Raw genomic sequence first — 67,866 nt, forward strand, 5'->3', positions numbered from 1 at the left:
CCAGTTTAGGAAGGACATTGAGATGCTTGAGCATGTCCAGAGAAGGGTGACGAGGCTGGGGAGAGGCCTTGAGCACAGCCCTACGAGGAGAGGCTGAGGGAGTTGGGATTGGTTAGCCTGGAGAAGAGGAGGCTCAGGGGTGACCTTGTTGCTGTCTACAGCTACCTGAGGGGTGGTTGTGGCCAGGAGGAGGTTGCTCTCTTCTCTCAGGTGGCCAGCACCAGAACAAGAGGACACAGCCTCAGGCTGCACCAGGGGAGATTTAGGCTGGAGGTGAGGAGAAAGTTCTTCACTGAGAGAGTCATTGGACACTGGAATGGGCTGCCCGGGGAGGTGGTGGAGTCGCCGTCCCTGGGGCAGTTCAAGGCAGGATTGGACGTGGCACTTGGTGCCATGGTCTAGCCTTGAGCTCTGTGGTAAAGGGTTGGACTTGATGATCTGTGAGGTCTCTTCCAACCTTGGTGATGCTGTGATGCTGTGATGCTGTGACCTGTGCAAGGTCAGACACAGGAACTGTTCTGGCAGCAGCAGGCTGGGACTCTGGCCCTGCTCCATCAGCTGCAGATTTCCCGTGCAGGTAATCACGTTCTCCTGGATTTTTTCGTTTTGAATTTGCAAGTAACTTTCCCTGCAGCTAGAGGCATTCCTGCCCCGAGGGGAAGCCGCCTCCCGGTTCGTGCTCTCCCCAGATCAGCACCGATGCTCCTCAGGTTTAGCATTCCCTCAGCGACTGGAACATAGCAAAGCCTGCCCCGTTCCGAGGCTCAGGTTTCTGAAGGTGTCCTCTTGCTCCTTGCTTGCTCGCGGTGAGGCAGATGGGGAGAAAACACGATTCCTCCAGCGGGATAACATCAGTTCCTCTCCTTACAGTGTCCCAAAAGGTGACAGGGACATGCGGGCACAGCGGGCACAGCGCATGTGCGCTCTTGCTGTCCTTGCAGCTCACAGCAGCATCGCCTCTGGGGGACATGCATCTCAGGGCGGGCACTTGACGTTGCTGCCCGGCCTGTGCTTTGCGAGTACATATTCATGAGGGGTGTGATTATTTGTGGTCAAAGTACAGTCTCTTAGCTTCCCCCAGATAAAACCTTCACGCAAAAACGCCTCAGCTGTAACTAAGGTCTGAAGTCACAGCGCAGGATGCAGGCAGGTAAAGCTTTAAAGGTGATTAAGGAGATAAAGCAAAGGCTGCTGGCTGGCATTGCCTTCACACATGCTTAAGTGCCAACGTGTCTTCTGGGACAAACAGACCTTCCCCATGCCTACCGAGATGTGCAAAGCTGTGACGTGGAGAAGTCATCCCCATGGAGCCACTGCTACAAGAGCACCTCGGTCCTGCTCCCAGGCATCAGCCCCAGTGCTGCTGCACTGCCCAAGACCTGCCGGAGAAAGGGGAAGAAATCTAAACTGGCACATTAAAAAAGAGACCAAAATGAAAAGTTGTGGGTGAGATTTCAGTAAGTGCTTCAGAGCTGCTAAAGCTCGGGCTCCAAAATAGCACAAGAGAGGGGGTTTTAAGCCCTGTGCTATATTTCCAAGTGGCTCTTTGGATAAACTGACACAAATTCCAGAGGGATTTTAACTGCAAGGACTAGCATCCAGAGCCTCTGCTCAGCCTGTGCACAGGCTTTAACCATGTCATGGAAAAAGCCTGATTTCAGTTCCATGGGGCAGAGGCAGGAATTTGGGAAGTGAGAATGCTTATAAGGTGCATGTTTGCACAAGCTTTATTAGGATTATTTATAGGAGTATTTATTCTACCTGGCCAAAAGGGTATGAGGCAACACAAGCTCCCTCCACGTAAAAGATGATGTAGTTTTGTGAGGAAAGACAGAATAAACCTGTACCTAGTGAGAGGCTCAGGAACAGAGTTCATTTTATCTTCAGCTTGATTTTCTTGTTAAGTGAGTCTGCTATTACAGCTCCATTCACATGGAAATGTGATCATCTACTGAAACCGACTTTAAGCTGCACTGTGGGGAAAGAGCCTCTGAGACTTCCCAAATACTTCTCTTTTTGGCAGGTGGTGTAGAGGAAGAGATATGAAAGCAAAGCAGATGTTACTAGGATTCAGTGCAGCCCTGCTTACTTTCTGCAGCTACTGTGCCCCTCTGAGACCTGCTGTGCTCTGAACTGTGGGGAAGGCACAAAGCTGTGGTGAGCATGTTTGCTCCTTGTCCTTAAGAAGTCAAAGAGGAATTTGTCCTTCTGCTGACAAACCCCACTGCTTACGCTGTCCCCTTCATGGCAGCACAGTCCCCTACTAGTAGCTGAACTGAACTGAAATTCCTTTCAAGACTGTGCCAACACCACAGCCTGTGCCATTCAGAGCTTGGCCTGCTGCTGCCTGAGTGCCCATGGCAAGCTCTGGCTGTGATTCCATGGCAGTGAATCCCCAGCAGCCAGGACAGCACCAGAGATGCACTGAGAAAATCAGCCTCCAGTGCTAGGACATTCTTCAGATGTTCTTGAAGCTGCCTTGCCTCTTTTATGTGTGTTTGAAAGATAATGAGCCAAAAGCATTTCTGATGCCACTGGTTTAGATTTCCTCATTATCTCTAATTGCACTGGGTATAAGAATGGGGGCTCCAGGAAGTCATGGCAGCCTCCTGCACTCGTGTGGTGGTGATGACAAGGGGAAGTCGTTAGGGCAGTCTCATGTATGGATATCCCCTGAGCAACTGCTGAAGGTGAAACAGTCTGGGATGTTAATCAGATCAGATCAAAGAGCAGAGCCTGTCCAGACCAATCAGCCCTGACTGCAGCTTGATAAGCTCAGCGCCAGTGAATGCAACCAAGAGACCTCTGTTAAACCAGTACTGGTGGGATCAGGAGGGCACCTTGGCTGTGTGTGACTAACCAAATAGAAACATAAAGACACCTCTTTAATGCACCTGCAAGTCAACAATGTCATCTAACACATGATGGATCTAATTCCATAGGGACTTTTCCAAGTTTGTCCATGTTATCACATCAAACGCAGAGCGTGGGAAGGCAGCATCCTTCTCCAGGACCAGCACTGAACCCACTCTTACAGTGCATTTTTGAAGTGGCAGCTGTTGGAAAGGACTTCAATTAAAGGACCACTTTAGTTTACTTGTGTGAACACCAGTCTTGCAGGTCAACACCCTGTTTTACCTCTTCTTTGAAATTTAGTGAATCTTGGACCTCATTCAAGGGTGAGCAAATCATCTGGGAGCTTTCCATTGTTTGCTGTGAGCTTTGGAGCAGCTGTTATTGTTCTTTATCATCTGACCCAGCTATTGTTTTCTCCTGAGGAAAGTTTTAGAAGACTTCCAGAATGAAGAAGGCTTCACATATTGGCAAAGTGATTTTTTGGTTTCATTCCCAGGCTGATAGTGAGAGTTTTTTTTCTTTTTACTGACGTCATGGCTCTTGGATGTGCTCAGACTAACTCCTGGCTGAATTCACTATTTGTCCTCTGCTTCTGCTACATTTTCCTTTTTAATCTGTGGTGCTTTATGGCCACAAGTCCTTACAGAACCAGGTTTAATTTCCACAAACAAGCAAGCTGTGAGGGGCCTGGAACACAAACCCTATGAGGAGAGGCTGAGGGAGCTGAGATTGTTTGGCCTGGAGAAGAGGAGGCTCAGGGGCGACCTCATTGCTGTCTACAACTACCCGAAGGGAGGTTGTAGCCAGGTGGGGGTTGGTCTCTTCTCCCAGGCAACCAGCAACAGAAAAAGGGGACACAATCTCCAGTTGTGCTGGGGGAGGTCTAGGCTGGATGTTAGGAGGAAGTTCTTGACAAAGAGAGTGATTGGCATTGGAATGGGCTGCCCAGGGAGGTGGTGGAGTCACTGTCCCTGAAGGTGTTGAAGAAAAGCCTGGCTGAGGCACTTAGTGCCATGGTCTAGTTGACTGGCTAGGGCTGGGTGCTAGGTTGGACTGGATGATCTTGGAGGTCTCTTCCAACCTGGCTGATTCTATGATTCTATAAAGTTAAAAAAAAAATTATTCTAGAAGAAAAAAAATATTCTAGAAGAAAAAACCTAATTAATTGCCATTGCTTAATATCTCACTGCCTTTGTTTGTTGGGGGGGGGAGGATATTTGTTTGAAAAGACTTCTCATACCTATCTCCATCTGTGGATGTTTTTCTGGTGCATCTGGGTTTTGTCTTTCTCTTACTGTGGGAAGACTGATGGGCATTGTCAGCTTCTTCCAGAGCCATGGACCATAAGGATCCAGAAATCTACTAAATTAGTTCACGTTTAATCTGCATGATCTACAAGAACACTTTTGGAGTCTTGTAGACTTGTTCTATCACAGTCAAATTATGCTGATTAGATTGGTAAAGCAAACAAACAAACAAAAAAAGAGGAATAAATAGCAATTATCTTAAATAAATTCCAAGCACATAAAGCCTGATTTTAGCCTGGGCCGTTGAAACACTGCATGCTAATTGTGGTGTGTGTTCACTGCATTTTTTTCCTCCCCCCAAACGAAGTGGAAGCTTGACTTACTAGTAATCGGGACAATAAAGTTGAACTGCTGCGGGCAGCTGCGGGCAGGAGCAGTGACAGACACTCCCTGCAGCTGCCGAGCGCCGCGCAGGGCACAGCACCACCGGCAGCCTCCGCTCAGTCACCTGCTCCCGAGGCAGGCAGCTGCCGAGCACAGCTTGGGGGCAAAACCCGAATGCCACTAAAACAGACTGCTCCTGTCCAACCTTGCCACCTCCCGAGGATGCCTGAGCTTCCCGGTGGAGGGACAGGGCCAGCAGCAGTGTGCCCAGGTGGCCAGGAGAGCCAATGGCATCCTGGCCTGCATCAGGAACAGTGTGGCCAGTAGGATGAGGGAGGTTATTCTTCCCCTGTACTCAGCACTGGTCAGGCCACACATTGAGTACTGTGTCCAGTTCTGGGCCCTTCAATTCAAGAGAGATGTTGAGGTGCTGGAACGTGTCCAGAGAAGGGCAACAAGGCTGGTGAGGGGCCTGGAACACAAACCCCATGGGGAGAGGCTGAGGGAGCTGGGGGTGTTTAGCCTGGAGAAGAGGAGGCTCAGGGGCGACCTCATTGCTGTCTACAACTACCTGAAAGGACACTGTAGCCAGGTGGGGTTGGTCTCTTCTTGCAGACAATCAGCAACAGAACAAGGGGACACAGTCTCAAATTGTGCCAGGGGAGGTCTAGGCTGGATGTTAGGAGGAAATTCTTGCCAGAGAGAGTGATTGGCATTGGAATGGGCTGCCCAGGGAGGTGGTGGAGTCACTGTCCCTGGAGGTGTTCAAGAACAGCCTGTCTGAGGCACTTAGTGCCATGGTCTAGTTGACTGGATAGGGCTGGGGGATAGGTTGGACTGGATAGGGCTGGGGGATAGGTTGGAGTGGATGATCTTGGAGGTCTCTTCCAACCTGGTTGATTCTATGAGTCTATGACAGGGGCCCAAGTCCTGCTGCAGGTAAATGGACTGGGAGGTGCAGTCACAGGACAAGAAGGGTTGCCCAGCATCAGTACAAGCAAGATGCGACTTGGCAATGCCTTTCCTGGCATTGTGGTGGTTGTTGTCCTTGGTTTTGGTGTGGAATGAAATTTAAGCATGGAATTAAAAAGTTGCACTCTTTTGTTCATCACAAATTCAGACAAAGGAGACAGAAGGTTTAGCTCCCCAGGCTGCACTGCAGCTAGGAGACTTCTTCCCAACCTTTGGTCTCACAGGACTGCTGCACTAGCTAAACAGCAGCACACACACTCAGAGGATTAACACAGGATAGAAAACAAGTCAACTATAATTTGAGTGTTTATGGACACAGCTGAGCAAGCTCTCTGCTTTTCAAAGGCTTTCAAATGTTTAGGAAACAAAGTCATAATGAAAACCTCCCATCTTAGGAGTGAGCAAATGTGTTGCTAAGAACCACTGGAGTTTGTAGTATAAATCTTATTACCGTGGTTGAAAACACGACTGGAACTTGACTGACTTGCAGCAAGCAGCCATTGTACATTTTGGAAGTGTCACGAAGCTTCTGCTGCCAGGAGGGTACAGAGGGACCTTGGAGTAAATGGGCATGAGCTTCTACATTAGCTCCATTTAGTCACGCTCCACTGGGAAGTTTGAAACAGCTCCCGTGGAAAGGAACTAGCTTGTCCCTCCCTGGGAGAGGCTGACAGTGCTCCTCTCAGCAGTGTTGCTCAGCCTGGAGCTGCTGCTGCTGCTGAGCACTGAGCTTTTCTCTCCAACACCAGGCACCTGATAGCCCTCGGCTCACACCTGCTGACAGAGCTGTCCCCCTTCCCCTCAGCCTGGTAGCCCCTTGTGTTTATCTACACTGAGTCTCACCTGCACTTTATTGCCCAGTTGGTCATTTGTGAGAAGGGCTCACCCGTAAAGTCTTTCAGTAGTTCTTTACAGCCTGTCCCCGTCCTTGCTGCCATGGATCACTTTGTGCAATCAGCAGCCTTCCTCGGCTAAGTGCTCAGCTCTTTTTCCAGGTCATTTATAACGATGACGAGCCACAAAAGTACCAGCATGGCTGCTGGGGACATTGCTTGTGACCTCTATGCTCCTATGAGACCCAGCTAGGACCTCTACCCTCTGTCCCTTACTCCCAAAACCAGCACTTAGCTTTATGATTCCCGTGGCTTCAGAAAGTGCTTTAATTCAACTAGGTTCCCTAGCTTTTTGACTGGCTCACTCATGCTCTATCAATATTATTTTGGGGTGTATAATTGAATTCAACCATTCTTAGGTGCTCTATAATGAAGTGGGATGGGGAGAGAGAAAACCACTGGCTAGGAGATGTTTGGAGCAATTAGTGGCTTATGTGGTATTTCTGCTCTGTTGATTTTTCACTCAAGGAAATCAAATGTTGGCTGGTATTCTGTGAAAGGGCAACAAAGTGTGACTGCTGTAGTGTGACTGCTTGGAACCCAGACTATCCAAAAGTGAGACCCCACCTGGAGTACTGCATCCAGTTCTGGAGCCCCCACTACAAGAAGGATGTGGAGATGCTGGAACGTGTCCAGGGAAGGGCCACTGGAATGCTCAGAGGGCTGCAGCAGCTCTGCTATGAGGACAGACTGAAACGGTTGGGGCTGTTGAGTCTGGAGAAGAGGAGGCTCTGAGGTGACCTTCTTGTAGCCTTCCAGTCTCTGAAGGGGGCCTACAAAAAAAGCTGAGGAGGGACTTTTCAGGCTCTCAGGGAGTGACAGGACTAGGGGGAATGGAACGAAGCTGGAGATGGGTAGGTTCAGCCTGGATGTGAGGAGGAAGTTGTTCAGCATGAGAGTGGTGAGAGCCTGGAATGGGTTGCTCAGGGAGGTGGTTGAGGTCCCATTGCTGGAGGTGTTTAAGGCCAGGATGGATGAGGCTGTGGCCAGCCTGATCTAGTGTAGGGTGTCCCTGCCCATGTCAGGGGAGTTGGAACTGGATGATCCTTGTGGTCCCTTCCAACCCTGACTGATTCTATGAAAACCAGTGGCATGTTTCATCTGGTGGGGAAAAAGCAGAGGATCTATCGATAGTCAGTGACCCTTCTAATTCATAGGGAATCTGAGGTGGGTTTTTCAGCTCTAATGAAAACAATGCAGCACATAAGCCTCTTTGAGTCATCCTCTCTGCCACAAGAACAACTGTAACAGTTGATTTCTATGAGGCAGATGTATTTATAGGCTCGAGATAGAATATAGATTTTAAAATGCCACTTTTCTGCTTCGAAGAGATTGACTTACATTTTTAATCTGTGTAAAATGAATCGAGCTAAATAATGACAATGGCTACAGAGTAAAATGAATTAGAGTGTCAGAAAATGGTTAAGCACTGCTATGGCTGCATGCTCTGATTTGGTAATGAATCACAGAATCATAGACCTCCAAGATCATCCAGTCCAACCTATCCCCCAGCCCTATCCAGTCAACTCGACCATGGCACTAAGTGCCTCAGCCAGGCTTTTCTTCAACACCTCCAGAGACAGTAACTCCACCACCGCCTTGGGCAGCCCATTCCAATGCCAATCACTCTCTCTGGCAAGAACTTCCTCCTAACATCCAGCCTATACTTTCCCTGGCACAACTTGAGACTGTGTCCCCTTGTTCTGTTGCTGGTTGCCTGGGAAAAGAGGCCAACCCCCACCTGGCTATATTCTCCCTTCAGGTAGTTGTACACAGCAATGAGGTCACCCCTGAGCCTCCTCTTCTGCAGGCTAAACAACCCCAGCTCCCTCAACCTCTCTTCATAGGGTTTATGTTCCAGGCCTCTCACCAGCTTTGTTGCCCTTCTCTGGATATGTTCCAGCACCTCAACATCTCTCTTGAATTGAGGGGCCCAGAACTGGACACAGCACTCAAGGTGTGGCCTGACCAGTGCTGAGTACAGGGGAAGAATAACCTCCCTTGTGTTGCTGGCCACACTGTTCCTGATGCAGGCCAGGATGCCATTGGCTCTCTTGGCCACCTGGGCACACTGCTGGCTCATCTTCAGCTTACTATCTATCAGTACCCCCATGTGCCTTTCCTCTTGGCTGCTCTCCAGGCACTCAGTCCCCAGCCCGTAGCGCTGATTGCAGTTATTGTGGCCAAAGTGCAGAACCCTGCACTTGGCCTTCTTAAATGTCATCCTGTTGTGACACAGTGAACATTACCTAGTATTTGCATCCAGGAACTGTAAGAACTTGTGGGCAACAGGATGTTGCCATGTGAGAGCTTTGCTCAGGAGAAAATTCTTTCTTAGCATTAGGAGAGCACTGTTATTTAGGCAGGAGCTGTGACACTTCTAGCAGAGGGAAGACCTGGGACATCAGGTTCTGTTTTCCACCCTGCCACTGGCTTGCACAATCCCCTTACACACCAGCCTTTAAAATGAGCACAGTCCTTCCCAAAGAAGCCAGGCCAAGGAGCTGTGCTGAAATCTCACTGAAATAAATTAGTAAAGAAAGTTAGTAGAAGCTGGAGCATGAAATCCCTTTTCCTTCTTTGAGCAATCTTTTCTTTATTCAGGCAGCCAGCAGCTCCCTAGCATGGAGGTAGCACCACACTCTTAAAAGTGTAGCAGATGCCTCCATCTCCTACTGCAGCCATTTCATAAATCTCCTCCTCTCATCTGAGTAAATCTTTGCAGAATCAAAATTAAACTGCATGAGAAATGAGGAGCTGTTTCTTCACAAAGCAAAAATCATGTCTCACACAGAGATTTACCATGCAGAAGAATCGCATTTTCTTCTCCTGGGGAAGCATGATGCACCTTGGCTCTTGCAATACACCTCTGTCAGAACTGGTACAGAAGCAGCTGGCATGTGCAAAGGCACTTGTTCAGTCTGAAGGAAACACCAAGCCTTGCATATTCCCTTGGAGGCAGAAAATGCTCTGAAGAATAATGCACAAGACTCAACACTGTTCTAAGATCAGGAGAAAGCCCTGGGCTAGGTGACATGCTGCATGGCTGAGTGGCAGTCATGTCACCTCCGTTTTGTCCATGCCTTGCTCCGTGGGTGAACTCTCTGAGGCAGGCTCTATGTGTAGTGTTCAGCCCACCTGGGCCTCTTGGTGTTGCTATAATGCCAGCAACGCACAGGGCTGGATGTAATGCCAGCAATAATGCACAGGGCTGGATGTAATGCCAGTGATGCACAGGGCTGGATGTAATGCCAGCAATAATGCACAGGGGCTGGATGTAATGCCAGCAATGCACAGGGCTGGATGTAATGCCAGCAATGCACAGGGCTGGATGTAATGCCAGCAATAATGCACAGGGGCTGGATGTAATGCCAGCGATGCACAGGGCTGGATGTAATGCCAGCAATGCACAGGGCTGGATGTAATGCCAGTGAGGCACAGGGCTGGATGTAATGCCAGCAATAATGCACAGGGCTGGATGTAATGCCAGCAACGCACAGGGCTGGATGTAATGCCAGCAATAATGCACAGGGGCTGGATGTAATGCCAGCGATGCACAGGGGCTGGATGTAATGCCAGTGATGCATAGGGCTGGATGTAATGCCAGCAATAATGCACAGGGGCAGGATGTAATGCCAGCAATAATGCACAGGGGCAGGATGTAATGCCAGCGATGCACAGGGGCTGGATGTAATGCCAGCAATAATGCACAGGGGCTGGATGTAATGCCAGTGATGCACAGGGCTGGATGTAATGCCAGCAGTGCACAGGGCTGGATGTAATGCCAGCGATGCACAGGGCTGGATGTAATGCCAGCAGTGCACAGGGCTGGATGTAATGCCAGCAATGCACAGGGCTGGATGTAATGCCAGCAATAATGCACAGGGGCTGGATGTAATGCCAGTGATGCACAGGGCTGGATGTAATGCCAGCAATAATGCACAGGGCTGGATGTAATGCCAGCAATGCACAGGGCTGGATGTAATGCCAGCAATAATGCACAGGGGCTGGATGTAATGCCAGCGATGCACAGGGGCTGGATGTAATGCCAGCAATAATGCACAGGGCTGGATGTAATGCCAGCAACAATGCACAGGGCTGGATGTAATGCCAGCAACAATGCACAGGGGCTGGATGTAATGCCAGCAATGCACAGGGGCTGGATGTAATGCCAGCGATGCACAGGGCTGGATGTAATGCCAGCAATAATGCACAGGGGCTGGATGTAATGCCAGCGATGCACAGGGCTGGATGTAATGCCAGCAATGCACAGGGGCTGGATGTAATGCCAGCGATGCACAGGGATGGATGTAATGCCAGCGATGCACAGGGATGGATGTAATGCCAGCAATGCACAGGGCTGGATGTAATGCCAGCAACGCACAGGGGCTGGATGTAATGCCAGCAATAATGCACAGGGCTGGATGTAATGCCAGTGATGCACAGGGCTGGATGTAATGCCAGCAATAATGCACAGGGCTGGATGTAATGCCAGTGATGCACAGGGGCTGGATGTAATGCCAGCAATAATGCACAGGGGCTGGATGTGATGCTAGCAATAATGCACAGGGCTGGATGTAATGCCAGCGATGCACAGGGGCTGGATGTAATGCCAGCAATAATGCACAGGGGCTGGATGTAATGCCAGTGATGCACAGGGGCTGGATGTAATGCCAGCAATGCACAGGGCTGGATGTAATGCCAGCAATAATGCACAGGGGCTGGATGTAATGCCAGCAACTCGGTGAGGGGAGGTACAGCCCCGTTTATAGTCTGCATAAGAAACCTTAATGAGTTTAGTGCTGCTGTCCCTGCTCTGACATGGCCATAGGCTGGTAATCAACTATAATTTTGTATCTGCTTTTCTCACTGAAAATGAGTAATTTTCTCTGTCTTTAAAGTTCTGCTAAGATCAGTGAGGAAATGTTGACAAGGAAGGATCCTCCTGAGAACACTGGGTGCTTAAAAACTGGAAGTCATTTTCCTATCTGTGAGGCTTTAGGTGCTTGTGAGTTCTATATTCTGCTCAAGTATTACCCATTTTCTAATAGTTCCACCATGTCTGGTAGGACATAAAAAGACAGCAAGAGAGCATACAGCAACTGCAACTGGTGTCTTAGTTAAACTTGATTTCTCAACACAAGTAACCCAATCTCTTGTCTCGTGGTCTTGTGCAGTAATGTATTGAGGTGGGTGATTCTTGTCTGTGTTACATGTAAGTATATTGCCTATTTTGCTAAGATCATTTAGACCACACTCTGACACTTGCAACAAGACTGTGACATGTCAGAGATGTCACAGGCTGAACTGAATGCAAATACTTTTAAAAGCTCTTTTCCGTTCCCTCCTTCCTTTCCACTCCATCAGTTGCAGATCCCAGCCTACATGCTTTGTTAAAGCAGCCTGATTGAACTGACGTCCTCATTAACAAGCACTTCCGAGCCACAGCTTTCAGGGGGAGCAGTTGGAACCTTCTGGGAAATTGCCTCTTCATTGCAAAAGGTCAGGAAGGGAGGAGCCTTCTCCAAGAAATCATTCTCTATCTTGTAAGCTACTGTTTCTTCCACTTCTTTCTCCAGGCAGAATTGATTTTCACATCCAGCTGATTCCTACAAATAGGTGGCTCTTGGTTTTACTTTTATTATCCTGTAATAGTGCAATTTCTAGGGGCATGAGGGACCAATGTAAAAAGTACCACAGAGGCTACTATCTCATCATCTTCCTCACCTCCTCTGCCTCTACTCTGCCCTGCTGAGACCCCATCTTGAGTACTGCGTTCAGTTTTGAGCTCCTCAGTTTAAGAGGGACAGGGATCTGCTCAAGAGAGTCCAAGGGAGGGCTACGAGGATGAAACACTGCCTGATGAGGAGAGGCTGAGGGACCTGGGGCTTTTCAGTCAGGAGCATAGAAGACTGAGGGGGATTTAATAAATGTTTATAATTATCTCAGGGCTGTCAGGAGAGGGGGGAGAGGCTCTGCTCACTTGTTCCCTGTGATAGGACAAGGAGCAATGGATTTAAGCTGCAGCACAGGAGGTTCCACCTCAACACAAGGGGGAACTTCTTTACTGTAAGGGTTGGAACAGTCTCCCCAGGGGGGTTGTGGAGTCTCCTTCTCTGGAGACTTTTATGGCTCATTTGGGTGCATTCCTGTGACCTCAGCTAGATTGTATGGTCCTGCTCTGGCAGGGAGGTTGGACTTGATGATCTCTTTGGGTCCCTTCCAAACCCTAACAGGCTGTGATCCTGTGAACTGACTCACAGTATTTTAGCATTACAAACTTTCATTCTACATGCCCAGGGACCAGCAATGCCATGTTAGAGGCACCTCTTTTAAGGGCAACCACTGCTAATGTACGTTTGACTGAAGGACAGACCTACAGCCCCCCAAAGCAACACAAGAGAGAGAGGAAAATCCCACTGCAGACTTCCTCTTCCTGCATGGTGCCTAATTCAAAGGGAGGTTGCTAAAGCAACAGTTTCTCCTAGCTGGCTAGACCTAGTCATGTACATAGGTTTTGTGCTGAATCAGTATCAGTGCTTTCAGATAAAAAAAGGATGGAAAAAAGCTCCTTCCTCTACTGATGTAACTGACTGCTCAGCCAGCACCTCTGGGAGCAGAAGCTCTGAACTTGCTGCGTCCTGGTCTCTGACATTTCCTGCAGCTATCCAGACACCTGGGAAAAGCTTCTCCACATCTCCACTGGAATGCAAATCATCTCCTTAAGAACCGTAAGAATACGATATTTAGCATCAGCCTACTCAGCCCCCGCCAATATAACTTCAGGCTGAGGTCTTCAGGGGCTTGGATGATGCAGTGCTGTTGCCATGGCAGCATATCACTCTTGCAGGGTGCCCAGGGTCAGGAGCAGTCAGGCAGCTTCTCACCACTGCATCTCACAGCCACCATACCTGCAGGGCCTTTGTGGCTGCGTGTCCACACGGGGTGCCAAAAACTAGCCCTTCTTCCTGCCTTGCAGTCCAGTGAGGAGAACACGCCTGCCTCTGCCAAAAACCTGGCTGTGCAAGCTGAGTCGCCTTGCAGCGCCAGCAAGAACTGGTGCATGCCAACAGTCGTCTGCTAGCTTTGAGGTTGTGGACAGAAGGGGGAAGATAACGGAAAGAGACTGCTCCACATCAAGGGAAGCACAGTTGTGGGCAGTCTACATGCAGGTACGGTGAGGTGCCTGACAGGCTAGTGTTCCCAGCTGGCTTCCACGTTTGTTTTTATCAGCGTATCAGCCAGCTAACCTTGGAGCTCCAAGCTTGTGCCCCGTGACAGAGGAGAACAGTGCGTTCTGAGCAGCCCACTAAAGGACACCGAGCTCCTGGGTGAGATAGGCAGGTAAAGGGCTGGATACCAGTAAGGAGGATTATTTTCATTTGACTATTTAAGTCAAGGTTTATTTGTTCCCTGTGTTGATATTGATGCAGATTCCTTCCAGTTCTGAAGCTGTCACGTAGGGAGAAAGGAAATAACACAATTTGGCTCCCCTCTTTTGGCATATGAACAACATAATTCCTCAGAAGCACTCAACAGGCCAGCAGCATGTAAATGCTTTCCCTCATGGTGACACAGACAGAGCTCTCTGGTAGTAGAGTAACCCCCTTCCTCCAACCAGTCACAGCTGCACGTACCTTTGATGTAACATCATGGTTATGCAATGCCGACTCCCCCACTTTGCTTTTACTGTGCCTTTCTTGTACTTGCACAAGCAGAAGCTGAGAAGGAGCCCAGAAATATGCCCCAAGAGCCCAGCCATTTCTCAACCTTCCTCTTCCAAGCCTGCACTGGCATCAGAGGTGAGCTGGGAGCACTGAACACCACTAAGCTGCAGCCCAGGAGGACAGAGATTTCTCTGGTCTGTGTCCAGGAGGCTGGTGAGGCACAAACACATAGGCTGCCAGTGCACTTGTTCACCTAAACGATGCAGACTCTGCTGTGAGGAGCACAAGTATCTGCACAAGCGGATCCAGGCTTGCTGCATCCCTGGACCCCCCTCCTTTCCAGGTCACCATGACTTCCGCAATCATCCCATTCACCAGGACTAATGGAGCACAGATGTACTCTCGAGGGAACAAGTGTGAACCAGAACCCTCATCTCGGGAACGCTTCCCAGGAAGAACCATCTCCTCAGCATCACGTATCCCAAAGCACCTAAGGAGAAGAGAGAGCAGGAAATCAAGCAGAAGAGTTCCAGCATTTTTGCTACTTTGTCCCTTCAAGGTTCTCAGGCAGGATTGATGATCACATCTTCTCACAGGAAAACAGTGCTGTGCTAATGTGCTGTGCTAACAGGTAAGAAGGAACAACCACAGTGAGATACAGATCTGAAATGCATTAATTAAAGCACAGGTAAATGGTGAACAGCAAGCAGACCTTTCAAGTATTTCACAAGCCTCATCTTAGTCACTGCTATTAGCCTTGTAGGATACAAGGTGTCTAACCGTGCTAGCTTGTAAGGCATGGCACACAAAAGGACAAGCTGAGCCTGGCTTTTGGGCAGAGCTGCGTACTGGGTGCTTCTCTACAGCTGAGGGATCCACGCATGGGGCAGCAGTGGAAACATGCTGCTTGTCAGCATGTGACTGGAAGAAGAAATGTTTCACTCCAGAGTGAACACTAAAGTATATTAAAAAGCAGGTCCCAGTCAGGTTCTCCAAGTGTGGCAGGGAAAACCCATGTTTCTCATTTACCACTTTTGACAGGGATGTAGCCAGAATGTAAAACAAAGGTGATCATAAGCAAAATTAAACACTGGGGGCTTCTGACAGCATTTGTTGTCCATGCTGGACAGCGTGGGATCATCCCTGTGACCCCGACAACAAAGAAACAGCAGGGAGTGGTGTGGTGCTGTTGACCATGGCTGTGATTGGCAAGGAAAACACAGAAACCCTTTCAATATTACAAAGGCAGAAAAGAAATCCTTCTCTTACGCAATGCTTGCCCTTCCTCAGCAGGGATCAAATCAATATGGGACCATGCAAAGTCAATGGTTTATTTCAAGGGGGGTTGAATTAAGCTTTGTAGGCAAAGAGGCATCAGCCTCTTTTCAAGCTCCACGAAGACACACCTGCTTGCAGGACAAAAATGTGCCTTAGCCCCTCTTCAATCCTGTTTAAATGTTACACTATATTAAAACAGAGTCTGTCAGCAAAAGAGAATCCAGTCTAGGGATGGAATTATTCCTGAAGAAGATCAAGGATCCTTCATGTTAGTGAATGAGAATCACCTTGAAGAAAGTTAAATGCAAGCATTACCCTGTTTCCCCATCCTTTCTTCTGCTTGTTGTCAGCACCTTGGCCATACTCCTGTGGTGGTGGTGCTTTAAGCACGCAAACGTGCACACACACACACACACATGTGCAAGCACATCACTGCAAGACAGCTACCAAGCCACACACATGGTGTTGGCAGCTTACTGCATACCCTTCTGGAGGCCAGGAGCAGTAGCAGAAAGAGAACTTTCACCTAACTTCTGGAGAAATGTTAAGAGCTGTAGGCTGAATTACATAACCGATTTAGCCCCACAGAATTGCTTTCTGCCTTTAATCTGCTCAACTGTTTATCTTTGCTGTCGTGATTGGTTGAGCTTTCTTTAAACCGTTATGGATTAGCATTCTGCTATAACACACTGAAAGCTCAGCTTGGGTTATTTTTGTCAAGAATGGGGGAGGGATATCAGGCTCAAATGAGCAGGCAGCAGTTTATGAATGGCTGTTTTTCTGACACAGCAATCAATATATTCAGGTACTGACTGCAAGGGGCAGCTAACTGCTTTGGGAGACAGGACTAGTGGCTGGCATAAAAATACTTGTGCATTCATTAAACATCAAAAAAAGAAAGCAGGAACGTTATAAATTTGCATCATTACTTTAATCTTTAAGTACAAAATTTAATCCAGCATTCAAACGGTTCATCACGTCCACCAGCTCTGTATAGAAGACCACAGAGTAAACCTCCTGAAAACTTCATTAATAAAGCTAGTTGAGAATTCTACTAAGTTTGCATTGTTGTTGCAACTGGGAGACAGACATTCTGCCAAAAGCAGTCTGCTGTTCAGCTGCAGACAGTACGCCATGATGCACAGAAAACACCAAAGAGATGGAACCTCAGCCACACTGCTTACAAACAGGTGTTCACATAATATTAACCAGATGTTCAGTGGATTCATCAACTATGGAAGTGGATGATCTTTTAGAAGGTTACAGTATGAATCTAGGTCCAAATTTCTACTAAAAACTGATGAGCACAACATATTATTTCAAACCAAACCAAACAATTAGCACACTGTTTTGACCTTCATGTAATCTAAATGATTTCCAGTTGCAGATGCTAGCCTGGAATGGAGTGAGGTTGTGTTCCTGAGCACTGTCAATATTCCTCTGGGCAGACAAACAGTATTCAAAGGAAATACTAATTCTGTGATCATTTGTGCTGGCAATGCTATGACCCTGCAACTTTTGTACCTAAAATGAACTTGAGGCACTTAGTGCCATGGTCTAGTTGACTGGCTAGGGCTGGGTGCTAGGTTGGAGTGGATGATCTTGGAGGTCTCTTCCGACCTGGTTGATTCTATGATTCTAAGAGTAACACAGACACTACAGAATTTAGGAAAAACAGTTTTGAGTGGTGCTAGGAAAAAAAAACAAAACATAAACCTGGGAAAGTAATTCATAAAAGAGGAGGGGAAAATTCAATTTACTTGCAACTAGTGTGCAGTTTGTTTTGCCTCCTTATCGAGAGGGATCTTTATTCTGCACATTCCAGTGAATGGCCATTTGCTGTTAATTTATCTTCTTTCTGACAGCAAGTGGAGCACCATTCCAGAGTTTCAACATTCCCTTGATGCTGCTCTGCTTAATGCTTGTGTGCTATTTAAACAAAGCATATTCCAACCAAATCTGACTATATATGGAATTCCCTGACGAGCGAAAATTCGGATGGCCTACAAAAAAGAAGCACGAAAACAGAATACACACACAAGCACACAAAAGGCTCCAAACTGCATCAACTCAACACGTCTAAAGGAGGCTCTTGGTGGCAAAGGTCAGGTATCCAGTGTGACCCACCATCTCCCTGAGCGGCACGCCGCTTTTGAACTGCGCACTTCCTTGCTGCAGATTAGCGGACAGGCTGCCTTGGTTTGATGGGTTGCTGCTGTCAAAGCTCGTGCTAGAATTATCCTCAGTCACTTTTCCAAGGTCAGGGATTTGCAAGCTAATTGTCCTTACATTGTACACTCGGAGCAGAATTTCCAAGGTGTTAATCTCTGTGAAACCACATTCTTCCATCGCTAGGCAGGTTCTTTGGACTTGTTCGATGCAAGGGGAGAAAGAGCAGATGCGGCCACCTGCAAAATGAGACAGGGAGTGGAAAAGAAGGCAAAAACCAAAACGAGGCACTTTTCACCTTTTTTCAAAGTCCCCGAGAAGCCCTCAGAATTACTATTATACAGACAAGTTGAAAAGGTTCCTCAGAAAAATCTCCATGCACATTTAAAGTGTCACAACAAAATCAACCATGGACGACTCTGCAAGATGTTTCCAACCCTTTAAAAACTGCAACAGCAAATTTATTCATGTCCCAAAGCCAGTGTTGCCCACCACATTTGTTCATGATAAACCCATGAAAGATCCCTTTAGAGCTGCAACTCTTTTGGAATCACTAGTCACCATTCTGGACTGAGGCACCAAACTGAAGCTGGCACCTACACAAAGCCAGAAGTCATTCTCCACGCACTGTGCAGAGTTGCCTTCATTAGAGTCTAAGTGTGTGTGCACATCCCCTGACAAAAGCGGCTGTGTTTATTTGAGAACGATGGTATGTGTGTACAGAATAAAGTCATCTCTCCAGGCCATAGATGGAGTGCTGTTAGGGCTTTACCCTTTTAGTCAAGCTGACTACCACGTCTCCTGAGTGTTAAAGTCTACAGGGATCACACTGGGCAGGTTTATAGCAAATGCTTCAAAACTCTAGGACAGGACTTAAGTGATAAACTGACACTCATCTCTTTGTCTATGCACACTTCAGATTTTTGATTCTAAATACAGATTATTAATAGGCCCCCTACAACTTTCTGCGTGTTACAGTATCAGCTTAACAGCTGAGAATAGAATGATTCAGATTTACTCTGAAAAGCCACAGCCAAATCTGATCAAAGAATTATAGGGACACTGTCTGCCACAAAGCCAGGGCATGTGCTTTTACCCAGGACACAGTGTCCCACATGCAAGTGCCCTTCCTGAAAAGCTTTTGTGCTGGGGGAAGGAGCACTGAGCAATGCAGCTTCAGCTATTGTTTTACTTATTACAATTAGATGAAAATGCTTGCTGACCTGATTTGCATTCCTTCCCAGCCCTCTCCCAGGCTCATCCAGTCAGCCTTCCAACACCAGTTGTCTAAGTAGTTAAAGAACCCATGCAAGTGAGAGCAAAGCATCCTGCTAAAAATAGAGGCTATGCTGGAACTACATGAAGCCTGCTTTATCTCAAACTCCCCTTTTTTTTCCTTCTTCGTTACTGAAGTTCCATCTCTAAAAAAAGCATCAGGTCTGAAAGCGTCACTGTAGCACTCCAGTTACTGTGCAGCAAAGATGTGCAGGGTACTGACTGAGGAAGAACACTTTCCCTGACTATTAATACACCATACGCTAAGCAGGATTTAATTTTCAACCTGAAATAAAGTCTCCATAGCCAGGGGTTCTTATCATACATCTTCAGAAGAAAGTACCCTGGACAAGTAATTCCCTGGAGTGACAATTAAAAAACAAATTTAATAACCACCTGCAAAATTAATGCTGGTGTGTGTCATCGTTAACCAACTCTGTTGATGCTGATTTAATTGCACGTCCAGTCCGTTAGCTCCCATGAAATTAGATTTCTGTGTTTATCAGAGTGGCCAGGGCTACCAAAGTGATTTTGTATCAGACAGATAATTCTTTCTGGCCAAAGCAGCACACACTTCTGCGGTGTATGCAGATGTAAAAGACAGAAGCTCAGGAAGAAATTTCTGTCACAGAATTAGAAAGCTACTTATTGCTCTCTACAGCTACCTGAAAGGAGGTTGTAGCCAGGCAAGGGTTGGTCTCTTCCCCAAGCACCCAGTGACAGAACAAGAGGACACAGTCTTGAACTGTGCCAGGGCAGGTTTAGGCTGGATGTTAGGAAGAAGTTCTTCATGGAAAGAGTGATTGCCCATTGGAACAGGCTGCCTGGGGAGGTGATGGAGTCACCATCCCTGGAGGCGTTTAAGAGGAGGCTCGATGAGGTACTTAGTGCCATGGTTTAATTACTTAGAAGGGTTTGGTGGTAGGTTGGACTTGATGATGTTAGAGGTCTTTTCCAACCTGGTTAATTCTGTGATTCTGATGCTCGTATGTTATAAAGAAAAATGTTATATTCTGATTATGCAGGGAACTGAACAAATGTCTAACTTAGCTAAATGTCAGTTCACAATAACTCTTTGTCTGCAGAGCGAGAGTTTGCAGAGAGACCAGAGACTTACTACTATTTCATTCAGGCTTTTTGGTTTTGGTGGTTTATATTGCAATAAAAAAGGAAATACATTTACATTTAAAGTAAGTTTGTTCATATTTATTCTGACTACATGGGTTTCAAGATATGTTTAGGCTTCTGAATTCACATGCTCTAGATTTATAGTCAAAAACGAAGAAGTTTGCACACAGCTGTTGCCACGCAAGCTGCAGAGCCGCCTACGCTTATTGTCAAGCCTTCAATTAAAGGCAGAGAAGCCCTCATTTTGCCTCGGGATGGTCAGCTGAGCACAGCGTGTCAACACCAAACTTGGTGATGATTTATCAGACTGTCTCCTTGCAAAGCAGACTGCTTGAGGAAGAAGAGTTACAGAAAACATACTTGCAACCTGCTTGGTAGACAAGAAAGCTCTTGCTTGCAATAGTTAATATCCAGAGGGGACACACAAAAACCCTCTAATGCTACTTAACGCACTGCTGGAAGCTTCTCAGGTATGAAGAGTGAGAAGACAGAGTAAAACAGCTGTTATTCCATATGACTGACAGCTTCCAGTGGGTTTTAGTAGTTCTGCCAATTTATTTTTTTCCCTTCCATACCTAATGTTCTCATTATTATTATACATCCTTCCTAAATAAAAATATTACAAAGAGGTTGGGAACAAAACCACCAAGCATTAGCATCTTCATGGATCCTAACGAGCAGAAGAGAGGTCTCCTCTGTCTTTTCCTGTACACACCACCGAGCAGGCCAGCTCTGACTTGCAGGCTAGAATTGATTAAGCAGACATTAGGAAAAGACTGGAAAGCTACAATTAGCAAAAGGTTGGAAAGCAAAAATAAAATTGCAGTTCTAGACTGTGAGAGGCTGTTCAAAATAGCAAGATTTGGGAAGCTTCAATTGCCATGCTATGTTTAGATCAGAAAAGAGTGGACTCTAAGCAGCAGAAAATCAGCATCCAGAAGGACTTGGTCATGTGTTCTAAAAGCAGAGGCACCACCATCTTTCACAGACCTGGTGCTTCTGAATTCTCTACACTGTGGGCTGCCCTCTGTACCACCCTGGATTATCAGCAAGGAAACACTCTTGCTGTTACAATCACAAAGCAGATGTAAATCTAGATTTTGGCATTCAGAATTCCCAGATTCTCTAAGAGCCCTCTTGTCCTTTAGACATGAAGAGGCATTCAAGGAGTTGAATATGCATTGCCTTGTCTTTCCATGCCACAGATTCTTTGGTGAATGAAGAAAAGACATGAACTCCCTCCCTCTGCCTTGCTGGGATATCATACTGCTCTGTCCGTGAATCACAAAGGGGTGGACTAGAGTAGGGAGCAGCAAAAACGACTGAACGGAAATGTTTCAGTACAAACAGAGTTTGTGTCCTTTCAGAGCTTTCCTTTTAGGAAAGCTACCATTCCTAAATTTGGCTAATGAGATTTGTGTGTCATCATAAATTGATATAGTAATTATCTGAGGTTAATCCTGTTCACATTGGGAAGCTGTGTGAGCTTTTTGATCTGAGGAGCTGTCTAAAAATGTGTTTATTCATGTATAAGGCATCTGACAAGTGCTACAGTTGAGGAGAATAATGAGACTGTACAAAAGCCTTCATTTTTTTCTACCTTCAGTTTTACAGGGAGTGAGTTAGTTCGAAAAACTTAATGGAGAGGTTAAATCTCCCAAACTCGTAGGCTGGAACAAGCCCACGCAGTCCTGGCACTCATTATAAACAGCAGTAGGGTTGAAAGGATATGAAAATGGAAGTACAATTCAGACTGGAATGATTAAAGAAAACAGCTTAAGAGAAGGAGGAAATAAAAACTATTTGCATCCACAGAGCATGGTACATTTTGACAGGTAGTATCTAATTAGTAATCAAGCAACAGACTCTTGCATCTCTATAAGAGGTCAGTGCCTTGGAAGTTGTTCCTCCTTCAGGAGCAGTTCCTAGTATGTTCCTGTACTCAACTCCAAGCAACAAATGTCTTTCCTTTTTTTTCTCTGAGCAAGGACTAACACCTCTACCAGTTCTACTTAGCTAATACTACATCAGGTTTCAAGTATGGGAAATCTGGCAGTACTACCCAACTGACAAGAATTCCAGTGCACACTTATGGAATAAACCAGATTGGAAGAGACCTCCAAGATCATCCAGCCCAACCTAGCACCCAGCCCTGTCCAATCAATTAGACCACGGCATTAAGTGCCTCAGCCAGGCTTTTCTTCAACACCTCCAGGGACGGTGCCTCCACCACCTCCCTGGGCAGCCCATTCCAAGGCCAATCACTCTCTCTGGCAACAACTTCCTCCTAATATCAAGCATATACCACCCCCAGCACAACTTGAGACTGTGTCCCCTTTTTCTGTTGCTGATTGCCTGGGAGGAGAGACCAACTCCCACCTGGCTACAGACTCCCTTCACATAGTTGTAGACAGCAATGAGGTCCTCCTGAGCCTCCTCTTCTCCAGGCTAAACAACCCCAGATTCCTCGGCCTGTGCTCCAAGCCGTGTTCCAGGCCTCTCACCAGCTTTGTTGCCCTTCTCTGTACACAATCCAGTATCTCAACATCTCTCTTGAACTGAGGAGCCCAGAACTGGACACAGGACTCAAGGTGTGGCCTGACCAGCGCTGAGTACAGAGGAAGAATAACCTCCCTTGTCCCACTGCCCACACTGTTCCTGACAGAGGCCAGGATACCACTGGCTCTCTTGGCCACCTGGGCACACTGCTGGCTCATGTTCAGAAAACATGATGTGTTATGATATAGAAAACACGTCCAAGTTATGTGCTCTCACTTCTATACATTATAGTATGTGTCACGAGTGTTCTGACAGGTTTTTTCATCATCTCAATATTATTCAGAAGATGCAAAAAAGAACATATGTAGTGCAGCACCATTAAGTTCCAGGGAAAAGGGCCTGTAATTTTAGAAATGATTCTGTGATGTGTAAAGAATATAACACAGCATTTTTATCTCTGGTCAATGAACATTAAGAGAGTGTCCAGCAGATCGAGGGAGGTTCTCCTCGCTCCTCTACTCCCTCTAGTGATACCTCACCTGGAATATTGTGTCCCACTCTGGGCTCCCCATTTCAAGATTAACAGAACTGAGAGAGTCCAACGGAGGGCTAGAAGGATGATTAGGGGACTGGAGCACATGCCTTAGGAGGAAAGGCTGAGAGACCTGGGGCTTTTCAGTATGGAGAAGAGAAGATTGAGAAGGGATTTATAAATATATGAAGGCTGGGTGTCAAGATGGAAGGGACAGCCTCTTCTCACTTGTGCCCTGTGATAGTACAAAGGGGAATGGATGCATGCAAACTCCAGCACAGGAAGTTCCACCTCAACATAAGGAAGAATTTCTTTACTGTAAGGGTCACGGAGCACTAGAACAGCATCCCCAGAGAGGCTGTGGAGTCTCCTTCTCTGGAGAATTTCAAGACCCATCTGGATGTGGTGCTGTGCAACCTGCACTAGATTCTATTGCCCTGCTCTGGCAGAGGGGTTGGACTCAATGATCTCTGGAGGTCCCTTCTAACCCCTAACATCCTGTGATCCTGTGAAGACAGCTGTGGGTTTTGACACTTGAGTGTACTGTCATAATTGGGAGATTATGTTACAAAGATCTCGGGGAAGAAAAAAAACCACACAGGCATTGTCATTCTGTAGGGGCGAGGCAGGAGAGTCACTGAGTAGCATCACCGTGGCATTTACTCTGTGCTAGTAGGACACTAAAAATATTGCCTCTGTGAAAGGGGACAGAACGTCCTTTAAGTGAGTGTGCTTGTGGGCGATTTGATGTAGCTTCCCTGACAAGTGAAATTAGAGGATCTGGCTGTTGGAAGACATTAAAGGATGTTTCTTGATTCAGAAAAGAAAACCTTCTCCAAATCACATGCCAGCTCATTAATAGGAGCTTGATGTAATTTTCTGCAAATGTGACCTTAACCTCCACATTTGTAGATGCATCCTTCAAAAGAAATTTATTCCTGCTCACTATTATGTGCTGGCAAAAGCATCAATAAGAAGTTAAAAACTAAGCTGGCTTCAAAATGGGGAAGAAAACATCACAACTTCCTTCAAGGATCCTTTCATCCCAAACTACTTCCCAGAAACTGAGTAAAGGTCAATAGTCAGCATTCTACAGCATGGATTATGAGATTATTATTCTGCTTGACTCTTGACACAACAGAGCATCACTTTTACTACAGACCAGGCTCATGCTGTGCACCTAACCTACCAATCCCTGACAGACCTGAGTTAGGATAATGCCTTCCAGCAAGACACAACAGCTGGGGCTGGCTCAGCAAACAGCCAGTGCTTGGGAACCAGATGAAGCTGCTTTGTGAGTCAGTGCCCAGTTCTAGATCCTAGTGGGGTAGCTTTGCACTACACTAGATAGACCCTTAATGTTGTGAGGATATGCTTCAAGGTCAGGTTAGTTTGTGGATATTTAACCTCACCTTGAGTTAACTCTCCTTCAAATCAAAGCAGCTACCACACTTGCTGACATTTTAGCAAGCACTTACTGCTTCATCCATTTATTCCAAAACAATCTCGTGTGGACATGAAAAACATCAACACCAATTCAAGTACCTCCTGCATGCAGGGAGGGCGACAGCATGCTAGACTGTCAGGCTCCACTTCCTGCTCTAACACATTCCCTGTGCATTTTTGAGGTAGCCTGAGCCCAAACAACATCAGCCTCAATTTCTCTGCCCTCTTCCCAGTGTGTTTCAACCTGGAGTACTCCCTGCTCAGATTAGCACATGGGTGAGAACTGTGGCCAAGGATTTCAGCCACTCCTCAAAACCACACCTGGGTGGTTTCAAAACAGGACCATGAATAATGTCTGGGGCTCAAGAAAAAAAGCCAATGAGACTTTCTACATGGATGTGGTATTCCCTGAAAGCCCAGGGGAGAAGGGAGGCAAACCCAAATGAAAATTGAAACTAATTAAACCAGGCAGTGCCTTACCTGCACCACAGGCTACTGGGAGGATGAAATATTATTTATTCTCTTATACGGGACCTGTAATAACCAAACTTGGCAGGTTAGGGCAACAATCAATGGCTATGCTAAGGGGAAAAATGAAAACAAGAGCTTTTTTAAGTCTACTATATACAAACAAAACAAATATAAATATTTGAGAAATGAAAACCTACTCCTGCTACAAAGAGCATAATAATCTGAAGGGGTCCTCTGATGGCAGGAAATGCAGAGGCCCAAACAGGGAAAAGTTCAGAGGGAACTTTCCCTGGAGAGTTTTGCGGGAGGCCTTACAGTGCCATGTCAACTGATTCAGGTGGTATCTCAAGGATCCCTTGAGTTTGACAAACTCCTAACTTAGGAGATTTATAACCCTCAGCAGGGACTGGCAAGTCTGAATTTGTAAGTCAAATATTAAAAAAAAAAAGAAATAAAAAATGAGTGGTTTAAATAATTTTGTGACTCAGACTGTTAACACCACCAAAGACCAATTCATAATGCAAGAGGCTAATCCAACCTAATATATGGCTGTATTATTCCATCTCCTTATCCAAAAATTTAAAATATATATGAAAATTACTGTACAAATGGGTTTCTGCTTCATCTTTCACAGCCTTGGAAGAAATAGACAGTATTTATGAGAGCAGAGTAGGTGGGTGCCGAATTATATTCAAAGCATTACAGTATTCAGCTGTGAGATGACTGTGAGTCAAAAGTTTCAGGGCATTTAAGAACCATAGAATACTGAAGATAGTTTTGTTACCTCACTTTTTTTCCCCCCTTTTCTTCATCTTCTAAAATTTAGCCTGAAGGGGTTAATGGCAACTTTGCAAAAACCACCAAGGTCAGATATTGGGAACAGCAGCTATGACTATAGAAAAGCATTAATCAGCAGATGCTGCAGAAGACAAACAGTGCAGGTCTGGAAATGAAAGCAAGTTCTGCAGTGCAGCAGTGCCTGGAAGATATTACAGCAGCATTTCTGCTAGAAGTGTGACTGGTGAAATCAGCAGAGAAGGATGTAGTTGAGATGCAAGCCTGAACTTGGGCAGCGCACATCACCAGAGAAATGAGCCTTCTAGTCACAAACAAACTATGCCATTTTATTTTTTTAGCTCTCCACGAGTCAGCAGGGCTTTAAGCAGGAGGCCAAGCTCCTCTATGTAGTGCATTTACAGCATACTGCAAGGCATAACACGAGTGGTAAGTGTACTCCGTAAGGGGGATCATTAATGCTCAGACTACTAGCAGCTACAACTGAATCTTGAGCTTCAGTAGGAGAGAAGACATTGATTTGATAAGGTTTTGTTAAGGTTAAGAACAGTCTCTCAGGTACTGTCCCTGCTGAATATTCCATAAAGCATTCTGTGGTTTTAAAGAGGAGGGTAGCTGATGCTCTGTATTGAATTTAACTAGCTCTGGTTTCGTCCAAGGTACCTTAAGACCTTCGGGAACAAATAACCACTCTGCAGCAGTACAGCTGTGATATTCGTGCAGCACATCACAATAAAACCCACAGTGTGAATGGCTCAAATGTGACCCTGTCCAGATGTGAGAGAAGGCATGGAGAGGAAAAGGTGGAACAACCAATTTTCTCCAGTGGTGTTTTATCACTGCATCAACCCATGGCATGGCAGTGAACAACAGCAGTTTGTGCACAGACTGTTCTTACTGCAAAAGAACTTTAATTGTTTGAAAACAAAACAAAGGAGCACTATAAAATTATCTGCCTGCAGTAAAGAAAGGGCAGCAGTTGCAGACACCCTATCATATCCCAGATTTGTCAGCAGTAAAAATAAACCCACAACAGAACTACCCATATGCTTTAGAAGAGAACAGAAATGTGTCTAGGTTTGTACCTATTACCACTGCAGTCAATCGTACTGGATATGAAAACCACCTTTTGTTTAAATGCAAAACAAAAAACATGCTGCTGGCTTAGTCAGCTACTATGAAACCAACCCAAAAGATGAGCCTTAGACCAATACCAGATCTCAGACACTGGTTGCCCTTTGCAGCAAAGACTGCAGCCAGGATTAGCAACTTTGCCTTTTGACTGGTACACAAAGTGCAGGATTCCACTTCACAAACACAAAAATACGTGACTTAAAAGCATAGCACAAAAAAGTACACTGGATGGTATGGCCAGTTACAGTTTGGGACTGTAATACCTTTTGTAGGATTTCGAATGTTGGAGTGAGACAAGAATTCAAAACTTGGAACTGTTCAAGCAGCTCTGCTTAGTATTCTAAACATGCACCACTTAAATAATTCAAATTGGACTGCGCAATGCAGCGCCTTCTAAGCTGGGAAAGTCAGCTGAGTGTTGTGCTCACTAGATTAGATAATTTGAGCATGGGAAGGGCACCATACAGTGCAGTGCAATTTTTTTCTCCCAGGACCCACTGGAGAGCAGCTACCAATTGGGCTGCAACCTTTGCAGGTGCAGAGTGCTAGAAAGTCCTCTTATTTATTCACTTTTTAAAGCATGTGTTACTTTGGTAACAGAAAGCTTTACACATAAACTTCAGTAGCAGTTGAAGTAACCTAAAAGCTGGGTTGGTTCTGACTGAGCAAGGTAATGCACATTCAATGACCTTTAAGAACAAACTTAAATCCTTTGATTTCAAGATGACACAGCAATTAATTTAAAGTTAGGCCCATGGTTTCCTATTTTAACACAGAACTGGGCCTTGGCACATAATGGAGTTTTACAAAACTCATGTGCCAGCATGGACACTGTTCAGCATTCCATGCTGTCTTCTTTAGAAAAGTCACTTTTGTGGATGGAAGTGATCTGGCACAAGTTAATTCAGGTCCACACTGACAGAGTTACACTAGTGTAACATCAATTAGAGGAAAACTTATTCCAGAACAAAAGAATGATAACCGACAAAATCCATCCAAGACCTCAACAGCAGTTCTCACTTGCTGTCACAATCCCGGAATAACTGGCATAAACTAGAACAACCTCCTGTGTTCCACTCCCACTGCAAACAATGTCAAATTTCTCATTTCCAGCAGCAGAGATTTAAGGCAGAAATTGGCAAGCCTAGTGAAGTATAACCACATTTTCTTAAACATTATTGATGAGGTGCTCTATTAAATAGGTGCAAATCTGCAATGATTGATGTGAAGTGTGCCTGCACACCTTTCATACAAACACCTTTTCAGTGAATTGCCAGAGAAATTTGCTTTCAGCATTTATTGTTACTGCTGCTTCCCACACAACACAGATCTAGCAAAGTGTACTTGACAAAGGTTCAAAGGGTTTTTCATAAAGTGCCTATGATAATTGTAGCAGCCAGAACAGGCCTGTAGGAAAAAAACTATTCTTCTCCTTTCCAATCTTTCAGTGTAAATTCAAGACCTCTTTTGAAGGTTTTTCAGCCTTAGAGACTGACATTTGAGAACAGTGATCACACAATGGAAGTGAGCAGATCTACCATACGGCTCAAAGGCAAAGACATATCCATGCACAGTACCTCCTGAGCAGAAAGAGTGCAGTTACCTTCAGCTTTTAACGCTGACTTTGCATGTCCTATGGCTTCCCATGGAGATGGAATATCTAGGAACACAGCATCTGCAATGTTTGAGACACCAAATCCATTTTTGCAGACATCTTGGTTGGTCACGGTGACCAGATGCTCCACCCCATGCTCCCGAAACTCCTCCCTGGCCTTCTCTGCTCTCTGTTGGTGGAACTCCACAGTGTACAAGTGTCCTGTAGGAGCCACTGTCCTGATGACAGCGTGGGAGAGGGATCCGCTGCCTGTACCTAGAAAAGACAAATAACTCATTAAGTGCTTTTTTTGACCGGGCTAAACGTCAGAACAAAGGTCTTCTCTGTTAGTCTTGAATACTTGAACACTTACTCAAAACTCAAATGCACAGAATCTTTTGGTTAAGCTACTGAAAGAGAACAGTCTTTCCTTCACAAGGAGAGGGGAACTAAATGATCTAGGAAACAATCTTCAAGGTTGCAAAAGCATTAATTAAAAATCTGACAAGCTCATGACCCATCCTCTCTCCCTGAAGTAGAAAAAACAATGCCAAAGGTCAGCTATAGCTCTAACAAGAGAATGGAAGTAAACATGACAGGAAAAATCCAGGAAAATTAATCAGAAAGGTGCCAGACTCTTTTAGGGTGAAAAGAGATGAAGGAAATGTTGGGCATATTTTCAAAGCCTTATACTTGATTAAAACAAAGCAGAGATGCTGGTAAGTGCCTGTGCTTGAGAATTCTATTGCTGTCCATGCAAACAAATGGCCTTCAGGACATGGAGTCTGTTTTGCTCAGGCCTCTTAAGAGACACTGGCCATCCTCAGCTCTCACTGGCATTACCAAAAACTAAGGCCTCTGGGCTCCATGCACTCAAGTTGGCTGAACAGCCCAACTTCACAGCTGACTTAGACGCATATGTGCCTACACAACCTGAACAAAGCCTAACGAGATCCATCACTTATCTGAAACGAGATGTAAATAAAACTCCCATGTACAAACAGGGACTATTTAGACAGAGTTTCCCCCCTTGTTTTAGTTTGATATTTTAGGAAGCATATTTTAACTGATGTATTAGTGTATTAAATAGGCCAATGACTAATAACTAACGTTTTCACTGAAGACATCCACATACCAATTCACATTTCATATTACTCACTCAGGTGGCATTAAACAGAATAGTCCCCCTCAAACTCAAAATCTCACAGCAACACCAAGTTATCCACTTATAAATCTGTACTTGGAACACGTTTCTCCTGTAAGAAAAAAAAAAAATTCTATTTCTTGCTACCTTCAATGACTGTTCAGGCTAAATTGCAGCCAGAAGCAAGTTCTTTCAACTAACATAAATATTTAAAAAAATAAAAGTACAGCAGTGGTGGAGAATGCTCAGAAATTGGTAGAAAAGACATTAATTGGGGGACATAGAGGCTGGTACAACTGCTTAATTGGAGCAATACTTTCCATAACCGTACAGGAAGTCAAGAGTTTACTGACTGATCCAAGGTTCTTGCCCTCTAGTCACAGAAGGGGAGGGACATTGTCCTGACACTGTACTTAATCAGCCCTGAAAGGGAACCATTCAGACTGTAAATAGAGCTCAGGGCCCATGTTTGCCACCAGATCAACCAAGTGCACTGTGAAATCAGCACTGCTCCTCTGCTTCCCTCTGAGAGGGCTCTGACCCGCACAGGCAGACAGGCACCCTCCCCTCAGCTTTAATGAGGCAGATTAGACAGGGAAGGAGGGCTTAGAGATTTTAGCACTGGCCTCAGATTGTCCCAAGAGAAGAGAGAAACTCTGACACACAGGTTTATTTAAAGTGAAAATCCACATATTCGTGCCAGTATTGAAATGAAGCAAAAGACACACTTGCACACACGAAGAACTATTTGGTTATGGCACTTGAAATATCCACACAAGCTTTTCCCTGGTCAAAAGGAGGAGTGGTAGCACAGCAGCCACATGGATGCAAAACCTCAATGACACACGTGAATAGCACAGAAAGAACATTGAATTGTTTTTTGTTTTTTAATGACAAGAGCAGAGAACTACTGTTAACAGGATGCCAAAACGACAGGAATTCTGCCAAAAGGCAGAACTGCAGATCTGAGAACTTTTGCAAACTGATGCTATTTATTTTACCTCTCAAATGGGCAATGCTGCACACTTTCTGCATCTTTCCCTGCTCATCTACATGAGTGAACAGAAGGCCTGTCAGCACAGCTGGGCTCTAAGCAGAAGAGGGAGGCAGCTTGTGCATGGATCCAGTTTCCTTGTGCATATTCTTTTACATTTTTAATCACTTTCTTTTTAAATCTGCTCTTAAAAGCACCACTGTTTGTCTCTGTCCTAGGAAAAACCACAAAGATTTTTTTGGCTTCTTTTCTGGTACTCTTTTTTTCATTCACAAACACTCTAAGCCAAACCCTGAACTAAACTAGGATGCTGGAAGTCACCACTTGCAGGTGTATTACTGACTGAGTTTTTTTTATACAAAGTTGGCAGGAATTATTTATTGCTGACTGGCTACTGCAAACATGAGAATAATACACATGGATCACATTTTAGCATATCAAATTCCATCACACTAGCACCACTAATGACAGTACTGCTGAAGATGCTGCCTGCCTTCTCCCTGACAACACTCTCAAAACTGCAGGAAACAAACAAGATGACTATGAATCACCCATCATTGTAAAATCTCTCCTTGAAGAGTTGACAGCCCACAGTCCTGTAAAACCACGATGACCCTCAACTAGTTCAGCACGCTTGATGTGATTCATTAAGAATGTGAGGGCCTGGCAGTTCAGCAGGAGTCCGTGCTCAACACAACCTCAAAAGCCCCATCAGCATTGTCTAAAGAAAGCAGAGCTCAACTCCATCTTTCTCTGATGTTTATGAATGTTTATATTCACCTTCTCCCCTGCAAGTCTGCATCACTCAACACTTGACTCCTCCTGCCACCTTCTGAATTCTTTTTCAGATTCTCTTTGTCCTTATTTCAAATTCATTACTGAAAAAAGCAGCATGAAAGGTGTTAGCATGATACAGAATCAGTTAGGAAAGAAGTACTAGTGTAGACAAGAACTAGAATGCTACCAAACCTGAAATGTTATAGCTGCATTACCAGTATACAGGTGAACAAAAGCTCTGAATACTCAAAATGTACTATTTTGTATCAGAAGAGGCAAGGTAAGAACTGGATTGACCAATCTCATATAGGTGCAGTGAAATGGCTGTGGTCTTGATTTGACCTAGAAAGTGGAAGGTAAAACAACTTCTAGAACAAGTACAGTTTATAATTTTCACACCTGGATGCTTGCCTCTCTGACAGGTTGTACTATAAATAGCCTTAGAAATGGTTTGCTCTCTGCCACAGGACAATGGCCATTTAACTACAGCATATTAATCATGAATGGACACTACAGAAGAGAGGTAAAAAGATAGTGAATTAGCAAAGACATTCTTAACACCAGAGTTGCTGTTTCAGAGCTCCTTTGTCATTGCTAATGCCTTTGGAAAATAGAATGCTCTTTTACACTGACTGTTCTGTGATCTTAACATCTCTAGTCAAAAAGCAGACAACTGCATTGCAGGCATTTAATTAAATGCCACATGGTCCCAAACACACCACATGGTCCCAAATATGCCATACTCAAAGCTCGCAATCTGAGAAGACATGAGGATGGGGAAGTGGTCCACCTTTGTTCAAAGGCAAGAATTAACAGCCTCTATTATATCCACATGAGTTAGGAGGCTAATGACCTTGCAGACCAATGTAGCATCTTTCCCTTCTTCTTGGGCTCAGGCACACTGTTCTTCTCTGATACATCTCAGCTCATGGGAGTGTTTCTGCCCTCTCCCAAGGCAAGTAAAACACTCTAGTTTTAGAAGGATTTCAATCTTAAGGAGTGGTCACCTAGACTCTAGTTCAGCACCTATTGATACTTCCTTCTGATCTGTAGACAGGAAACACTTAACAAATGAATTCCTCAATCATTCCCCTTGATCTCAAACAGATCCATTCTTCTCACTCTTTGCTTATTCAAGTGACAGGTTTTCCACAGAAGCCTGTACACACCTCGGCCATCTGGAGACAATGCCCATGTTCAGATTGTTTCTCACCTTATCAAAGCTGCAGACGACAACGTCTGATCTGTTGGAATATAATGTGCTACTTTAACACAGTATAGACACACAGAACACTACTGATAGAAACACTGAGTGTTACCACAGCATCTAGCATCACACTTGACTGATAACTGAAAAAGAGAGTGTATTTTTACATTGTTTTCTGTTTAGTCTGGTTTCTTATTGCAAAGGATATTAGTCTAATCTCCTGGAATCATGCTATAAACATAAGTGACCTGATTCTGTGTTCCACTATACTTCCACGTTGCAGGCTATTACTTGGCTCGCCTTTCCTAACAAATCTCATCATTAGTCCTATTTAGACAAGGAACTATGAATTGTGATTTAGGCCCTACTGATGTTTACAGCAGTGCATAAGCAAACACATTTTGGAATAAAGCTGAAAAAGCTCTTAAGTGCATGCATAGAATGTCTTGAGTTGGAAGGGACAAGGACTCCTCTCACTAGACCAGGTTGTTCACCTAACAATTTACCAATGCTTCATCCCTGATGGTACTGTGATACTGTGTGATACTGTGATCTGTACAATAGTGGTCACACAAAGTAATACTCAACTGTTATTTTTAACAAAAAAAAACCTTCCTCTTACCCTTGGTTTTGCCAAGGTTCATATTACTTGAAAACAGGAAAAGTGAAAAGTATGCAGAGCATTACTTTAATAGTCAATACAATATCTAGTAACATTTTTCCAGAACTGAAGTTTCTAGTGCAAAATTTGGCTACCTAAGATGTTCTAAAATGAATAAATACAACAAAACAATGAGTGTTGCTGCGTTTGTCTCCTAGCTACGCCACTTGGACCTAGCAAATAATAAGTCATGAGTCAGCCATGAGAAGGAAAGGAGCCTGGAAACCAAAGAAAAATTAATCTTAAGACAGAGCTAACAACTCTACAGCTACTGTCTGTCAAGAAACACTGAACAGACAAACACTACTCACTTTACATGACAAGTTTATGTAACAGGAGAACCATTAATGATTTTTAGCAAATATATCAGGAGATAAAAAGCACCTGATGAAAATTTTCCCAAAGATCATACTGTAAAGGTTGTCCAGGGCAAAAATCATGGTGGCAGAAGGAAGACAAAGCAAGAGCATAGACAAAGTGAAGGAGAAGGAGGGGGAAGGAGACTTTTGAGATGAACTGATGGCTGAAAGAGGAAACAGCAATCAAGAAGTTCCCTTTACAAAAGATTAGAGCTTTTTCCTGCTTATCTATTGTGGACATCATGCTGAAATAGGCATTTTAGGCAGCATGCTGGAGGTCTGAGAGGGCCATTGTTCAGTGACCAGACTGAGGAGTAAAGGAAAAGACAGTAAAGAAGTTTTTAAGGTATAACACTGCCTACAAAAGTAATGAGAACATGAAGACTGAAAAAGTTTTTTACTTAAGCATTCAAGAGTTGGAATTGTTAGGGAAGGATCTTCAGTGAATGGACATAACATTGTTAAGTTCAGAGTTGCAGGAAAAGTACATGTTCTAGACAAGTGAAATGTTAGGATGAAAGTGAGTCCAGAAAGTCTGGAAACAAATGCTTTAGGGTATAAACAACATTACTCATCAGCTGCAAATCAGCCACAAGTCTGAATATACTAGACTGATGTGGCCAGTTTTGGTTAAGTTCTTTGGTATGTCAAGAGAACACTGTGCTGCCCCATGTTTGTAGTGATGAGGCCCTTCTTACACTTCAAAAGGTGCTATCCAAGGATTGAGTTTTCTAATGCATCTCTCACTCCAACCTAAACAGCTGCTAGGAGGCAGACAAGGGAGACATCATAAAATACATAATTAACTTGAGCACTTTTCAAAATCAAAGTAATACTTAGAAGCTTTGATCTACAGTTTATGCTACCAGTAGAGTTGCAAACAGTTTACCTATACTTACACCACAAAAATTATAAACATGAGCAGCATTTATCTAAAAGTTAGAGGAGTCACAAGCATGCAGCTAACTTGCTGGGATTCTGCAATCAACTATTAATCATTCATTGAGCATCCATTAATCATTCAGTCCTCACTAATTTTTTATGAGTGTACTCTTAACAAAATCTATACCCAGGTTGTGACTGAAAATTTCATAATTGTTTTTGAAAAGCTCTAGTGTAAGGCTGGCCAGCAGGTCTCATTACTCCTCAGAAAATCCAGGAGGACCCAGAATACTGTTCTCAGTCTTAAGAAATCCAGTCTGTGGGCTCATAAATGCATTGCTATGTGGCAATGAACAGAGTTAAGCAAGTTTTAATTTGGGATTTTCTGATGTGACTCAAAAAAAATCCAGTTAACATTTTTTGCACATGTGAGCCCATTGCAAGGGGGCTGGAGCTAGATGATCTTTAAGATCTCTTCCAACCCAAACCATTCTAAGATTCTGTTAGTATCAGCTTCAGCACTCTGTTCAATTCCAGTTCACAAGTTCTCAGAGTATGCTGGAAGCAGTAATCTTTATTTCCATCTGCTGGTTTATCCCTTGGTGATTTACAACATAACTGTCATGTGCCTAGATATCAATCACCATTTCTTAGGACCAGTAACAAAAGTTTACTTAACACTTTTCCAAATCAACATTTACAGACAAGTTAAGAGTAGTATCTGCATTAATTTATGCATACATTTATTAACTATGAAGAAAACTATGGGGAGGGGGCAAAGTAATTGTCTGTGCTGGAGCTAAATGTAAACCATTTGCAAGCTAAAGCAAGGAGTTCTATCACTTTAGGTCTATGGTCTCAGATGCTGAAGGAGCACTGGCATAATGATTAGAATATGTTTCACTAAATTACATTTTGTCTAAATACAATGCTCCATCATAACAAAAACATTTTGGAGATTTTTCTGTTTAAATGAAGTTTCACAGTGCTGTGTAGCATTGTCTGGGCAATTTAGACAGTTAGGATAGACACATTAAGAGAAGTCAGTAAAAAGGCTTCAGTATGCAGGCACTGCAAAGGGGAGGTGGGGGAAAGGATCCACGCACTTTTGTTTGGAAAAAAATATCTGAAAGGTTTCATATTAGTCCCAGTATAGTATAAAATATAAAACCTCAACAGCTGTTGCCAAATGGAGCTGTTATACTGTATGCAGCTGTAATCATTGGACTGCAAACATCCTTGCCTGGAAAGATGAAATGAAGATTAGTTTTGGAGAGTGTGGTGACACATAAAAAAGAAGATTCAGCTTATTCCTTTGTCTAGACAGTGACTGCACATGCAATGAATGCAAATGGCATCAGAGTTACCTGAAGAGAATGAAAGTTTCATACTACTAGGCCACCCACACCAGGTATTTTAGCAGCCATCTCAAGTATCCTTCAACTCTGGAAAGCTCAAGCTGTTAAAGACTGCATCAGAGTGGGGGATTCCTCAGACTAGGGAGCAATCCTTTCAAGAGATCTCAGCTTCAGCACCAGTGCTAACAGCTTTAAATCTTGATGTGCCTTTATAAATTAGAAATTAGAAGATCATATTCCTACACCTCCACTATGAAACATCAGGCAGCTGCCGAGCTCCCTTATAGCAACAATGGAGTACTCTTCAACCATTTTAATTATGCATGCATTGCTGACAAGCTTGGTCTTTGTGTATTTATTAAAGACCATTAAAAATAGTAAAACCTGTATTAATATATCAGCTATGTCAAATCATGATTAATCAGTTTAAATGGCATAATACAAGTGATAAAAAAATTAAGCCTTCTGATTATTTTACTCCATGTTTGTAATCACACACAAAAGATCATTTATACTCATATTCACAACATTACAGGTATCTCATCTTCATCTTGTCTTCAGTTGTGGAGACTCATCTACAATTCTGCTTGCTTAACACTGGATAAATGTAGGGGCACTTTTCCACAATTTAATTAGTAATACAAGGAAAAGAGCTTGTCCTGTTTGCAGTGCCTGCTTTACCAGTCTGTACAGCTACTATGTCTATCAGCTCAAGTTCAAATAATAAAAAAAGACAGACCTCCATGCTAATCAATGCTCGAAATACATCTGAAACCAGCACCAGCAGGAAGCAGACTCAAATGTCATTACTAGACCAGATTTCCTGCCCTGTTTCTATTAATCGTCATTGGGCTGGTTCCATCTAGGCCACATGAGGTTAATCTAGAACTAATGATTTTGGATCACTGAACACTAATTTAGGATGACACCGAAGCAGGTTACATGATGACATGGGAGGCTCTGGACATCAATACCTGTGAAAATTTCAACTCAAATCACAACTTCTGGCCAATTGCAAGCAAATTGGCAGCCAGGTCTGCTTCAAAGTTAACTAGATAAATATGGTGCAATACTCTTTATTACTTTCTTTGTGAATGGTGAATCTTTCAAGCAACACAAACAAAACTACAGTAGTAAAATTGGTCACTTCTCCTGGAAAACTAAGCTGCAATACTTTGACAGCATAGGCATTAAAATAAACCTGGGAACAGTTTCCCATTAGCAAAAAGGATTGTTTGTGGGTATGACTTTTGACTCATAACATTTTTTGGACTCTGAATAGGTTACTTCATCATGTGCTTCTCTTTTTGGCTGTTTAGATAGATGAGCTTTTAAAACATTTTCACCATCTCTAGATACCTTTGACATTACTGAAAACATTTTATGTGCAGTTCTGTACTTTAACATTTACATACTCCAAGTATAGCAAGACACAGAGCAATTCAATTCTCCCTCACCCCAACTAATTTGTTGTATTTATTTTTCCCACCCTCTCTAAACACAGTGAGGGGAAGAGGTGAAGAGCTGCCCAATGAACAATGCTGCTACTTTCCATGACAACCCTAAAAATGCCTCACTGTCCCACAAACCAATTTCTAAACTCAAGGGAACTCAACTGTTTTAGCTTTAGCAAGGTTCCTGATTTGCCTGTTTGAAGTGCTGCTATACAGCAAGCAACTTCATATACCATCTGTTTCTTAAGGGGCACAACTGGATGCAGAGACAAGTGGCATTTCAGTTGTGTTGGAAAATGGTCATTATGCCTGAAAAGCTGCCCAAAATTATGCTTGGGTGGGAACATGAAACACAGTGCACCATGATCCCATCAAGCTGATCCCATGCCCATATGAATGCTTGGGAGGGAAGTGTACGAAACTGCTTCAGAAAAACTCTCATAGGAAATTAAGCAAAACCAGGAAAACTAAGGACAAACGACCTCAATTTGTAGTCTTCCAAACTAGAGCAATGCACTCATATCAAGCAAGCCTCATACTGCCTGCAGGAATAAAGTCATTAAGGCATTATTACAAACTGTACTTAATCATGAAAAAGATCTAGTAATATAAAATTTTACTCCGTACTTGCAAATTAAGCAAAATAATGGAGCCCATAATAAATTAAACCAAGTTTAGAAACATAACACAGCTCTGTGATGAACAAATTATATTACACAGCTACAGTGATTTTGCATGCAGTGGCAGTGGTACAAAGGGATCATACTCTGGAAGAGAAAGACACAACATGGTATCATATTATGTAAATACTTCCAATGTATTTCCCTTATTGGTTCAACACTTTGTATCATCAGAGTCTCTTTAACTGGGTACCTTAACTATGTTGTCTGAAACTGCAAATTCAAAGCCCCAATGTTGATTCAAATCATGTATTTAACAATTTACTGAAATATACCCATACAGGAGGCCAGCATACTGAGGCAACATCACTAGCTGAAGAAACAGCAGCTGATAACGTGCACATGAGATAGGGTTACTCAAGGTGTAGGCTGGGAAAACTTTATCACAATGGAAAAAAGGAGAGAATTTTTGCAGACTGCAAGGACAAATCTGTTTTTTCATAAAAGTATTGGTGTTAGATCTGCATAAAGGATTTCAATACATCAGTTATTACCTGATTCACATACTATGGAGCCTGGCTTCAGTTCTAACATCATGGTGATTATGGAAATGTCAGTGGAATACAGAATCTGTGTCCTGTGTGGAAGATTCATGGTCCACAGTTCTGGAGTTGGATGAAGAATAAACACCCATCCTCCTTTACTGCAGGTTACTTTGGAGCCATACTTCTTGCCTATGAGGTCCGTGGAATGTCTGATGACCCCATACTTAGTCTGAGTTACAGTGCCATGCTGGACTTTCACAGGAAACATGGATTCATGGCCCAAGAACACAATAGCTGTGTCACCATCCTTTATTGTATCTCCATATTCGACAAAACTCATTGTTGAGTCTTGTAGCTGGCTGATGGTTGTCACCTATAACAGAATAAAAGCCAAGACAGCTTTCAGGATCACGATGAAGCTGAAACACACATAAAAACTCTAGTAACTTTATTTTCCCAAATACAGAAAAGACCCACACCACAAATCCAATTTAGTAAGAGAACTCCATGAAATTCAGGCACATCCTCTCAACAATGCACTCTTGATACACTTAAAATCATAGAAGAGATACCAGAGATTTTAATATAATTAGCATTTCCCCCATTTTATGTTAGATTTTAGAGAAATTTTAGGAAATACATTATAATTTACTCAGCTTGCTCCACAATGCTACTGAGAAACTTGCAAGGCTGAGTTGAGGTTGTTTAGTCTGGAAAATGGAAGGTTCAGGGGAGACCTGCATAGTGGCCTTCTAGTATTTAAAGGGGGCTTTCAGGAAATATGGGGAGGGACTTCTCATCAGGGAGTGCAGAGACAGACTGAGGGGTAAGGGTTTCAAACTGAAATAGAGTAGATCTGGACTAGATATTAGAAAGAAACTATTTTACTGTGCAGGTGGTGAGGCACTGGAATAGGCTGCTCAGAGAGGGTGCAGATGCCTCCTTCCTGGAAGTGTTCAAGGCAGGGTTAGGTAGGGCTTTGAGCAACCTGATATTATAACGGAAGGTGTCACTGCCCATTGCAAGGGGGCTGGAGCTAGATGATCTTTAAGATCTCTTCCAACCCAAACCATTCTAAGATTATGTTAGTATCAGCTTCAGCACTCTGTTCAATTCCAGTTCACAAGTTCTCAGAGTATGCTGGAAGCAGTAATCTTTATTTCCATCTGCTGGTTTATCCCTTGGTGATTTACAACATAACTGTCATGTGCCTAGATATCAATCACCATTTCTTAGGACCAGTAACAAAAGTTTACTTAACACTTTTCCAAATCAACATTTACAGACAAGCTAAGAGTAGTATCTGCATTAATTTGTGCATAAATTTTATTAACTATGAAGAAAACTGGGGGCGGGGGGGGGGGGGGGGGGGGGGCAAAGTAATTGTCTGTGCCATTTGCAAGCTAAAGCAAGGAGTTCTATCACTTTAGGTCTGTGGTCTCAGAGCTGCTTAGAGAATCACAATTAAATTTTGACATCTTTGAGAATACAACCCAGAATTTAGAAGGCAGCTTAGAATGAAACCTGGTATTGCCTTTCAGATGAGGTAGCTGACTATCTAAGCTGCAGGTTGATCAGTTCACAGAAAGAATTGTTTAATGAAGAAATGGTGATCCCAAAGTTAGATATTAAAGACTATAACAGAAGGCCATGAAAGTTAGATTTCTGGTATTTCTTCCATGAGATAATTAAAAGCAGCATTACTTCTGCTTTCAGTGTAAGTATTTGAATTCAGCACTTTTATATTGAAAGTGTAACAGCTTGGTCCTACTTAATCATTTTTATTAAAAGTTGTCAGTGCTCAAATTCTAGTCTGCTTTGGTTGACCAAAATTAATTTGCTGTTAAGCAGATAGATTTTTTTCCCCCTGGTTACTGATAGTGATAAACAGATGTGCTTGTGGCCAACACTTTCAAAACTTATGACACATTTATTGCACAAGATATTTGGACAGCAAAGCAGAACTGGTCTGTCTGGACATATGATGAAATTGTAAGAAGGACATCCCATGAATTCAGAAATGTATACATACTTGACTTTGTGAGATAGTACAAATGCTTAACCAAGTTTTATAGCTCACACCTTCTGATTATATTCACATCCACATCTTTCATAAACGACATCTAGAGTCACAGAATCATAGAACCAACCAGGCTGGAAAAGATCTCCAAGATCACCCAGTCCAACCTATCACCCAGCCCTAACCAATCAAATAGACCATGGCACTAAGTGCCTCAGCCAGGCTGTTCTTCAACACCTCCAGGGACAGTGACTCCACCACCTCCCTGGGTAGCCCATTCCAATGGCAAATAACTCTCTCCATGAAGAACTTCCTCCTAATATCAAGCCTGTACCTCCCTCAGCACAACTTGAGACTGTGTCCCCTTGTTCTACTGCTGGTTGCCTGCGAGAAGAGACCAACTCCCACCTGGCTACAGCCTCCCTTCAGGTAGTTGTAGACAGCAATAAGGTCACTCCTGAGCCTCCTCTTCTCCAGGCTAAACAGCCCCAGCTTCCTCAGCCTCTCCTCACAGGGCTGTGTTCCAGGCATCTCACCAGCTTGTTGCCCTTCTCTGGACATGTTCCAGTATCTCAACATCTCTCTTGAACTAAGGAGCCCGGAACTGGACACAGTACTAAAGGTGTGGCCTGACCAGCGTTGAGCACAGGGTTAGAATAACCTCCCTTGTCCTACTGGCCACACTGTTCCTGATACAGGCCAGGATGCCTGGGCACACTTGTAGTTCTCTTCCGAGATACTACTAATCCAATGTAGTTTTCAGCTCTTAGAATGGTAGTTTGAAACGTGCTTGACTGTAATCTATTTCTTTCACAGAGAATGTAGTTGTACTTGTGCAAAAGCAACGTTCCTGAAACTTATCTGCATGGGAGTGGAGAGAATTATTCTCCCTTTGACTATACAAAAGTGGCTTCTAATGTCTTTGCTTTCCATTGAGCCACTGCGTTTACCACAGAACATTCCCAACACAGTGTATGCTGCTATCACAGGAGACAGATCTCTTGGGTTCAGATCTCATCTGGCAGGTTATACTCATATACTTGGGGTAAATGTGGGATCTGTGAGTTTCGACAGTTTGTCTCCCACTGTGGCATGGAGCACAATGACCTAAAAGTGCTCATTTTCATTAATTTTCAGTCATTTTCCATTCCCTGTGCAGGGTCACATGTGCTGCTGTTACCTGTTTGGGTAGCACAGTGTTGTTTATGTAACGTATATGTAATACTTGGTACAGTATTGCTTTTGCCACATGGAGCTGTGGCGTGGGAGCAGGGGACAGGAAGCAGTGGCTTGTGGCAAAGGGTTAGGACTTCTCTAAGACAAGGAGACTTGTGTCAACTTTACATTTCCCATGACTGCAGTGACCTAAACTACCTGAAAGGAGGTTGTAACCAGGTGGGGGTTGCTCTCTTCTCCCAGGCAACTAGTGACAGAACACAGTCTCAGGCTGTGCCAGGGGAGGTTTAGGCTAGATGTTAGGAAGAACTTCGCAGGAAGAGGGACTGACCATTGGAATGGGCTGCCCAGGGAGGTCAGGGAGTCACTATCCCTGGAAGTGTTTCAAGAGACTGCATGGGGTACTTGGTGCCATGGTTCAGTTGATTAAACAAGGTTGGGTGACAGGCTGGACTTGATGACTTCCAAGGTCTTTCCCAACTAGATTCTGTGATTCTGCGATTCAATGAACCAGACGATCCCTCGTAGCCTCATAAATGAAACCACTGAAATGACTCTGTTCCTTTCAGCCAAAGCCAGATATACCTCTCCCTCTCCGGACCAGTCTCCGCGCAGACCCGGTAGGCTGCCTCTCACAGAAGCCTGGCTGCTTGACACAGCATAGCCTCCTCATCCTCCGGGAAGCGCAGGGCCCGTAGTAACACCAAAGCTGGTGAACCCGCCACCTGGCCAGCAGCTGCAGGCAGCCTGTCCCAGCCCGCAGTCCCTCTCGCCCCCCTGCCTTCCCCCCTCCCCGCCGTCCCCACGGGCTGCTTCTCCCCGCGTTCCTTCCCGCAGTCCTGTCCCTGTGCCGGGGGGGCGGTAATGTGAATCCCGCCGCAGAGGGCCCGAAACCCAGGGCTCACTGCGGGCTGTCCCCAGGGCTCACTGACTTAATTCGATATTTGCTGGATGAGGGCTAAGTATGAGGGTTAAAAGCATGGACCAAGCAGAGAGGGGTGAGAGCCCGCCGGCCGAGTCAGAGGAGGGATTAGACTGCAAGAGAGCAGCATAAACCAGTGACGGCGCCGGGCGGCAGCTCTGCGGCGATCGGGAGTGCCCTCGCCCCAGGCCTCCCGCCGCTCCGTTGGCCTCGCGTCCCCCCAGCAGTCACCAGCTCTCCCCGTCCCCAGAGCCGTTACCTTCCGGAGCTGAGCACAGCAGCAGGCCCGGCTTGGCTCTCCTCACACACGCGGTGCCCGCCCAGCGCCTCCTTCCGCCCCGGTCGCAGGCTGCTGACGCTCCCGCCTCCCCGCCGCCTCCGCCCTGACAGTCCTGCCTCAAGTCGGTAAGTCGCCGCCGCCAGTGCCCGGCTCGGTAAAAGCTAGCCCCCACCGCCCGCAGCCCTATTAAGGCACTCGTCCCCTCAGCCTTCAGCCTTGCCATCCGCCGCTGCTTCGCCCCAGCTTCCTGTCCTCGCAGGGCTCATTGCCGAGTTCCTGAGGAGAAGGCGCAGTCACCGACCGTCCTCGGCTGCTCTCCGGGAGGCGCTCGCCGAGCCGGTCAAAGTGGCCCTTCCTCGGCGAGGGGCAGTAGTCCCAGCTGGCTGTGAAGGCACAAAGCGGCAGCCTCCATTCTTAACACCTCCTGTTGAAACCTGAAGGGTCCCAGTGGACAACAGGTTGCTGTGAAGGGCCGTGAGAGTTACCAGTGAACCCAATGGGAACTCATGTTTATATGTCACCTATAAAGCATGTGTTTGGGGAGTTTTGAGGGACACTACCAAGAGTGGTGAACCCCCTTCCCCGAGGAATAGCTCTGCCTTTGCTGTCTGTGGACCCAGGTCTCACCTCCATGGCCTGGGCAGATGCCTTCCAGAAAGCTCTACCTGCCTTCCCTCAAGGCAGCCTGCTCCAGGGAAAGTCAGCTCAAGGCTGACCAAGCTTTTCACACGGGTTTTGTAAGGCTGTAGGAGAAACCAGAGTGTGGGGTAAGAAACAGTGGAATCGTTATCTAAACCCCAAATAGCATGGTACTAACTCCTACTTCTGTCTCATGTTCAGGACTGAGGAACCCTGCATGCCCCAGTGGTGGGGGATGTAGTCAGGAGGCAAGGGAGGAGCGTATCACCTCATCTGCTTACAACAAGCCCAGGCCATCTGGCATGGGACGGGTATGGGCATAGAGCATATGAATCACCCTGGACGTGTAGGTAATGTTCCTGGCTAAATCAGATGGTGCTCTGTGCAGTGCTGTGTTCACTTGTAACCTGTAATGCCAGAAGTGGAGAAAAAGTCATCCTTCCACAGTAGCTGAGAGCCATTTAGATGACATTTTGTGATTTAAAAAAATCACTGTGATTCCACCATGTATGAGAGAATTTTTGTCTATTGCCTTCAGTGAGGACATGCTTCTTTTTGTTATGCTGTTGACCTGCCCATATCATAATTACAGTAGTATTTGTTATTTAGTTATGAAACTTCCATCTAATCTAAATGTAATGTATGCAGGTTTAGAGGTTTCTTAAACTGTCAACTCCTACTCAGCTGTTTTTCTGACTGGCAATCATCATTCTACTGTGCCTTTATATTTGCACCTACTCTGATTTTTTTTTTTTTTTTAATTTTTGGTGTCATTGGTTGTATCTGTCATTTTTTATGTTCTTAAGTCCTTTTTTCCCTATGATGAACTGCTGTTCAGATCACTGTGGGCCTGACTGTAAGTAAGATCAAGACACTCAGCAACTCCTGTTTTCTGCAGGTGCTCAGCTTACTGGAGATCATCAGCCATTCCCAACAGACTGCCTAAGCAGTGTGAAAAAGTGCACCAAGAATAATAACTAGGCAAATACATTTTAAGTTACAAATGTAAATGGTAAGAGAAGTTTCATCTGCAGTGCAGATGATGCGCTGCAACTAATGCAGATGCAGCTATAACCAATTTCTTTAATCTACTGATACATGAATGTTAAATGTTTAATTTTCAAGTGCTGTTTACTTGTCAGTTATCCATTGGAAACAATTCAGTTGTTGGTAGCAAACCACTTTCCCATGCTGTTTCCTGCAATATTCTTCTAGATTTTGTAGATGTTTATCTCCTAATTCTTCAGGTTCATCTTATGTTCACACAGGTGATTTCAGAATACGCATTCACTAGCCAACACACATCTCCTCTTGCACTTGTATGCTGTGCAACATTTATAATTAAGCCTCTTAGGAAGTTAGCCACGTGGCCCATGATTAACTTCCCTTAATTCTTCGTTGTTAAAGCTCATTGCAGAGATCTTTGCGGTAATCATCCCACCTTTCCATCTTGAACTGGAGAACAGCAACATAGCGTGTAAGTCAGTATGAACTAAGGTATCATCCCAGCATGGAAAGTAAGTCTTGGTGCCTTTATCACAGTCTAACAGGCCATACAGGCTTATCTAGAGAAAGTGTTCTCTCAGCAGATGAGATAGATAAAACAATTGATCAGAGGCTGTTGACACACAGCACAGCATTTATAATTAAGTCACTAGGGAAGCTGACATGGGATGCTGTAACAAAGGTAGGATCCAAGTTACATACAGTTTTCAGGAAATCTGAAAATGCTGTCTGAATAAAACATAATCAGGTAATGGACACCACTGACTTCCTGCAAGCTAGAAATTTGTCAAGTAGTGGTGAGGAAAAGGGAACAGAGGGCACACAGTTTATTAAACATGTAAATTGTATATATTTTGGTTGTTTTGCACCTGTGACTTTACACATCTTCTTTTCATACAGAAGTTCTGTGAAGAAGAGCTGTTTGTGTCAGAGGTGCTTTAATGTATTAAAGCATTGGGACTACTACCATCTTGTAATAATGACTGGCATTCCCTGTTCTTTAAGGCTGGGATGGAAAGAATGTACCCAAAGAACAGAATGAATCCTTGGATTTTCAGTTCTGGAGGTGATCTTGGCTCCACAAATCTGTACAAAAATTATAATACAGGACAGTCAATTGCTTCTGTGTTTGTGTGGCAGTGGACAAAAGGAGCCTTCATACCTACCCTGATAGGCTTTTTTTTGTGAAAAAAATCACAAAAATGTGAAAAAAAATCACAGAAATGTGGTGTGATATAAGAAAATGCTCTTAGTGTTATTTCTGATGTTCTAAATGAAAAATAAAACCTGAGTGTTTTACATTAAAAAAACCAACACATCAGAACTATGTTTGCAACTGAGGTCATCGAGCAGTATTAGATTTGAGGATTCTGAGTAAGATTTTACACTTATATTCATTTTAAAACTGGCTTAGCAATGGCATTATATGCATTTTACACTGTTCTGAAGCATGAACATTGTCTGAAACTAGTAAAACATAGGGGAAGATTTTGTGAGGTTAAAAAGGCAGAGGAGACCTAGCAAGAGGATTTGTTCTTTGATCCAAGAGATAAGAGACCAGACTTGCACAGACACTGAGCCCTTGGCTCCCACTGGAGATCTGTATACCCAGCATCTCAGTCTACCGGGCTTGGAATAACTCGGAAATCTGGATGGCAGCCAACACAAGACATTTTTATTTGAAGCAGTCTATGTTTTTAATTTGGTAATGATTTCCTCTATATGTATATTTAAAAAAAATCCTAGGCAGTTCTGTGAAGTGCACATGCTTCTCATTGTCGGGGTGAGGGTACTGATTGTGGTGCTGAAAGAACTGTGGTGAGGAAAGAGTTTCAGCTGATGTCTCCTGGCATTCTCAACCTTTATCAAATACGGGAGCTCTGCGAGTTAGATGTGCGCTCACGTGGGTAAGTACGCTTTGGACAGGAGGATAAACATGGGCTCTGGTGTGAGAAATACACGTCAGAGAATGATAAAGAAACTATTATGTAAAGGTGAAAGTCAGATCAAGATAGTAATTAACGTTGCAATACATTTATTTCTTCAAACAATGGGATTCTTAACTGCATCTTAGCTTTGGGACAAGTCCTGCACATTCCTACAAAGACACCAGTGGAAGCTGCCATTTCCTTGAATTTCAGGTGAACTTCTGTTTTGAGTGGGAAATCAACCACCCTAATAAAGCTTAAGACTTTTCTCATCATGACATGAGCAGGAGACTCACTGCACTTTACACAACCACCCTACTGGCTTTCGGATTAAACTGTAAATGAATCCATGAATTTGCAGGTGCTGGAGGTGAGGCACAGACCAAGCCCCAGAGCTTTCTGGCAGGCCAAGGCCACCACTGGAGTGCTGAAAGCTTAATGTTAGACCCAAGCCATGTCAGTTGCTTCTGCCCAGTTAAGTCAGGCAGTTAATCACTTGTGACTCAGGGCATACTGGTTCTGGCACTACAAAGCCCTTTTTAGAATGATGGATTATTACACCTGTTAGTGAATCCTCAACCCCCATGTGATCCCTGAACAGCAGCTGGCCGTGTGCTGGTATTGGTGTGCAATGGCACTACCACCTGTGCACAGTCCTTGCCTGATGGGATGTGGAAGTGGTTTTCCACACGTGTATACATGCTCAACGAAGACACCATGGCTGCCGTTGCCAGTCTGCACCCCCAGTAAAGCTCTACCGATGTCGTCGCGCCCCCTAATCCCCCCACGCTCCCCCCCAGGTTCCCCAAAGTCAGGGAAAATGGCGGCAAGCCTGGGCCTGACCAGCGACAGAGCACTGGCCCCACCCTGCCGCGCCGGGCCCAATGGAATGAATGGGTTATAAATAGCGGCCAATGGGGCTGTGGGTCGTGCTCTATATAAAAGAGGCGCGGCGGCGGCTCAAGGGCTCCACTCCGGCTAGGGCGGCAGTGGGTGCGGAGATCCTTGCTTTGCCTGCGAAGCCCTCGGTAAGTCCAAGGGCTGCCGAACCATCCCCCGGCTTTGAAAGGGATTTTTTTTTTTCCCCCGAGTGTTTATTTCCATTCCCTCCCCCCCCCTTCCCCATTATGTGGGGTGGAAACGTTTCCGCTGAGGAGCGGTTCCGTGGGTGCGGTGGGTATCAATGCGGGGCAGGGGTGCCCGGTGTGCAGCTGGGGCGGGGGACGTGGCGCGGAGCTCCAGCGGGGCGCGGCACAGGTGCTTACCGGGCTTGCTCCCAGATGGAACGGGCCCCGCACTAAAACCAGATTAACCCGGTATTTAGCAGGGTAGTTACATATGCTAGCCCCAGCCAGGTCCCCCGAGGGAGCTGTCTGTTGTGTAATGGCTTGTTGGATGCTTCCCACCCCTACACTCCCAAGTCAGGGAGCAGCCGGGGCTCCGCGGGCGCGGAGGGCGCCGGGCGGTGGTTCTCCTCTGGCTGGGGAGCGACGGGTCCCCCTCGCCCGGCAACGGCGGGAAAAGGCGCGACCGCTCGTCGATGGCGTCGCGGTACCGCCCCGCTCACCTGCCGCCTGGACCGGCTCCCGATGGGGCCGAGCCCATTCTCCCCCTGCCCCGCCAGCCCCGTGGCTGCCCGCCTGCTCCCCCTGCCCCGGAGCAGCCGGCGGCGTTTGCCCGGCGTCGGCACGGCGGCTCTGCGCGGTCTTCGGCGCATCCCTTAAACCGGGCGTTGCCCCGGAGGAGCGAGGAGAGCCCCTGCCCTTGCGGCTGGGATATTGAAGGACGGGACAAGGCCGGTGAAGGCGAAGAACTTTTTTCCTTCTTCCTTCCCGTCTCTTGTGGAAGGTGGTGTAGCAGCAAGGGTGCAAATGGCATGGGTAGAACAACAGCCAAGGTGACCTTGCCTGGGTGCCTGGCTTTCCCCCGGGCAGTTTGGAGGCCTGCCAAGCCCCTTGTGATAGGTTTCCCCTCTTTCTCCCTTAGTGACTGCGGTAGGGTCAGACATGCCCTTCTCAAACAGCCACAACCTCCTGAAGATGAAGTACTCTGCTGCTGATGAGTACCCTGACCTGAGCGCTCACAACAATCACATGGCCAAGGTGCTGACCCTGGACCTGTACAAGAAGTTGAGGGATAAACAGACTTCCAGTGGATTTACGCTGGATGATGTCATCCAGACTGGGGTTGACAACCCAGGTAACAGCCAGGGACCGTTAGATCTGCATAATGATCTGTTCTCCCTCCTTACTGGAAGTGCTTCTTGACAATGGCACCCGAAGCTCTTGAGCTGCTGAGGGGCAAATCTCACAAAGCATTGAGCAATGGCTCTGAGCACATGACTGTGTTAAAAGAGGCCTTATTCTATCAAGCTGTGTTCCTTGTTGTGATCTGACACATCAATTCCCAGACACTTCAATTATGTAACTGCTCTGCTAAATACTTTCAATTTGGAAAAAAAAAAAAAAGAGGCAACCCACAAATTCATTCTAATTATAACACAACCGGGGGAAAAAAAGTCAGCTTATCAGGCTGTTCTGGTCTATTCCTATTCTAAACTGGTTATGTGATGTTCCCTAGCACTTCTATGAAAAAAGGGGGAGCAGATGTGTTTACATGTTAACATTACAGTATTTATTTTCACTCTAGCAATATCAAAATGGCCCAACTAAATAATCAGAGACTGCCTCCTGATGAGGAGTACCCGGACCTGAGCACCCACAACAACCACATGGCCAAAGTTCTAACCCTGGATTTATACAAGAAACTGAGAGACAGAGTCACGCCCAGTGGCTTCACCCTGGATGATGTCATTCAGACTGGGGTTGATAATCCTGGTAAAATGCATTGAGACTATTTTATGTGAGCCAGCTGAAGTAACTGGTGCTTTTGAATATGATGACTTGAAACTAATCTCGTGGAGGTGGTATTTGAGCAGACTACAGAAATGCAGCTGTCTGTAGCAGAAGGAACAAAAGAGCGAAGCATGCTTGCCTACAGCAAAGCATGACTGTTTAGATGTGGAGTTCTATCTGGTGGTCTAAATTAGCTAGTGAAATTGGATGTGCTGTGCAAACTTGTCCTAAACCAAGCTTGACAAAGGAGCATGGTTTAATGGCAACAGCTATGGGCTTCCATAGCACTGCATTTTACTAACTGAAGTGCAAAATGTAGGGTCTCTCCAACTATTTTAATGCAAGAATGCACTTCTAAGTGACTAGACCTACCACTAAAGAACTTGCCTGGCTAGTGCTGTGCTGGAGTACAGCCAAATATTACCCAAACTTAGCTCTTCTGACTTTATTACCACTCCAGGCCATCCCTTCATAATGACAGTAGGATGCGTAGCTGGTGATGAAGAATCCTATGAAGTGTTTAAGGAACTCTTTGATCCAGTTATTGAAGACAGGCATGGTGGCTACAAACCAACTGATGAGCACAAGACTGATCTGAATGCTGATAACCTGCAGGTATAAACTTTGATCAATTACTGGTACCTAGTGGTCTGAGAACTGGGTAAAGTTGTTGGAAACTGCCTGAGCGGATTGCTCAGGCTCTGTCCCCTCACTTCTTACTAACACGGGTCCACAGACTCTGTCCGATGCAGTCAGACTTAAGAGCTTGCTGCAGCAGGATTTTTGTCTGGGTAAAACCAGGCAGCTGGCACACAGTAGGAGCTTGCTTCATGTGCTGTTGCAGCATAGGTCATGTCAAAGACATTCAACATGCATTTCCTTGAACTGAGCTAAACAGCACTCTTCTAGAAGTCAAGGACTGTCATAAGACTTGCCACTTCCTGCTATCTGATTTTGGATCTTAAATGTCACCTGGTTGTCTCTTATTAGATTAAGTGTTATTGCTAGGAGTAAGGATTTCAGATGTTACTGTAGACTCTAGAAATTTGTACTACCATGTTGATTGGCTAGCCATAGGTTGTCTTGAAAATATTGCAAACAGTAGTGAATAACTCTCATTTTCAGGAGTAAACACCTAGTGAAACAAATCTGCCTCATGCTAACACCTCTAGATTGCAGATATAAAGGGCTACCCAGGCTGCAGTCTGAAATAGACATGAAACTGATGATATCCCCGTCTTTGTAGCCTTAGCCTCAAAACAAAGGTTTGTGTTATGTGTAAACTTGAGCTAATGCTGAAGAAAACAGTCCTGAAGACACTGGCTTCATCCAAGTAGTGCATGCTTAAAAGCATGGGAGCTACATGTATTTAGGATAGGCGTCTTGGTAACAGTGTTGTATTCACTGTTTTCTTAATCTTGCAGGGAGGTGATGACCTGGATCCCAATTACGTGCTGAGTTCCCGTGTCAGAACTGGCAGAAGCATCCGTGGATACTGCCTTCCCCCACACTGCAGTCGTGGAGAGAGGCGAGCTATTGAAAAGCTCTCTGTTGAAGGTAAAGTGACAACTGGGTGGGTGCATTGGGGAAGCTGCTTAATTCCATGGCACAAGGTGTTCTTTGCAGTTTTAAAATGGAGGCAGTTGGTAAAAGCTGCCTTCCTCAAGACTCAGTCTGAGCTTGGAGCCTTCCCTGGAAAAGGGTCATTACGTTACAGCTGTCTCAGCATTGCAGACTGTAGCTGAGAGCAAGAGCACATGTCAGAGGGAAGTTGGCCTGCATTAAGCTGACCTTTGCTGATGTTAAAAGCTGCTTTCTGTGAGTGGGGAAAGAGGCTGCTTCATTAAGGCTCAAACCTGATGTGTAGTAGGTATGTAGCAACTTCAGGGCTTGAGTCATGGCTGCTGTATTTTGTGGCTGCCCTTAATTGACTTTCATTAATATTCAGGTTGTTTAGAGGTGTAGTCTTGTTCTAGATGTGCAATTGACTAGAGTAAGGCCCATTTTTCAGTGGAATTTCTCAGCTGCAGGTTTTTCCTATTCCCTCTCACCTCCATTAAGTGAGAGGAGAGGAAACATTCAGAGTGCAGTCCTGAAGACGATGTAGTTGCACCAAAAACTCTCAAGGTCAGTGTAATGGTTCTGGACTAGAATAATACTGCTTATTATATTCATGACCTTGATTTTCCTTGGAAGAAAGCACTCCACTTCTGGAGCTAAGCAGCAACAATGATTCTATACTATAAGAGAAAAAAGGCTACTAGTGTATGCCTGGAAGGTGCAGACAAATCGTCCGATACTGCCCTGCACTCTGTAATGCTGCAAAGACATCGCCATTGCAGATGAAAGTAAGGGAGGAGCCAATCCCCAGCAGATCAGATGATTCCATGCTTTGCATGTGGTCTTTGAAATGCTGATAATGTTTAGTATATTTGGTCCCAGCCTAAAAGTGACTTTCTTTCAGCTTTGGGTAGTCTGGAAGGTGATCTCAAGGGGAAGTACTATGCTCTGAGGAACATGACTGATGCAGAGCAGCAGCAGCTCATAGATGACCACTTCTTGTTTGACAAGCCAGTTTCTCCTCTTCTTTTGGCATCTGGGATGGCACGAGATTGGCCTGATGCCAGGGGTATCTGGTGAGTATGCCTGCAAGGGAAGGAGTCATACAAAGTCCCTGGAAAAAACATACTGCAGCTGTGGGTCATAATTTTGGGCAAAATGGCATCTCCTGAACTCATATTACTGAATCTAATGAGGAACTCGAGTGTTATCCTTTGGGGAACTTGCAGCTAAACCCAAAAAATTTTGACAGGTGTTGCTGTACACTACACTGGGCTGGTAGGAATAAGCCAGCTTGCCTAGCCTGTTACCAGAGCCTACCTATCCAGCACAGACAATTGAATCAGCTTATGAATGTAAATCACTTCTAAAGTAGTAGATGTGCCACTACATTCAGCTCTTGTCTGAGCAGCTTAGAGTAACTTGTAAGAAACCTTAGTGTTGGCTTTGCTCAGACTGGATGCCTTGTCTCATCACTTCTGCTTGCAGAAACTCATTGATGTTGGGCTAGTATGGCTTTACTTGTAGTGATAAGATTTCCCACCCTGCCTCTAGAGGCTTGGTGACATGAGTTGAGTGATAGAGAGGTGTGGAAAGGAAGGACTCTGCTTGTCAGATGTAGGTCACCTATGTAAAACTCTGGATCTCAGAAGCTTCTGCAGCATAATTAACTTTCTCCCTTGTAAGCCAATGGGTAGGATTTTATCAGCTGGAATGCTCCATCTTATTACTGCAGGTGCCTTATTACAGGCCAGAGGAATCATGCTTTTTCTGTAGGTCACCTTTAAGATTGCATCATCTACCTGCAGATTGCCAGCACACATAGCGCTGTCATCTGAGCATGACTAATCTACAAGCTTGAAGTGTAAAGTCTCTGTGTTGTCTGCATAAATAACCTTCCTTATTCTAGTTAATTTTTGATCCTAATCAAGCTGAGAAATTAATCAACATAATAAATATTGACAATAGTACTTGCTGCAACCTAGGGCCGGATGGGACCGCTGGTGTTCAGAGGTCTAATCTAAAATTAATAGTGAGTAGTCTAAAATTAATAGTGAAAACTCAACTTAGTTCCCCAATAAGAGAGAAAAAGATGCTGCCAGAATCTGACAAAATTCTCAAAAGGCTTTGTTGTATTCTGTCAGCATGGTGTCGTCATGAACATCACTGTACAAGGTTGCTGCAAAGTCTATACTGATCATCCTTCTGCATCATGGCTGGATTTTAGAATTTGATACTGTAAGACTGGCTGATCTCATGTTATTAATCGTTCTGAACTGACTTTAAAAGAGGTCAAAGTACCTTGAATATAGCAGGGTAAAAATTAGCTTAACTCTTTCAGGTCCTTCATGGATAAAAGGAGTAAGATTAATGTCTGAACAGGCATCTGAACAAAAGCTACAATGATAATTTGGTGCTGTTGCAATTATCTTGAAAATGTCAGGTGGGATGAGTAAGTTGCTTGCCTTGCTTCCTAGGCATAATGATAACAAGACCTTCCTTGTCTGGATCAATGAGGAAGATCACCTTAGAGTTATTTCCATGCAGAAAGGTGGCAATATGAAGGAAGTGTTTACCCGCTTCTGTACTGGGCTAACACAGGTAAATCAATAGTGTCTGAGCTGTAGGTGCAAATGGTTTGCTTGTCTGATTTGAGCTGAGAATGCAAACTCTTTAAAGTCTCCTCCAGAGTCCTGCATGGTGGTGCTTCATAGCCTGGGTCTCAGAACATCCTGATGGAAGTCCAGAGCTGTGAGGGCTCTGAAACAGCTGTTGTATTAGCAGCTGAAATCTAAAACATGTTCTCTGATGTGGCACCCTTTTCCAAGTGTCTAAACTAGACTTAAGGGCTATTTACATGATTTTTATGAATCAAGCATTGAGACACTGTGAGAGGAGAAATTGCTTGAATGTGGCAAGGCTGGACTGAAATCTCTAGACTGGAAGTTTTTTTCAGCTTCTACTCTTGATCTGATCTTGAGCCCGATCAGGCTCTTCCCTAATACTAGCATATGTTGCTTGGGTGCATCTGGTTAAATTAAGCTCCCCAACAGATAGTGACTTATTTCAGTGTAGCTTCAACTTGGCCTGTCTTACTGCTAGGAGCAAGATTAAGGCCTTAAAAGCCTTGTTGGTGGCCCTTTGTTCCAAATGGAAGGGGCTTAGTGACTGACTTAAATAACTTCAAACTGTTGTGGCTGTTGCTATGTAACTGAAGCTGTAAATGAGTGCTAATGGACGACGTACATCCTTCAGGGCAGAGTGCAACCTCTGAACATCTATTTTATCTCTATTTATAGATAGAAACTCTCTTCAAGTCCAAAAACCATGAGTTCATGTGGAATTCACACTTGGGCTACATCCTGACCTGCCCATCCAACCTTGGAACAGGGCTCCGTGCTGGTGTGCATATCAAGCTACCCAACCTTGGGAAGCATGAGAAGTTTGGAGAAGTCCTCAAGAGGCTTCGGCTGCAGAAACGAGGCACAGGTGAGAAGTGATAGTGATGTTCTAGTCCATGCTGCCCTAAGACATCTGTAGAAGCTTGACTACAGCCAGAGTAATGTCTTGGTCTGGCAGTGCCTTTCAGACCATCTGGAAAGATACCCTTATTAAGAGCAGGGAGAGACCCAAGCCTTAAAATAGTATCTCAGAACTGGGGATGACAATGCTCTGCTTGGACCTTACTGTATCTGGCTATCTAGACATGCCCTTCTGTGTGGTATAGTGAACACCAGATAAGGTATCACAGTATCATCAGGGTTGGAAGAGACCTCACAGATCATCAAGTCCAACTCTTTACCACAGAGCTCAAGGCTAGACCATGGCACCAAGTGCCATGTCCAACCTTGCCTTGAACAGCCAGGCAGCTGCTGTTATAAGCAGGTATGAGAATCCTGATTAACTTTCTATGTAGGAAGTAGGCAGTGTACTTCTGACCACAGGCTAGATGGCTTATGGGTTAAAAGAGTAAGGAGCTGGCCTAGTGGCATGCTCGATGGCTCAAGTTGGCAGTCACCTGCAGCTTTAGCTCTCTACATGTAGGAGTGAGGCAGCAGTGGCAGCTTGTAGAGAATCTTATTGCTGTGTTCCTATGTCAAGCTAGTGAGGGAAGAAAGGTAGACTCACCTGCCCTGTCCATGGTCAGTGTACTAACTGCATTTTGTGCTCCAGGTGGTGTGGACACAGCTGCTGTTGGAGGAGTGTTCGATGTCTCTAATGCTGATCGTCTTGGCTTCTCTGAGGTGGAGCTGGTGCAGATGGTGGTGGATGGTGTGAAGCTGCTCATTGAAATGGAAAAGCGCCTTGAGAAAGGCCAGTCCATTGATGACCTCATACCAGCTCAGAAATAAAGCACTTTGTTCTCATGGTTCCTAACTTATTGGATAAATAATAAAAATGTCACTCCAGTTCAAACCTTTGGAGTCAGAGCCCACTTAGTTACACTGTAGAGAAGTCTTCCATCCATCTGTGTTAGAGTTTATTTTTTTGATGGTTGAGATGTTGCTGAAAACAAAATAAAGTATTGTTTTGGCTTGAGATGTCTTAAATGTGTTAACTGAATGAGATTTAAGTGACTTGGTTTTCTTAGTTATGCTGGAGGGGCTTCTTTGTTTGCTGGCACAACTTTGTCAGTGCTGCTGCAGCTTACTCGAAGTGTGGTCAAAGCAGTGTCAAAAGGGAGCCTTTAGCTTGGTTTTAATGGCTGTAAACTTGAGAGCTAGGGCTAAAACATGAGTTGCAACAAACATGCCCTACCTTCAAGGCTTTGACTTGTACATCTGCTCATGGCAACTAAACTGTCATTATCCTACCTACAGCAAGCCAGGCTGCCTCCTGCAAGGAAGGGGAGACAGGTCTTGATACAAAAGACTACTGTTTTCAGACAAGTCTTTCTGGGACTGCAGAGCAATGCTGATTTGATGCTTCAGCCCATAATAATACCAACACTAAGCTAGCTTGTGGGGAGGAGATCACATCTGTAGAGATATGCAGAGAGTTGTATAAACAACTGTCTATTGGGATTAAGAAGTGAGGTGAAACTTAAACCCCTGGTTCTCTCTAAGTGATTTCAGCTAGCTTGCTTTCATCTGACTCTTGGCCCATGCACCAGTTGTTCCATGAACCTGAAAACAATCAGTATAGTCAGTTAAACATACTTAGTAGTTGATTTTTTTCCCCCAAACCAGGTCAGGCTTGTGTGAGGTTAGTGTTGTATCAAGTAGTCTGTTCTCCAGAATGGCTGCAGTTGGTGTACCCATCTGCTTGCTGTGTGAAAGCATTACATTATTAACCTCTGAGTGAACATTTTCCAGCGGTGTTGATAGCTGGGGGTACTGGAACCTTGGTAACAACAGCTTTTGCAGCTCCTGCAAGGTGGGAAGCAGATAGCACCTGCTCAGTAGCTTTACCTACTGCTAAAATGGCTTTTAGAGAGGGAGTAAGCTGAAAGGTTGATGCATAGCTTCACAGCATGCAGCTTTATATAGGTTCACGTAGAAAACAAGCTGTCTTTTGTAAAGGCTGTGATATTTCTAAGGCTGTGATTGCAGGCTGTCACTTAGCTAAAGTGATGATTCCAATTGAGGTAAGGTAATTAAATTTTGGTGAGGGAAGGGCTGAGTGAACATCTCAGATGAGATTATTTTTTTTAAATTTAGCTTTCTCTGTGATTCAAATTTAACTGAGTTGGGGAGAGGAGATCACATGTAGGAGTTTTGTTCTGTGCTGGCTGATGTTCCTGTATTCGAGTTCATCGGCACAGGGATTTTTCTGTGCAAGGCCTGTGGGAGCAGGGAAGAGAACATGGTGCAAGAGGCAACTGGTTGTTTCTGTATATTCCTTAGATTCCCCCTTGCTGTGCTTCGTGTCACTGTTCACAGGCGCTTGGCAAACAGCTGATGCTGCATCTTGTAATCAGAGAGTGTTCATTTAGTGGTGCCTCTCCTCAACACAATGTCATTACTGCACTCACAGCCATTATCTAATGGAAGGACATGCCTGAAAACTTGTCTACTTTTTTTCTAGCTATACCAGCTGGACTAATAAAAACATCTCTCTCTCTATTCATCTTGTTTTTTCTGTGTCCTTAGTCCATCAGACCTGCCTTATCTCCTTGTCTTGTTTTAGCCCCTGGGTCCCCACACTCTGAGACAACCTGTAGCTGGCTAAAATAATTATAGTCAAAGCAGCAAGCTAGCCTTTAATGCTTGCATCCAACTAGAAAATATTTCTTTTTAATGGGTTTTCTTTCCCACCCACCACCTTTGCTGCGTTCTCTCCTGTGGCTGCCACGAGGAATAACGCAACTGTGCCTTTGTTTTGGCTTGGACAAAGCAATTGAAAATAGTCCAGAGAATGAGTATGTCACAGAAAAAAAGCTGGACTTACAGACCTACCCCAGCTGGGACTTGGAAAAACCTGTGATCAAGAGAGAAATTCAGCCTCCTACCCCCCACCCTAATCGCTTTGTTTGATTCTTAGCGTTACTCACCACCGCAGCCTGGGTTCCTGTCGTGGGCCACTCGGATACCATGGCCATATGAAGTAGTCATAGGGAGCAGACACTTGCCTGTGCCTCGGACATCTGAAATTGTGCTGGACAGTGGCAAGCTGCTGTGGCTTAGGAGTGCCTTGGCCTTAAACTGAGAGGAGGAGAGGGAAGGCATCAGTCTCTGCTGCGTTTTATACAAGGGAACTGTAATTAGCCTTGCTGGCAGAGCCACGTGTAGCTTTGAAAAGACATGGGAACTGGTGTGGCCAGCAGAGCCTGCTGGATGGGTGAGCCTGTGCCCTGCTTCACACCCAGCGGTGATGGCATCATTCCTTACCAGACCTGGAGAGGTGCACCAGCTGAGCCAAGTGCTGAGGATGGGTTGGTGCAGTCTGGGAGGAGAGGGGCTAGAAAGCCCTTTGGGCCACGCAGGCTGAGCAGCCCAGATGTGTGCTTTGCTGTGTTTCAGCTGACACTTGAGAGCAGAGATGGTGGCTGCCATCCTTCTGCCCGGGAGAAGAGCCAAGCTCTGCCAGCTGTAACACAGGCCTCATGTTGTCCTCTTTCACTGCCTCTGCACACTCTGCTCCCATAAGCTGTCATGCTGTCTCTCAGCTGCTGACTTCCCATGCAAAACATGCACCTTTCTTGGAACATTTTCTAGGTGAAGTTCTTTTTGTCATTGTCTTTTTCTTCTGCACGCTTTCGCTTTCCTCAGGAGAGCAGCTGCCCAGCCCTGGCCTGGGTGTAATTCCTGTGCAGGGCAGTGCCAGTGCCAGCAGCAGCCAGCCCAGTCCCCTTCCCTGTCTGAACACTGCTGCAGGCAGCATGTTGCCTGCTGGGACCCCGAAGTTCTTACTCAGAAAATCCATCTGCCTGGGAAACCATTTGCCTCTCACATTACGCTTACTAGCAGCAAACTGCCCAGAAATGGTCCTTATTCCACTTTCATGCCTTCTACTGGGAAACTATTTGTGGTCTTCCACCCACTTGTGGACTAAGCCACGTGGTGGATAGTGGTAATCAGCATTACAGCCTCGACTCTGGGCACCCTCCCATGCTGTGGGAAGCTCCCAGGGTTGAGAAAAGTTGCTCAAGCTTCCTGCATTCCTCCTTGTGCCCACAGCCATGTGAAAGGACAGGACAGCAGCTTCATGAGGAGGTCCACATGTTCCAAGGAGGCTTCTCCTTTCTGGGACAAGGTGAGCAAACAGTGTGACTTCTCAGGAAAGCAAAGTGTGGAGCAAGGTGTTTTTATCTGCTGGATGCCTGGTGAGAGCCCTGCTTAGGGGTGGGGAAGGTTGTTACTGAGTTCTGCCCTCCACTGGGGATCCTCACTTGGCTTAGCCTGGCTCAGCTCAGCTTAGTCTCAGTCACAGCTGAGGCCAGGGCAGTGCTTTCCTGCAGCATTTCTTTTTGCCCAACATAATTAATCCATCACCAGGCCAAGAAGAAAAAGGAAGGTGCTATTGCCTAATGTCTCCAGCAACCACCTTGGAGGGAGGAGGTTTCGGCTCCAGCCTGTCCTCAGATGAGCCTTACCCTGTTTTTGCGCAATGTGGACTAGGTTGAGCAGCAGTGTTACAGGGACTCTTTTTCCTTGCTCCACCCACCTACTCACACACAAAAAATGCAGCAGTGTGGTGGGCAGGGCACTCTTCTGGGAAGAGAGACAGCACCATGGCCTTTTCATCTCCTGTTTGCTTTGCTCTTTCCCCTGGGAAACCAGTGGGCCAACAGGCTCCTTTCACTGCTCTGTGTACCTCTGGCTAGCCTGGCTCCTCACCTCTCCTTGAAACTGCAGTTACAAAGCTGGAAATGCCTGGGGTGAGTATTTGCAGCAGTCCACCAACAGTGAGAGAAAGGACCTGACTGTCCTGGGGCCTTGCTGGATTTATTTGTCCCCAGTGAAGGGGCAGTCAAGATCAGTGATGGATGAAGGCACCCCGCAGCCTAAGGCGTTGATATGAGAGGCTAATCAGAGCCAGGTGTCTTGCATTGCTTGACCCTCTTACCCTTGTCTTTGACATGTATCTGAAGCACAAATCATGCAGGCTCCTGCCCAGCTCCATTTTGAGACCCACTCACCCTGGGTTCCCATCCCCACAGCACCTCTGTCTCAGCGTCTACAAGCTGCCAGATGCTGCATAGGAAAACCTGGTGGGGAAGGCTGCCTTTGGGCTGCAGAGCTATTTGGGTGTGGAGATGCTGGGTACTCCTTGCACTACACAGAGCCAGGCTGGGTGCACCAGGTGAGAAGCCACATCCACTACATCTGCTGCTTAAATTGTCCGTGATGGCTCAGACTGGGATGGACAATTAATGGGGAAAATCTGCATTACCAGACAGAGTAAAAATAAACAGAGACACAACCAAACTTACAACAGGTTCTTGTTTTCCTCCTCCAGCTGGTGAGTAAGACTGTGAGAAACCATAGATATATATGTCTGTGCATACATATTTTTATATATAGCTATATATGTATATTTTAATATATCCTCAAGGATCAGTGCTGGGCCAAGTCATGTTCAATATCTTTATTGATGATCTGGATGAGGGCACTGAGTCCAGCATCAGTAAGTTTGCAGATGACACCAAGCAAGGAGCAGGTGTTGATCTGTTGGAGGGTAGGGGAGCCCTGCAGAGGGACTCTGATGGGCTGGATGGGTGGGTAGAGGCCAATGGGATGAGATTGAACAAGGCCAAGTGCAGGGTTCTGCACTTTGGCCACAACAACCCCAAGCAGTGCTACAGGCTGGGGACTGAGTGGCTGGAGAGCAGCCAGGAAGAAAGGGATCTAGGGGTACTGATAAATAGTAGCTAAACATGAGCCAGCAGTGTGCCCAGGTGGCCAGGAGAGCAAATGACATCCTGGCCTGCATCAGGAACAGTGTGGCCAGTAGGACAAGGGAGGTTATTCTGCCCCTGTACTCAGCACTGGTCAGGCCACCCCTTGAGTACTGTGTCCAGTTCTGGGCTCCTCAATTCAAGAGAGATGTTGAGGTGCTGGAACATGTGCAGAGAAGGGCAACAAAGCTGGTGAGGGGCCTGGAACACAAACCCTGTGAGGAGAGGCTGAGGGAGCTGGGGCTGTTTAGCCTGGAGAAGAGGAGGCTCAGGGCTGACCTCATTGCTGTCTACAACTACCTGAAGGGAGGCTGTAGCCAGGTGGGGTTGGTCTCTTCTCCCAGGCAACAGAACAAGGGGATACAGTTTAAACTGGCAGAGGGGAGATTTAATCTAGATGTTAGGAAGAAGTTCTTCCCAGTGAGGGTGGTGAGACACAGGCACAGGTTGCCCAGGGAGGTTGTGGCTGCTCCCTCCCTGGAGGTGTTCAAGGCCAGGCTGAGTGACCTGTTCTAGTGGGAGGTGTCCCTGCCTGTGGCAGGGGGCTGGAACTGGATGATCCTTGAAATCCCTTTCAACCTAAACCATTCTGTGATTCATTGTATGATTCTCAAAGCCTCTGGAGACCTTTTTTTGACAGCTGTCCCTGAGGCCAGAGCAGAGGAGGGACTGCAAAGCCAGGTGTGCACCCTGCTGCCTTCAGTGCTCAGCATCAACGCTCCCTGGGTGCTCTGGGCACCTCCTCCTTCTGCCCAGGGTTCTTCAGAGGCTGAGCTCTGGCCTGAGTTGTCTCATGGCATCCTAGAAGGTCCATCAGAGGTCTCTCCACAAAACTCTTGTGAAGCCCCATCCCAGCAGCAGGTGGTAAGTGCTGGAGAAGGCTGCACCTCCCCACCGCAGCAATGGCACAAGGGATTATGTCCTGGCCAGCATCCCTGGACAGTGGTAACCACACAGACTGGTTCTCAATGAAAGGCACCTCCTGAGTCCATTAACATGGAAGAGAGTCAGATTGAGAGGTAGTAGGGGTTGCAGCACCAGCAGATATGCTCAGCAGCATTTCATGCTGGTGTCCACCTGTGCCCTCTCACAGGCCTGTTTTGTAGTGCAGCCCTGGGCTCACCTAAGAGCACCACTGCCTGATGCCATGACCCATTGCCAGTAAGATGCCAAGTGCCTCTCCTCTCTTTGGTGGAGGGGAGCCAGGACATCTCCAGAGGCCACTTCACATAGTCCCCTGCTGCTCCCCTCACAGTGCTGTGGAATTGTTTTGAGTGGCCCTGGTGCTCAGGCATGACACCCATGAACACCTGGCTGGGTGCCTACTACACCTGGCTTTATGTCTACTACAAACCAGCTCTGAAACCAGGAACAACTGTGTTTTGTTCTTCCTATAAGGAATAAAGGATCAGGCAGTATTTATGAGGGATGACACCAAGCAGTGGGTCAGCTGGAGCCCATGAAGAGGCTAATGACAGCAGATGGTCACTGCATCTTTTCCAAACACTTTCCATATCAGTGTCAAAGTCAGGAATTACCTATCTTGGTATTTGGCCTATGTGGCATTACAGCCATTACTTTCCTGGGGTACCTGTGTGCTGTCCTCTCTCATGATCCTTTCATTTATCATTGATGCAGCCATATGTTGAGGGTTTGCATACAACTTAGCTCAAGAACCACCCAGAACAACTTCTCTTGTGAGCCACTGTCTTGCACAGGCTTTAAGTGCCTCACTGACATGGCTTTCAGCTCAGTTTATTCACTGCCAGCTAAAGCCATCCCTGAGCAGGGACCACCAAAAATCACCTATTGGATTACCTAAAAGGGATTTGGAATAAATACAACAAGAAGATTTAGAGAAACAGTGAAACACATTTATGAAGCCAAGAGCTACTTGATACCAAATGGGCACATGAGCAGGTATTAAGACTCACAAAGCTAAGAACTACAGGGAACCAATTTCAAGGTACTAAGAAACATATTCCAGCGACTATAACTACATTTCAGTATCTGAAGGGGACCTACAGGAAGGCTGGGGAAGGTCTGTTTAGAAGGGCTTGTAGCAATAGGACAAGGGGCAGTGGTCTTAAATTGGAGCAGGGTAGATTTAGGTTGGATGTAAGGAGGAAGTTCTTCACAATGAGAGTGGTAAAATACTGGAACAGGCTGCTCAGGGATGTGGTTGAGGCCTCGGCCCTGGAGACATTCAAGATCAGACTTGATGTGGCCTTAGAATCATAGAATCATAGAATCATAGAATCAACAAGGTGGGAAGAGACCTCCAAGATCATCCAGCCCAACCTAGCACCCAGCCCTATCCAGTCAACTAGACCATGGCACTAAGTGCCTCAGCCAGGCTTTGCTTGAACACCTCCAGGGACAGTGCCTCCACCACCTCCCTGGGCAGCCCATTCCAATGCCAATCACTCTCTCTGTGAAGAACTTCCTCCTAACATCCAGCCTAGACCTCCCCCGGCACATCTTGAGACTGTGTCCTCTTGTTCTATTGCTGGTTGCCTGGGAGAAGAGGCCCCCCCCCACCTGGCTACAGCCTCCCTTCAGGTAGTTGTAGACAGCAATGACCTGAGCCTCTTCTTCTCCAGGCTAAACAACCCCAGCTCCCTCAGCCTCTCCTCATAGGATTTGTGCTCCAGGCCCCTCACCAGCTTTGTTGCCCTTCTCTGGACATGTTCCAGCACCTCAACATCTCTCTTGAATTGAGGGGCCCAGAACTGGACACAGCACTCAAGGTGTGGCCTGACCAGTGCTGAGTACAGGGGCAGAATAACCTCCCTTGTCCTACTGGCCACACTGTTCCTGATGCAGGCCAGGATGCCATTGGCTCTCCTGGCCACCTGGGCACACTGCTGGCTCATCTTCAGCCTACTATCTATCAGTACCCCCAGGTCCCTTTCCTTGGGAAGCTTGATCTAGTTGGAGGTGTCCCTGCTCACTGCAGGGGAACTGGACAAGATGGTCTTTGAGGGTCCCTTCCAAACTGTGAACCTGAGTACCAGTGAGGGGGCAAACATCTCTTTCCTTGCCAGCACTCTCAGCCTCATGACACTCTCAAACACAAACACCCACCATTAAGCCTTTATTAATCCTCTCTTCTGTTTCTGTGCAGGTCATTTAGCATTACTTCATACTGAGCTTAGGGGAAAAACGTAATAAGCCAACCACTAATCTTTGGACTTGGCACATAAGTCTCAATTTGCTGTTTCTCAACATGTTCTTTCTTGTCCTTCCACCCCACTGAGAAAAACCCTGGAGTGCCAGCAGAGGTGATTGTGGACAGCAGCAGCAGCAGCAAGCCAGCACTCAGGACACTGTGGCTGTGGCTGAGTGACTGCAGCTACCAAAGGAGCTGTTCTAGGAAGCATTTGGGGATCTATCAGTGAGCCTCTCAGAAAGGTAACCTGTAGTGAGGGACTGTTCTCAAGGCACACTGAGACTGTGGGAAAATCAGACAAGAAAACTGAATACTTATCTATTTATTTTAAGCAATAGCATGCTCAGCATGAAGCATATTTCAGAAGAGGCTGAAAGCTTGGCAGTATTTTATTTCCTTTCCAAGGAATCAAAAATCCCTGCCACACCCTGGGACACACACATGCTATGCTAACCCAGGAGAAGGACATGTCCCCAGCTGGCCTTTGAGGGTATCAACAACAGTGAACCCTTGGACTCTGGCTTGGGATAGAAACCCAAGATCTTCCACTTGTATCAGACTTAGTAGAGCTCCAGCTTGTATCAGAATTAGTAGATCTTCATCTTATATCAGACTTAGTGCTTACATTTGTGTGATGTTGCATTTAGCAAAGCATCCTGCAGGCTTTCACCGAGCCCTTATCCCCATTTCAGAGAGGGAAAGAAACAGCTTTCCCAAGGCTGGGATCGGGATGGCCCAAGCAGCTCATGGACATGGTCTTCTGCCTCCCTGCTCAACCTCTCTGGAGATGAGGGTTAACCTGGTCACTCTTCTTCTTCTCCAGATGGAATATAGGAAAAAAAAATCCTGGCTTGAGATGTAGGATCCTCCCTTAGCTGCAAGGCTCTCTCACAAACTCACTCACAGTCCTGGGTGAGGATTCCAAACAAGTATTTTTGTCCCAACTAGCTGGATTTTATTTATGCCCTTTTTAGTCTGTTCCTTCCTCAAGATTTAAAAAAAACCCCAACAACTTCAACAACAAAATTAAAAATAAAGTACAAAGGTCTCAAGAGAGCTCAACCTTTCCTCTCCCTGCTGCCTTTCCTGCAGAAATAGAAAATTCCTGCAGATTTTTTCGGGGGGGGGGGGGAGTGGAAAAGACTGTCAGATGCATGTTATCAGAGGTAAAGAGCCTTGTGGTCCACTCACAGCTGAAGACCCTGGCCCCCACCACACAGGTAACCTCCCACCGTTGTGCTAAGTGCACAAAAAGGGACATCACCCTCTAGCCCAGCTCAGGGAATCCCCTTGTGCCAAATCAAGTGCTGGCACCAATAAAACCCTGTAATAGATGTGGCTGATTCCTGGTCTGCAACCCTGCCGGCTCCTTATTTTGGATGCTGAGGTTTGTCCTGCAAATTTTGCCTTTTCAGGTGTGGCATTACTTGTGCCCCATACCCTAGGGTGCTACTGCTGGCAGCATACAGCTTCACTGCCCCAGAAAGGCTCGCAGAGCTTGGGGGCTAGCAGGAGTAGTTGCAGAGAACAAGGACCACAGTGAGGGCCCACCCAAAGGAGCCCCAAAAAGTAAAGAGGGTAAAAGCAGTGAAGAGGCAGGGAGAAATCTCCTTAAAGGGTGAAAAAAGGAAGGGAAGACCAGAGCAGGGCTGCTCTGCCAGGCTTGGCTCCCTTGTTCTCATGGAAACAGGAGCGATGCCCTCCAGCTTGGCTGTTTGTTCAGCTTATTTTTAAAGGCAGCTTCTGTTTACACTGGTGAGTGCTTAAGCAGACCCCTTGCTGGGGACTCCCCTGACAAGACCCCAGAGTGGCCTTCAAGGAGCAAGGCAATGCTGTGAGGCCCAGGAGACAGAGCTGCCCCTGCACTGGGTGAGTGCTATCTAATCAGGGTGATGGTGGGAGCCCCATAAATGGCAGCACCAGCAAACCCTGGCCCCCTCCGCTGTGCCAAGAGGGCTCTCACAAGCAGCTGGTAACGCCCATATCTGCTGTAGGTCAAAGTCACAGTCAGTGGAGGCCAGGAGCCCAGGCTGGTGTCTTTCAACTTCTCTCTACGCTGAGCAGGCAAGGAATCTTCCAAATAAAATATCTCCCTTGGCCCAAGTGCAGGAAACAGCCACCTTTTGAGTAGTTGGGTCGAGCAAGAGACTTCCAAATCAGGGCATCCTGGGCTCCCCGTGGCCCTCACACTGCCTGTGTGTGAGCTCTGAATGGGAATGCTCTTTTCTTCCACTGCTAGAAATGGGTGCCTCTCTGTTCCTATTAAAGGACATTGTCTGATCCGCAGCCGGGCTGATGTTCGTGCAGGCTGGAAGCAGCATCCCAGCAGAAATCCTTGGCAAGTAGCACTAGGACCTTGGCTCTGCTTGGAGATGCTCCAAAACACAGCAGAGTGGTGCTGCTACAGCCAAGGGTACAAGCAGCAGAGCTGACAGGTCCCGGGAACTGAGCTGCCATTCCACTGCTCAGGTAGTACTTCCATAGGGCAGCCCCTTCCCCCCTGACCAGTGTGGGCTTACAAGACCTGCTGGTCTAAGTGATTCTTTGTGAGCTTGAACATCACTCTGCAGGTGACAAGAATGCAGCCCAGGAGAGGGGGACTGCCACCAGCCTCTTGACATCCTGCACGACTCAGTCTCAGCCATGGGAGTGGACAGGTCAGTTGAGCATCCACCAGATGTGAGAAGCTGGTAGCAGGGGACAGCACTGCTTGCAGAGAGGAAGATGCATCACATGAGAGCACCTGCCACTGGGAACCCCAGCACCCAGCTGGTTTGGGGCCAGCTTCAGGGACACCACCGGCCAGGAATGAATGGTGCCAGGAGGCAAGGTACAGCTACTCACTGTCCACCATTTGGTTATTCCAAGCTGCACTGCTCTCCAAATCCAAGCTGACTTCACAGCAGCAGGCTGCAGACAGGTTTCCACTCACCTTTGGAGCTCTATTTCTAGACCATCCATCTGCAGGCCACAAACCCAGGGCCACCATGAGTTGCTGCATTTTGATGCTGACTTGTTTTAAACCACAGACTGTCCCTACTGTCCACCAAGATAGAATCATAGAATCAGTCAGGGTTGCAAGGAACCACAGGGATCATTCAGTTCTAACCTCCTTGCCACGGGCACGGACACCCTGCCCTAGATCAGGCTGGCCACAGCCTCACCCAGCCTGGCCTTAAACACCTCCAGGGATAGGGCCTCAACCACCTCCCTGGGCAACCCATTCCAGGCTCTCACCACTCTCATGATGAACAACTTCCTCCTCATGTCCAGGCTGAACCTCCCCATCTCCAGCTTTGCTCCATTCCCCCATGTCCTGTCACTCCCTGAGAGCCTCAAAAGTCCCTGCCCAGCATTTTTTGAGGCTCTCTTCAGATACTACAAGGCCACAAGAAGGTCACCTGGGAGCCTCCTCTTCTCCAGACTGAGCAGCCCCAACTCTTTCAGTCTGTCCTCAGAGCAGAGCTGCTGCAGCCCTCTGAGCATCCTCGTGGCCCTTCTCTGGACATGCTCCAGCATCTCCACACCCTTCTTGTAATGGGGGCTGCAGAACTGGATGCAGTACTCCAGGTGGGGTCTCAGCAGAGCAGAGTAGAGGGGAAAACATCACCTCCCTCGACCTGCTGGCCACACTTCTCTTGATGCAGCTCAGGATCTGGTTGGCTTTCTGGGCTGCAAGTCCACACTGCTGGCTCATGTTGAGCTTCTCATCCACCAGCACCCTAAAGTCCCTCTCCTCAGGGCTGCTCTCCAGCCACTCACTGCCCAGCCTGGATGTGTGCTTGTGATTGCCTCGAGCCAGATGCTGGCCTCGTGTGGTTGGCTTGTGCCCACCTCTCCAGCCTGTCCAGGTCCCTCTGGATGGTATCCCTTCCCTCCAGGGAAAAGGGCCAAGCTTGAACATGGTATTTCGTGCAAAGCATTTAGGTGTTTTGCTGCTATGGTCACCCCACTGAGGCTCAGCGTGTCCCAGAGGTTCACAATAATTGCTGCTGCACTTGTCTGGGAGCAGTGAGAAAGGAAAAGAGCTCCCTTGCTTTTCCCTGCATGAACACCAAGGCTTCAAGCTTTGCCTTTAGGTCAGGCACAGACAGGTCTGATCGCCAGCACACTGAGCAACCTCTGCTCCCTGTCGTCTTCTCCTCACAGCTCCCCAAAGGCAAGGAGGGCACAGGCTCATCACATCAGCAGATGACTTTTCCACGGAAACAGATGCCTGCTCCAGCTGACACTCTGTCTCTGTGCTGAGCTCAATCCCACCTATTCTCATTGTCACTGTTGTTGTTATTTCCATAACTGTTTTTCCTCCAGACTTCCGTCATGTTCCTGCTCCAGGAACACAGCAACCTTGCCCACTCCTGGGGCTCAGAGGCTTCAAAAGGCGTTGGAGAAACCTGTCTTTCCTGGTAACAAGTGCTCTTTCCCTTGGATCCCTTGAGGACAATGTTTGCAGCACAGCACATGTGAGGAGGGAGCTGCCCATGAGAGCAGGACCATGTCTGTGGCCATGGCAGGAGGCACAGCCTGTCAGCAGCCAACCTGAGAACTGCTTGTGCTGGGGCACGAGGGAAAATGGAGATGCAACAAACCAAAGTGCAGCTTTGCTCCTTTGCCAAGAGAGAAAACGT

General features: G+C 45.9%; 2 protein-coding genes and 1 long non-coding RNA gene across 4 annotated transcripts; 2 read left to right on the forward strand and 1 right to left on the reverse strand.

The window, feature by feature from the left end:
- Positions 1 to 16,206: 16,206 nt before the first annotated feature.
- On the reverse strand, positions 16,207 to 42,839 carry TRMT61A (tRNA methyltransferase 61A). The gene is made up of 4 exons (XM_064166656.1): positions 42,719 to 42,839; positions 38,351 to 38,714; positions 28,350 to 28,616; positions 16,207 to 17,705 (listed from the first exon to the last, which is right to left on the reverse strand). The coding sequence occupies exons 2-4, from the start codon at positions 38,679 to 38,681 to the stop codon at positions 17,377 to 17,379; spliced, it is 927 nt and encodes a 308-aa protein (XP_064022726.1). The 5' UTR covers positions 38,682 to 38,714; positions 42,719 to 42,839; the 3' UTR covers positions 16,207 to 17,376.
- A 155-nt stretch (positions 42,840 to 42,994) lies between these two features.
- On the forward strand, positions 42,995 to 46,586 carry LOC135180505 (uncharacterized). Its single transcript, XR_010304466.1, has 2 exons — positions 42,995 to 43,728; positions 45,284 to 46,586. It is a non-coding gene; the product is annotated as an uncharacterized LOC135180505 (long non-coding RNA).
- Positions 46,587 to 47,232: 646 nt separating this feature from the next.
- CKB (creatine kinase B) lies at positions 47,233 to 55,265 on the forward strand. Of its 2 annotated transcripts, none has more exons than XM_064166764.1 (8): positions 47,233 to 47,339; positions 48,298 to 48,510; positions 49,627 to 49,781; positions 50,591 to 50,723; positions 51,631 to 51,802; positions 53,204 to 53,327; positions 54,026 to 54,215; positions 54,900 to 55,265. In XM_064166764.1, the coding sequence occupies exons 2-8, from the start codon at positions 48,318 to 48,320 to the stop codon at positions 55,076 to 55,078; spliced, it is 1,146 nt and encodes a 381-aa protein (XP_064022834.1). In that variant the 5' UTR covers positions 47,233 to 47,339; positions 48,298 to 48,317; the 3' UTR covers positions 55,079 to 55,265. The 2 variants fall into 2 exon arrangements, with proteins under 2 accessions (XP_064022834.1, XP_064022901.1); XM_064166831.1 differs by lacking the exon at positions 48,298 to 48,510 and adding an exon at positions 48,961 to 49,148 and having other exon boundaries at positions 47,234 to 47,339.
- Positions 55,266 to 67,866: the final 12,601 nt, after the last annotated feature.

Source organism: Pogoniulus pusillus, chromosome 1, assembly GCF_015220805.1.
Source record: "Pogoniulus pusillus isolate bPogPus1 chromosome 1, bPogPus1.pri, whole genome shotgun sequence".
NCBI classification, from domain to species: Eukaryota; Metazoa; Chordata; class Aves; order Piciformes; family Lybiidae; genus Pogoniulus; species Pogoniulus pusillus.

Excerpts from the sequence above, each read along its gene's own strand:
- TRMT61A (XM_064166656.1), bottom strand. The coding sequence starts at position 38,681 with ATGAGTTTTGTCGAATATGGAGATACAATAAAGGATGGTGACACAGCT. Across the intron at positions 28,617-38,350 it reads CTCCATAGTATGTGAATCAG|GTACAGGCAGCGGATCCCTC; the intron begins GTAATAACTGAT and ends TGTCTTTTCTAG. Across the intron at positions 17,706-28,349 it reads GTCAGCGTTAAAAGCTGAAG|GTGGCCGCATCTGCTCTTTC; the intron begins GTAACTGCACTC and ends CTCATTTTGCAG.
- CKB (XM_064166764.1), top strand. The coding sequence starts at position 48,318 with ATGCCCTTCTCAAACAGCCACAACCTCCTGAAGATGAAGTACTCTGCT. Across the intron at positions 49,782-50,590 it reads TGAATGCTGATAACCTGCAG|GGAGGTGATGACCTGGATCC; the intron begins GTATAAACTTTG and ends TTAATCTTGCAG. Across the intron at positions 54,216-54,899 it reads GCTGCAGAAACGAGGCACAG|GTGGTGTGGACACAGCTGCT; the intron begins GTGAGAAGTGAT and ends TTTGTGCTCCAG.